The sequence below is a fragment of the Thermobia domestica genome, chromosome 15 (genome assembly GCF_964235325.1).
Source record: "Thermobia domestica chromosome 15, izTheDome1.hap1.1, whole genome shotgun sequence".
Classification (NCBI taxonomy): domain Eukaryota; kingdom Metazoa; phylum Arthropoda; class Insecta; order Zygentoma; family Lepismatidae; genus Thermobia; species Thermobia domestica.
In genome coordinates this window covers 28,563,222-28,635,310 of record NC_137468.1, presented here as the reverse complement: position 1 = coordinate 28,635,310, position 72,089 = coordinate 28,563,222, and the positions used below count along the sequence as shown (strand labels likewise).

The following is a 72,089-nucleotide window of genomic DNA, read 5'->3' as shown; positions in this document are numbered from 1 at the left end:
TGGCGGATCTAGACCGAGGCCAGGGGGGCTAGACCTCCCATTTTTTGAGTGACGAAAATAATTTAAGCTATCATTTATGGTATTTTTGATAGAATATAGTAAATTCATGATATAGGCCTACCTATCATATTCTGGATTCAGGCTGGTCCCCTTTAGTTTTTACCTTCTGGATCCGCCACTGTTCATGGAATTTTATAGAACTTTAAGACACAATTGAACAATTTCCTGGCGGGTTACACTACTCTGTTGTACTATCTTAACTTAACTTACCACCAAATCTACCAGCAGAACAATCAAAAGAAGACCTTTTAACTGAACTATTTTCTACTTTATTAGTAACAAGCATAAAAAAGAATGTAAATGCAATTTACATTGTATGTATACTAATCATAAATGTATGCACAGTTTTTTTTTTTTTTTTTTATTTTTAATGTACAGCCTGCTGGAATGTTTATGTATATTTGGCATGATAAATTGCGTACATTCCATAGTGACAATATTCCCACGTTTGGTTTCAAAGAATGATTCATACTTTGATGACTTCTTGACATATCTTCTGCTGTTTTATTTTATAGCTGTTAGAAAAAATTAACGTTCTTTCTGTCTCTTTTATGGTCATGGTTTGTTCATATATATATACCAATTGTCTGTCCACATGTATGTATCTACCTCCCCCTTCCCCCTATATTTTGCTCCTCTCTGAGGTTTGTTTGTGAGAAATGAATATCTTCGGCTTCGGTTTACCAGGCAGAATGTAATCCAGACCCATAGGAAGGAATCTTCTGACAGCTTTGAGGAACTAACACACTAAGCAGTCACACGCGGACACGCTTGCATTTTGCAGTGATGCCAACGATTATAATTTACTACCAAATCCATTAGCAATAATAATAATACTAATGTCGCTCACACTGAAGACATTGACTGGGTAATCAGTGGTCTGCAATGGCTAACATGGCAGTTATTTCCGGCTTTGTAGACTATATTTCTCTACCTCTTAATTCAAATAGTTCCCCTGTTGTCTTACTATGCTGAGTCATCAGAAAATTGTCGCCATGCCCCTCGTCATGAATCGATTCTATGCCATGGGCAGAAAAACTTGCTCGGTGACATTCTTGTATTTTGCCGAGATGCAAATCACTATATCTATTATTATTATTATTATTATTATTATTATTATTATTATTATTATTATTATTATTATTATTATTATTATTATTATTATTATTATTATTATTATCATTATTACAGTGAAACCAATGAATAACGGACATCTATAGGACACTGTCCGTAACAGAGAGGTATCCGTTACAGAGAGGATAAGATTATTCATAGCCAGGGGTAAGGGGGAACACGAGAGTCTGTCGTTCCCCCACTTCCAAAAGATATCTGCGGCGTCCATCCACTTCCTACAAGATTAGAATTGGAAAAGATACGCACGGGGGACGGCATGACTTTATATTGCCCTACTTTATCAGGCCCAATTTTACCCTTGCTTGTAGCTTATGTGATGATTGAATGCGGTATATACAGTAACTACAATATACAGTAGTATAATATCAAAGTATTGTACTCGGGTGTTTTAATCACTGGGAGAATGAGGGAGAAATCTTCCTCTATAAAGAAGCAAAAGTGTTGTTGGAGGAGGTGTTTGTATGGGCATGCTCTGCAAAATATAATACTCATGTGATAATTTTCTTTTAAAATGTGTTATTTCTTTATAAAAGCCCTTAATTTGTTTAATGGTTGTATTAAAGGTAAAAGTAACCAAATAAGATCTTAATAACTAAATGTTTGAGAACTAAACATTTAAAAATACTAATAGGAAGGACGATATTTGTGCTAACAATAAAAGTTCTTCCTCACTGTGTTAGAATATTTTCAGATCTTTTAAATTAATTTCGTTCAAAACAAAACATTACGATCTGCTCCTTGATTTATATAACTATCCATCAATATTTACCTCATCATCACTTGCATTTGAGTCATTTGGCTCATCATCACTTTCCTTTGAGTCAGTATTGGGATCACTTAGTTCATAGTCTTCATCATCACTTTCATTTGAGTCGGTATTGGGATCACTTAGTTCATGGTCTTCATCATCACTTTCCTTTGAGTCAGTATTGGGATCACTTGGTTCATAGTCTTAATCATCACTTTCATTTGAGTCAGTATTGGGATCACTTGGTTCATGGTCTTAATCATCACTTTCCTTTGAGTCAGTATTGGGATCACTTGGTTCATGGTCTTCATCATCACTTTCCTTTGAGTCAGTATTGGGATCACTTGGTTCATAGTCTTCATCATCACTTTCATTTGAGTCAGTATTGGGATCACTTGGTTCAAAGTCTTCATCATCACTTTCCTTTGAGTCCGTATTGGGTTGGTTCAAAGTCTTCATCATCACTTTCCTTTGAGTCAGTATTGGGATCACTTGGTTCAAAGTCATCATCACTTTCCTTTGAGTCAGTATTGGGATCACTTGGTTCATTATCATCACCACTGATGCAATTAGTATCACTTTCAGGAAGTGTTCGTTGACAAATTTCTTCATCATTCGTTCTCGTTGACAGTGAAAAAGATCAGAAAAGAAAGAAACATTTTTAAGTCTAAAATTACAATTACAAACAGCACATCTGGGTCCTGAGGACATAATTATTTTAATAACAGCTCAGAGACTGGCAATATTACACGCCCCCTTTTGAAGCCGAATGAAAGCCAATTGAGAATAGGGAATTTATATGAAAGTGTTGTTCAGTGTAGCGAATTACAACTTGAACTATGGGAAATAAAATATACATTGAGATCATAGAATCTACATGTGGGGCAGTTAAGGGTTAATATCAACAATAAAGTTAAGGATCAGAATTAGGATTAGGAATTAGATTTCAGGGCTTTCAGCAACTATCTAGCCATGTTAGCCCATCATATGGCCCACGAGGATAACGTCCCTCGGTGATCCCATTATTCGAGGAGAGGAAAGGGAAGGAAGGAAGCGGGCGATATATGATGTGCCATCCCGACATTTGCCTGGTGTGAATGAGGAAAACTAAGGAAAACCTCACTCAGATAGCTGGCATGAGAAAGGATTGGATTGGATATGGAGTTTAATGTCCCTTTCAGCAGTAAGACTATATGAGACGTGGACGTACTGAGTAACGTGGAATCCGAACCACATGAACTCCCGCTGGAAATCGAACCTGGGATTCCCACGTTAAAGAAGTGTACGCTAACCACTTAACCATGAGGGAGCTCGTGGCCTGAAGAAGGTTTTACACTTTTTCGACTGAGTGAATAAAATTTAAGGAAACTTAAGTTAATCCTATTTTAAAGGTACCTATACTGGCTATTGCCATGGTGTTTGAAAAATTAAAAGCAAAAGAGGTAATAAATTTACTTTTGAAGAGCATAAGTGTATTGTGGTTCGTAGAACACTTCAACTAACTAACAAAACTGTCCTAACTTGAAAGAAAGAAGTTTCAGAAGCACTGAAATAGACTGCATATTAGACTGACATTTGAAGTTGTATAGTTGTAAAAAAGTAAATAAAATAAAATAAAATAAAATATTCTGTCATTACTCGGAATAAGTATGCTGTACGAGGGTGTTTCCAAAAGTTTCTGGACTGGCACTAAAATATCATGCCACTCACAATAAGGCATATATGGCATATAGTGCCATCTATGGAAGAAATAATGCATGAGTTCAAACTGTCTAGCTGCCTCAGTTCGTTGGAAGCAGCCATTTGTAGCTATTAGTCGCTAAGCATTGAGCTCTCCTACTGCATGACAATTCTCCAGTCTACACGGTTGTTGTTCTCGCGGTTGCAATAAAAAAGACTATGACTTTGTGGTGAATACGCATCCACCTTACAGCTCAGATTTGGCACTAAAATAAAAACGGCAATAGATCCCGAAAAGCGGTTTCGTGTAATCAATTAAGAGTCCCAAGGCAAGAACATATTCCGTCTCCACTTTAACATCTCTATCAAGAACGTAAGTGTTGAAATTCACTACAACTTCCAGTCCCCGTCATATAAACCAAACTCCTTTACGTGGTGTACACTCGACGCTGTTACTTGATTTTAGTAGAATACTCTTTTTTCTATTATATACCTTAAGATTTGATGAGTCATTACAAATACATGAGAAATCAGCAGAATATTACCTTCTCCACGTCACTAGAGCTGGCTATAAGTGGCTACTATTCTATCCTATGATATTAAACATAGTACTTACTGCGACTTTGTCTGCTTTTCAGTGAGTAATATTTCATTCACTTCTTAATAACATTCATTAAATTTTACAAAATAAACTTTTTCTTGTATCGTCTATCTCATAATTTAACTAATTTCTTGTAATATAATTTTCTACTTCAGGTATATATTTACTGTTAATTCTATAGTCTTTTTATTCTAAGGACTTATGGCAATTATAATAACAATAAAATATATCATGTTGTTATCAGGCCGTGTTCTCTTGAGTCATTGAAATATATATACTTCAGTTTGCCAAAATTCTTTCGATGTATATCATATTTATTCTATCTGTGCTTGTGTTTGTCCGGGAGACAAAAAAATAATAATAATTACTTAAGAGTCTTCATCCCGGCGAAATTAAAATACCGCTAATTTTACAGTAATTATGTGATATCTTCAAATAGATAAAAGATAATTGAAATATGGAACAAGAGCGCCCTAGACAATATTATTTTGCGTGAGGTACCGTTATCACAAGTCACGTAAGTGGCTTTCCGTTTTCAGCTGTTTAGAAACGCGAAAATAAATGCCGATTTTCAAAATGGTTCGAAATCGAAAGCAGATAAGTGAGTCGTGATAACGGTTTTTTCTCATGTAAAATAATATAGTCTATGGCGCTCTTGTAACACATTTCGATTATCTTTTATCTATTTGGAGATATCACATAATTACTATGAAATTAGCGGTATTTTAATTTCGCCGGGATGAAGACTCTTAATGGATCACCAGGATCAATTTTGGCCAGGGTGAAGAAGATCAAGTTAGGAATCAAGTTTCTTCATGGACGTGATCGATTCAGTTTTCGTGAGTTGATTTTGAGTTTTACGTCGCTTTCAGAAAGAAAATTATATGATACGTGGACATACAACTTAACGTGGGATATGTACCCCATAAGCTCCTGCAGGGAATCGAATCTGGCTTTCCCACGTCAAAGGTGCGAACGGTAGCCACTTAGCTACAAGGGAGCTCTGATCTACCCAGTTGATACCAAGATATAAACAATCAAAAATTCGGTTTCCCATGTATTTTTATGGGAGTAATTATAGAAAAATCCCTGTTTGATAGACTACCCGCAGTGCCATCGAGATTAGCGGGTTAGTATAATGCTCAGGATACAAAATACTATTCTGTCCATGGAACACAACACTAAAATGAAACTAAATGACTGTCTAAAGACATAAGTATTATTTCTTTAACATATTCAACTGTGTTACTAAATGGGAATGGATTGCAGGGGAAACACTATAATTCAAACTCCAATTTTCATGTAGTGTACACCGAGGCAAACCAAACTTCTTGAAGTGATGTACACTATGACACTCATGCTTGTTTACTTTTGTGATCTGGTGACCCTAAATTATATCGACACTGATTTTTATTATGAATTTAGTGTAAAAAATTCTCTTTGTGTTAGCAACAATGAGTTTGGTCTCTTCAAAGATGCGAAAGGCCTTCTCAAGACACCGCAACACAACAAAACAGAAAAAAAAAAAAGATTGGAACAGCACGGACAGCTTGCCAGCCACCAAGCAAAAGCAAAAGCAAGCAGAGAGGAATTGAGTTTGAGTGTGGGAAAAACGTATCTCGTGGAATTCCAGGACACTTCGAGGACAGTCGTGGGAGTGTGAGGGGGAAGGGGAAGGGGCGAGAGAGAAACGACCAAAGAGAGTGGTTGCCGCAACGCAGTGCAATCCTTTATGAATGCTCGTAAAAATAAGTATTATATGCTAAGGTCGCGTTCGTTTGCTTACATTCCCACACTTCATCCGTACGTCCATCAGGCCCTGCATCATTCCTTTCTGTTTTCAGCAGACAAAAGATTTTTTTTTACCTTTCTCTTTTTCTTTTCTATTCTTTTCTCTCCTCTTTAAACTTGCTTCGGTCGGTCGGTCGGTTGGCGTATTCCAGTTCAGTTTACACAATTCCTCGTTTTGATCTTTCAAGTTATGACGTCATTATAACATCATGATAGCAGGGACAATACCTGTTTTCTGCCTACCATCGAAACAATGGTCCTTTTAAAAAATGTTCAGAGTCTTTACTAAGTTCATCGTCACTGTTTTAATTTTAGTAAATAAATTATGGTGAACAATATTTTTAAAAAGCCAGGTTGCATTTAAGAGTCTTCATCTTGGCGAAATTAAAATACCGCTAATTTTACAGTAATTATGTGATATCTTCAAATAGATAAAAGATAATCGAAATGTGGAAAAAGAGCGCCTTAGACAATATTATTTTACACGAGAAACCGTTATCACGACTCACTTATCTGCTTTCGATTTCGAGCCATTTTGAAAATGGCATTTATTTTCGCGTTTCTAAACAGCTGAAAACATAAAGCCACTAGGTGACTTGTGATAACGGTACGTCACGCAAAATAATATTGTCTAGGGCGCTCTTGTTTCACATTTCAATTATCTTTCATCTATTTAAAGATATCACATAATTACTGTAGAATTAGCGGTATTTTAATTTAGCCGGGATGCAGGCTCTTAATACAAAATGGTTTTCGAGGGACTAATAATAATTCTTTCCAAAGGCTCTGATATAGTACAATGATCGGTAATTTTTTTTTTTTTTTTTTTTTTTTTTTTTTTACGGACAAGACAAGAGGAAAATTAAATTATAGGCTAGTCGATATAATTTATTGAAAACAAAATAGTACATTTTTCAAAATTATTGTATTACTAAACCCTATTACTGATTGAAATTTCTTATAATCTGGTTCGAATTCGGGTATACTGAAGGAGTCGGTGTCAAATTTAGAGGTTGAGGGGAGAAACTAGAACAGGTGACTAGTTTTCAATACTTCGCTAGTATTATTAGTAATGATTTTTTTTTTTTTTTTTTTTTTTTTTAGAATTAGAATTTATTAATATGTATATGAGTACAAAACAGTTACTTAACAATCTTTATAGCGATTCAGGAAGAGGCCGAGCTTCTGCTGTTTGTGGTTCTCCCTTTCAGAATTTATTTACATATTATAGGATGGCGGGTAAATACTTAATATATGTAGATAACACAAAGTTACATGAGGTTATAAATACTTAATTAGTTTATAGTAAAAATAATAACAATAATAATAATGACACATTAACATAGTATTGTCTCAATTTTTAAAATACTCGTTCAGCTGTTTTTTTAAATTTGCTAAAAGTTTGTAGTTCTCTGATACCTAGGGGAAGGGCATTCCAGGCCTTAATACATTGGTACCTGATGCTTTTGATGCCATAATTTAATCGTGGTTTTGGTTTTTCAAGTTCTTTGTTTGTCTTTGCACGTGTACTAACTGAGTGTTTTATTTCAACAATTTGTGTTGAAAATATAATTGCATCTTTCTTGAGGATTCTGTACATTAGACTATTTATCCTGTAAAGATAAAGTTTATCTAATTTTAATATGTTCAGTTCATGGAATAACGGTTCTGTATGTGCAAGAAAATGTTCATTTTTTATTAATCTTATTACTCTCTTCTGAAGAACAAGGAGCTTATATTTAAGCTCAGCACTTAAGTTTCCATACCAGGCTTCGATTCCGATGAAAGGTATGGGTGGATGAATGCATAGTAATATATTCTTGCGATAGATTCCGGAAACATTTTTGATATTTTAAACAATAACCCAGTGTGTACCGAAACTTTTTTCCTGATTTCAGAACAATGTTTCTCCCATGTGAAGTGCTCATCAAACCAAACACCTAGGTATTTTATGTTTCAACAACTGATACTTTTTGAGAGCTTATTGTAATAGGATAGTAATTTATGTTTTGCATTTTATGTCTGTTTCCAAAAAAATACGCACTTAGTTTTGTCAACATTTAAAGTTAATTTATTAACGCGAAACCACTGTGATAATCTGTCTAACTCAAAATTAATCGATTTCTGTATTGTTTTAAGCTCTGGTCCTTTCGTGAATATAACTGTATCGTCCGCAAACAAACAGCACTGGGAATTTTTCAATACACATGTCAAGTCGTTAATATATAAAAGGAACAGTAATGGCCCTAATATGGAACCTTGAGGAATTCCACAGTTTACAAGTGCTGTGGTTGAGTGTGTCCATTAACACTAGTGTATTGCAACCGGTTCTTACGGTTGCAATTGATACGTAATGTGAGCGTGAAATAAAAGCAAGGATAGGAGTGGCGAAAAGTGTTTCATGTGGAGTATTGTGTTGTGTGTGTGTGTCAGAAACATGGACATTAGACTAGGTAGAATAGGATGAAAAGATATTAGAAGCTTTCAAAATGTGGATGTGGGGAAGAATGGAGAAAATTAGCTGGGTCGAGCGGGTGTTAGAAATGGCGGGGGAAAAGAACAATTTTAAATATTATTAAGAAGAGGAAGAGAAACTAGTTGGGACATTGGCTAGGCAGGAACTGTCTCATTAGAGACGTCCTAGAGAGGGTATGATGGTAGGAAAGAGGAGGAGAGGGTGAAGGTGGCTGCAATTAATGGACGATATCGAAACAGAGAAATCGTACGTGAAAACGAAGAGGTTAGTGGAAGACTGTGGAGCATGGAAGCTTCTCAGTTATGGCAAGCAACCTGCCAATAATGGCAGAATACATATGATGATGATGATGATGATGATGACAATTCCCAGAAGTAAAGTTAAATGTTCATTCGTTCGTCTCTTTCTAAGACTATTCTTTCAAAGTAATATTATTTTTCTTTTAAATTTCTTCAAATTGCAAATGACGTCTCGATCTGTATAGAACTCTTAAGGGGGCCGGATCTTGGCCCGGGGGCCATAGTTTATTCATCAGTGGTACAGTGTAATGTTATTTAGCTTCTTTCCCCTCCGCGTACCCCTAAGTATACTTTTCTACTCAAGCGTGTATCCCACATCTAAACTATCCTTAATTCAATTTACAGGTAATTACTTACGTTTTTTCTATTACAGATACTGTTTGCTAGTGTCAATAGAATTTTAACGAATGAATGGTAAATACATAAGCAATTTGTGAAAAGGAATGAAATACATTTCTGGCTAGATAATTTTTAAAGCTCTCAAATACTAGAAGCAATTTGTGAAAAGGAATGAAATACATTTCTGGCTGGATAACTTTTAAAGATCTCAAATACTAGAAATTCCGTATTATAGTGGACAGTTGGTAAACCTATTTACAGGCAGCAGTGCCGTTTTGTCGATACCAACATTAAAAAGCGTGGGAAGGCAATAACTTTCTGACTCCTTTTACAACAACAATAATAATAACATACAATTCCCTTAATTCGGAGAATGTATTTTAAAAAATGTTGTTCCTTTCATGTTTAAAACAACAGCTAAGTGAATCAAAATTACCAGTTTGACATGTAGTTTGCTCAAGGGGATATTCCTTTTAACGTCATTTTCGCTTTTTATATGTAACAGTTGCTACTTCCGCTACCAGTGTAAAATACCATATTGAAAGGGGCTGAGAAGGTGATGCAAGGGGAAGCAACATCCTTTCACCCAATTACCTCCACCCGACCTTCTAATCTACATAACAAACAAGTCCCCCTGCTTGTAACGCTTATTTCTTTTTGTATAAGTGACTGCAGCGCCACTCTTCAAAGGGAGGGGAAACCACTAACTACTTGTGTGGTACTATATAAATGTATAAGGGATATGAGTACTTGATGTGGATGCTGTGAAGAGACATACCTACACTTCTACCGTTAATCACAGAAGAGAGAAGTTCAGTAATTGAGAGCCTGGCTCGAATTCAATAATTGAGAGCGAGCCAGATTATTAATTTGTGAGAACATTAGCTCCTAATATGGGAAATGAGTGGCGAGTGCGAGCACAAGGAGCTGCGAGACCGTTGAGGACAGCGAGCTCTAACCTAATAAAATTAATGCGTGGGAGCCTCATTGAAGACAAAGAACCCGAGCTAAATTTTTATGCTTCATCGAGATTAGTGAACCCAAGCTTGACTTAGAATAGTAAATCTAAGCCCGAGACACCTCCGAGTATAAATTAATGACTGTATCTCCCTCGGAGCGTATAACATAATTTTGAATGCGAAGGACAATGAGAATTTTTGTCTTTATATAAAATTCTCATACTCTGACGCGTTGTTTGTTTTTATGTTCATCTAGATTTCTCAAACTGTGACGTTATGTTTGTTTTTTAGTTTTTCTCCTTATCTAAATTTCTCATACTCTGACGTTATGTTTGTTTTTAGTTTTTCTCCTTATCAAAATTTCTCATACTCTGACGTTTTGTTTATTTTTAGTTTTTCTGCTTATCTAAATTTCTCAAACTCTGACGTTTTGTTTATTTAGTTTTTGGTCTTTATCTACATTTCTCATACTCTGACTTCTATTTATTTAGTATTTTTTTTTTTTGTCTGCATCTAAATTTCTTGTTTCTGAATGTTTCGTTTTTTAGTTTTCCTCCTTATCTAAATTTCTTATACTTTGACGTTTTATATATATATTTTTAGTTTTTTGGTCTTTTATGTAAATTTCTCATACTCTTTTATTTATTTATTTATTTACTTATTTATTTATTTATTTATTTTGTCTTCATCTAAATTTATCGTTTCTGGGCATCTTCTTTTGAATTTTCTCAAATTGTGATATTTGGTTTGCTTTTAGTTTTTCTCAATATCTAAATTTCTCATACTCTGACGCTTTGTTTGTTTAGTTACGATGTATTCGAAGTTTCTCATTTTTAAAAAGAAATCTTTTATTTGTTTACTTTTCTCCTTCGTTTCTCTTTTGTTTATGTTTTAATCTAAAAACCGTTTGTTTTTCTTTCTACAAATCCTCAGCATGACGGTTATACGAGACCTGTAACGCAAACCATATGAATTATCATCAGGCTAATGTTTAATTAAAGAGAACCACAAGAGCAGAGTTCAAGGACTTATTGTGGTCCACGAACCCTATTTTGAGAAACCCTAGACTACCGGGTTAGAGTTCAATTGCTATAATTACACAGCGCTAGTCCAAGTCAAAACATATTAATTTTCGTTTATTGTTATACAAATTGAAAAAATGAAATGAAATCTAATTTTTACGTCCCACAGTTATGCCGGCTAGGATAAGAGAGACGATAATGGTGAGAAATGAATGAAATGATGGATTGATGAAAGTGGGAGGAACGAGAGAACCCCGAGAAAACCCGCGTATATGGTGTTTGTCCACCTCAAAGTTCACTTGGCGCGAACTGGAATCGAACCAAGGACCCCATGCACCAGATTTGAACGTTCTACTACTGAGACACCGCGATCCTTGTTGTGCAAATTGAGTTCTCCTTCATGGCTATATGGTTAATGCGTGTGCATTTGATTCCCGATGGGAGCTTATGTGGTTCCGTTCCCACAATAAGCTGTAGGTCCACGTCTCATATAGCCACGGTGCTGAACGTGACGGATGCTATGGTCCAAATCAACCAATCAAGAAAATGAACTCTCATGTTTACATATTTTATCTTAGAAATATGAGTTTTCTCTAAATAACAGACACAATCTATAAAACAGGATTAAGAAATGAGATACAAAAAGAGAGAGAACCGCTGCTGTAGAATCGTGTATTTCACAATCTAGTTATCACGCATTGAAAATAAATCAGATCCCTTGCCCAAAAGTCAAACTTCCTTTCAACTGGCAACACTGCACTATATACTAAAGGCATTTCCGGATAGTATATATATAAAAAAAGGCGCGCTGGAAGATTTGAGGAAAGTTTGGTGCGAGGAAGGAGTGAGAAAAACTGAGAAGGAAGTAAGGAAAAAAAAGAAAGAACCAGAAAAGGAACACAAAGCTAATGGCATTTGATAAAGGGAAGAAGAAATGGGATCGGGGAGGGGAAGGGGGTGACCTTAATGATTTTTCGTGGTGTGATATCGAGTGGACACAGGAAGTTAAAAAAAAAAAAAAGAGACCACATTCGGGAAATAGGTTAAACAAGGGTTGAAATAAAAGACCTTTTTACATTATACGAGGAGAAGGGGATTGATGACGATATTACAAAGAAGAGGGTGAAAATAAGTGTGACGAACGGTGTTCGGGGGAGAATTTGTGTTGAGAACTCATCAAAGAACGGACAGCAGGTGGATGGAAACAGAACTTTGATTATTTTGTGGATAACAGATTTCTACTTGACTTTCTGGTGGTGGTATATATACAAAGTAGAGAGGGCGAGGGAGTGGAACGGTTAATTCACCTCAAAATAGTAGCTTATTCAATGATGATTGTGGGGGGGGGGGGGATTCAACTGTGGGAATGTGTAATTCGCTCGACCAGCTGCTTGCTATGGATGAATCCTAGAACTGCTTGGTTGCGTACTCTTCGGAGGGGAAAAATATTCTCACGGTACTTTTTTTTCTTCTTTTTGAAGCACCGGAAATAACCATACGTTTGAATAAAAGAAACGAAAATTATGGTTTGGTTTACATTATCATACGTAATATGCGGTCAAAGCATGAGAAGTCAACTTGTGTAAATTATATTGTGTACCAGTAAGTTGAGATTGTGTGCTATTTTCAACAAATTTGAAATTTCTTTCTTTTTTTTTTCTTTCTTTAACTTAAGTCACCCATTAACTAGAAGTAATGAAACTACTATATTTATAATACCTGAGGATGCAGCAGGAGAAGTGAGATTCCATCTCATACATTAAAGATAATGAAGTACATGAGTTGAAACGCCTATTTATGTCATATGATGCGCTTTTCCGCTCCAAAATGAACATAATAATAATTAGGATGCATTATACTGAAATGTGTTTCAAGTGGAAACCGAACTATTTATACACCTCTCACCGCGGATGCAAAACTAAAAAGAAACGAAATGAAAAATGAAATCTTTGAGTTTTACGTCCTACGGTAATGCCGGTTAGGCTAAAGGAGACGGTGATGATGAGTAATGAATGAAATGGTGGAATGAAGAGTGGGAGGAAACGGGAGAACCCCGAGGAAACCCATGCACACGGTGTTTGTCCACTACAAAGTTCACTTGATGGGGGCTGGGATCGAACCCGGGACCCCAAGCACCAGAGGTGAACGTTCTACCACTGAGCCACCGCGGCCCCCTAAAAAGAAACGAGTTGTACCTTTTAGAGATATGGCAGTTTCCAATCAATGTTCTTGTGCCGACGTATTTTCTTTACAATATTTTTCTCGGCCTTCTCAGATCAATGATATTCTCGAGAATACATTATTTGTATTTGGCAATATGTCATGTAGTAAGAAGTTCCTATGCAGTCAAAGTGGATGACACACGTGCCGTCCTGAGTTCAATTTCCACTGAAAGCACATTTCCAATGAAAACAGTAATTTTCCCCACATTTTGTTTCTGGTCTCAAAAATATTGAAGATTACAAGTTAAACAAAGCACTCTATGAATATGAACAAAATGACAGAAAAAATACAAAATATACTACTAATAAGGTACTTACCCGTCCACTCGTCGTCAGTATATATATATATATATATATATATATACAGGGTAGTAGGTAACTCCACCGACAAACTTTGGGAGGTGATTCCTTATACGAAATGAAAGAAAAAAAGTTCTTATAAACATAGGTCGAAAAACGTCTCATTTCAGAGTTATGAACCGCCGAAAATTCGAAAAATCATGTTTCGAAACGCCCTGCCTTAGAAACTATAGGACCTATAACCATCGATTTAAGGAATCACACAGGAACTAGTATGTGAACTATCTAAATATCCATGTTTTACCATCCTTCATTATCGGCGAAACGAACGCGTTATTAGTACTTAAAGGAGTATCCATATACCTCAATTTCCTTTTTACAGTTCATTTACAATCCGATAACGGAGGATTGTAAAACATGGATATTTAGATAGTTCGCATACTAGTTCCTTTGTAATTCCTTAAACCGCTTGGGATCGGTTTTTTAGTTTCTAAGGCAGAGCGTTTCGAAACGTGAATTTTCGAATTTTCGGCGGTTCATAACTCTGAAAGGAGACGTTTTTCGTCCCATGTTTCTTAGAACTTTTTTCTTTCATTTCACATAAGGAATCACCTCCCAAAGTTTGTCGGTGGATTTACCCACCACCCTGTATACATAGAGGCGGATCCAGGATATGATCAAGGGAGGGGCTAAACCATATTTTGCCGTTTTATCCAGTGTAAAGCAGGATTGAAACCCATTTTATTCAGTGTATACCTGAGCATCAAGGGGGAAGCTATAGCCCCTATAGTAGCCCCCCTTGGATCCGCCACTATATATATATATATTCTACTGAGGTAAGGATTTTTGATATGGGCCACTTATATTTTTAATCTTGGGGGCCACGGTGGCTTAGTGGTAGGGAGCTTACCTCTGGTACGCGAAGTCCCTGGTTCGATCCCCGGCCAAGTAAATTTGTGGTGTACAACATCGTACCCGTGGGTTTTCTCGAGGTACTCCCGTTTACTCCCACACTATCATTCTATCAACTCTTACCTCATCATTCACTTGGTTATAATCATCCATCTCCCTTAGCCTAAAGTTCATAGTCGTGGGACGTTAAACTGAAAGATTTAATGCATTATGAAGGACAGTTTTTTTTCTTTAATGTACCTACTTTTGATATGTTATGTTCTGCCGGAAGCATACTGTTCTAGGGATGTAGTACTTATTGTGAAGGCATTATTAGGCTGGACGTATATTTACCAGAGGACAGGTCAACCGAGCCGAAATTGAGCACTTTAAACAATGCTACAAAGAATCGTAACACACAATCACTCTAGCCTATGCTAGACAAAGGCCTTCCCAAAGTTGCGTCGAGACGCGCATTTAATGTACTCTGACCCCTATCTCCGCACCCCTCCTGCCCCCCTCTGCTTCTGCTTATTCTAGTCAATATGCAGTTGGTCTTAGAGCATAAATTCCAGTTATGACATACTAGAAACCTGCACGGGCTGAATTTTTCGGTCCGAGCCCAATCCAGCCCGAATGTAACTAGGCCCGGCCCAGCCCGGGCCCGAAAGGTTTTGGAGATTTTCGGCCCGAGCCCAGCCCGGCCCGATAAGTTTTTTTAAAAAAATTCTTAGCCCAAGTCCAGCCCGGGGCCGATAAATTTTAAAAGTTTCATTTTGTAACATTTTTCACGGGCACACTTCTTCAACGTTAGCCTTTATTCTAATTATCGTTTGACGAAAGTCAATAATTTTCAAAGAATTGCAATTAATCGGCCCCAGCCCGGCCCGACCTGAAGAGAAATCAGTGTTGGCCCGCCCAAGCCAGGCCCGGCCCAAAGAACTAACCGAGTCGGCCCGTCCAAGCCCGGCCCGGGCTTTGGACCTCGGGCCGAGCCCGGCCCATGCAGGTCTCTATGGCATACTATAAAAAAACAAAAGTTTCCTCGCAGGCGTTAGGATTTAGGAATTAGATTTCTGGGCTTTTGGTATCTATAGCCATGTTAATACGTCACGTATGAGGGACGACGTTCCTCTGCGATCACACTATCCGCGGAAAGGGAAGGAAGGAAACGGTCTGGAACCTATATGTTAGGTACCATCCCGGCATTTGCCTGCTGTGAATGAGGAAAACCCAGGAAAACCTCACTCAGGATGTCTGGCCTTGGAAAAGCTTTTCACACTTTTATGACCAAGGGACCAAATGTCACCACTGGGAATCGAACCCAGGACTGCTCGCACCGGGAGCGTTAGCGACTACGTTACGCGGGGCACAAAAGTTAACTCGTGTTCCTGTGTCTGTTTACATGAAGATTTCTTAAATATGAAAATATACGAGCTACAAACAATGGTTTTGAAGGAGTAAGTAATTTATTCAAAGAAAATTGTGAAACTACAGTAGAATTTCGAACTACAGGGTTCAACATTGAGAACTAAACCAGTACATCTATGACTTCCGGTTTCAATAGAGGGATTAGGTCTAAGATGGAAACAGTCCAGAGACGTTAAGAGTCCCTATCACTGCGAAATTAAAATACCGCTAATTTTACAGTAATTATGTTATATCTTCAAATAGATAAAAGATAATCGAAAAGTGGATCAAGACCTCCCTAGACGATGTTATTTTGCATGAGGTACCGTTATCAGAGTCACCTAGTAGCTTTCCATTTGCAGTTATTTAGAAACGCGAAAATAAATGCCGATTTTCTAAATGGCTGGAAATCAAAAGCAGATAAATGAGTCGTAATAACGGTATCTCACGCAAAATAATACTGTCTAGGGAGGTCTTGTTCCACTTTTCGATTATCTTTTATCTATTTGAAGATATCACATAATTACTGTAAAATTAGCGGTATTTAAATTTCGCAGTGATGAGGCCTCTTAAGTCCATATAAGAAAACAATTTAACCCCTATCTCTTACCATTAGTGCTCTATGAAAATATAACTTTCAAACCAAGAATTATAGTAGCATTTTTTGGATCATTTCCGACTGCTGAATACAAAACCTGTCTTTTGGTATCTATGTACCACTTTTACTATATTTTGACCAGATGAAACCGGAAATGGTAGATTTCTATTACCTGACCAGGATAGCAGTGCAGTTTTGGAAGGATGGCGCTGCGGTTGTGTTTACATCAGTTTGTTGGCAAGCGCGGTGGGACATGGGAGCGGAGAGTTTCATTCTGCAGTGTATCCAACGGTATTTATAAGTTGCAGTTTGGATGTTATGCATAGCCTAATCTCTTTCTGCTTAATAAAGAACGTCGTAAGTTGTGTGGTTGTAATGAACCATTCCTGCAGTACTGCAGAGGTATTGTGGATAGTGATATATGAATAGAAATTACCAATTTAAAAACAACATAGAACAATTGACAATTCAGTGAGCTTCTACCGTGTATTAAGCAGATTGTATAAAAATTGATTACGTTTTATTCGATGTCATTATAAAACAGGAGCAGCCTGCAAAACGATACTCGCTAATTTGTTCACAATTTAATGTGGAGGGTGTATTTTTGTTGTAGTTGTTTTTTTGCTTGTTACTTAAAATTTTCTGCAAATAACTTCAATAACTTTTGAAACTGTTTGTCTTAGCTTGAGCCAGAGGCGGATCCAGGCTGAATTTTTGGGATGCGGTCATTCGAAGTCAAATCAAGGTAAGGGTGTATTTAAAAAAAAAAAAAAAAGTAAAACAACTTTAGTAAAGAAGAAGTAGCTATTTTCTGCAATTTCTAGAACAGAAATGGCCACCTACGCACCTACGATTTCGAAGGTGGACATTTTATTGCGCAAGAACGCCAATGTAGGTAATTTCTTGCAATTTATTGCTTTATTTGACTTCTGCAACGTAAAAAAAGTAAGGCCTACCTATTTTAGGTATTATTTTACATTTATAATACAAAAGTGAAAATTCTTAGATTTTATTTTTAAAATAAAAAATGTCCAATTCTGAGGGGAGGCAATCGCCCCGGCCCCTGGATCTGCCCCTGACTTGAGCATTTGCGTGAAGTGATTTATTACGAACAGGACAAAAAGAACTGTGATAGATACCACTTACAAGTAATCTGGTTAGAAACACTGCTGCTTGCATTTTAGTTCCAAAACCGGCCGCTCGCACTCATTGGCTGGTCAGGATATACCACTTCCGGTTTGAATAGATATCAGATAAAAATTATACTTATTCAAAGGACAATGAATTCAAATCAAGAAAACTTCTTTCATTATCTTTTACCGTTTTTCGTTCTCATACCTATTGGCAAAGGCGCCGATCTTAGGGAGGCCGAGGGGGCCCGGGACCCCAAAGCTCATGCGTGCCCCCTATTGTATTTATGAATATGCAATATTTGGCATAATTTGAGTGCAGTTTGTCTTAAAATCTTCATATATATATATATATATATATATATATATATATATATATATATATATATATATATATATATATATATATATATATATATATATATATATATATATATATATATATATATATATATATATATATATACCTTCTGCATCTGAATGCCCCTCCCCCAAATTTACAGAGAAATCGACGCCCTTGCCTATTGACAAACAGATTGACATATTCGTTCTGCAAGAATTTCCGATATTTATGCATACGAGTAGCTTAGGAAGTCTAAAAAGATGTTTGAATTGTGGAAATTTCTTCTTCCTTTTCTTTCTAATCTCAGTCATGGAAATTTATTATAAAACAAGTAACTGTATCACAGTGTACATACGTGAGTGAGTTTGGTTTGTTACGTTAAAATTGAACTTTGAACTTTTGCATTTCCCCCTCCACTCTCCATTCCACGCTTAAAAACTTTAGTAAAATTGGTGAATATTTGAAAATAGAAAATATCGAAGATTTGTCGAATAGAAAACTGAACTTCATTTTTAGGTTTGTACTCCACGAACAGATTAGTATTTTATATCCTGAGTGTTATACTAACCCGCTAATCTCATCATTACAGCGGGTTAGTCTATCAATAGGGATGCGCACGAGACGAGTCGAGACAGGATTTTCCTGAAAAAAAGAATCAAGTCGAGACATGGCTCTTTCAATAGAGAAATATACATTTTTCGAGTCGAAACATCACTTTTACAGCACATTTTCGAGACATGACAGCCACAAATCTTGTCTCGTGCGCATCCCTATCTATCAAGTAAATAAGATATTGATAATTACTCCTATAGGAATACATGGGGACTCGAATTTTCATGATCCCTGTGAGTATGGAGAAGAATGGAGAGAATTAGGTCGGTTGAGCGGAAAACGAATGAGAGGGTGTTAGAAATGGTGGTGGAGAAAATAATTTTTGATATTATTATGAAGAGAAAGAGAAATTGGTTGAGACATCGGTTAAGACAGAAGTGTATCATGAGGAATGTGCTAGAGGGTATGGTGACAGGAAAGAGAGGGAGAGGGCGAAGGAGACTACGAATAATATACGATATCAAAACGGAAAAATCGTACGCGAAGACGAAGAGTTTAGCGGAAGACCGTGGAGGATGGAAGCTTCTCAGTGGAGCCAAGTGAACTGCCAATAATGGTAGAATACTTATGAGGATGATATCTCGGGATGAACTGGATTGATTCCCTCGATTCTTAAGAGTCTTCATCCCGGCGAAATTAAAATACCGCTAATTTTACAGTAATTATGTGATATCTTTAAATAGATAGAGTCTAAAAGATAATTGAAATATGGAACAAGAGCGCCCTAGACAATATTATTTTGCGTGAGGTACCGTTATCACAAGTCACCTAGTGGCTTTCCGTTTTCAGCTGTTTAGAAACGCGAAAATAAATGCGGATTTTCAAAATGGCTCGAATTCGAAAGCAGATAAGTGAGTCGTGATAACGGTATCTCATGTAAAATAATATTGTCTAGGGCGCTCTTGTTCCACATTTCGATTATCTTTTATCTATTTGAAGATATCACATAATTACTGTAAAATTAGCGGTATTTTAATTTCGCCGGGATGAAGACTCTTAAATTCTAACACTCTACACCCTGGTCAAAATTGATGGTGATCTGTCTAGTGATTCTAAAGATTTACCGGTATAAGCGGCAGTGGGCCGGGCATAGACCATAAAATTCCTACGAATCATGATAATAATGTGTAATTATATTCAAAATGAATCGCTTTTGTGGTACTATCTGTTTCAAACCTAGGCGAGAAGCAGAAGGAAACATATTTTTTTTTTATCTGGTCGTTAGAGGAAGTAGAAGACGCTGATAATCTCAATAAGTACACAAAAGAGTAAAAGAATACAGTAATAAAGTGGCCCTGATTGTTCTACAAAAGGAACCACCGAGATGAAGACAAGACAGCTTGTCTTTTATAACAACTGCTAGAGAAGTGACGATTGAAAAGAAAAAAGAAGGAGAACGCACGAAGGAGACCAATGAGGTTGGAGAGGGGAAGAAAGGGGGGAAACTTAAAGGAATGAAAGCTCAAGGTCTTTCGCAATGTCACACACACGTCTCGCACAATCTTATTGTGTCGCGTGGGGTTGCAGCATGCCACAGGATAAGAACAATGTGAAATCTTCCGAGTCGAGGGAAATTTCCCATCACACTAACTATAAACTGAAGCAATTTAGCTTAGCTACAATTTTTGTCTGGACAGATATATAAATGATGCTTGTCTCCACTGGGTATAGTCACTTGTTAGAGTTCTTCATTAATTATACAGCGTAGACGCTAGTTTCAATTTATAGAGGCGGCTCAGTGGTAAAGCGCCTACCTCTGGGGTGTATGGACTCTGGTTCGATCGTGGGCCAAATAAGTTTGTTGTGGACAACATTATATCCGTGGGTTTCTTGGGTACTTCCTTTTCCTCCACATTCTCATTCCACCAATTATTCCATCATTATTCACTTAGCTTAATCATCCGTCTCCCTTAGCCTAAAGGGAGTAAATGTGGGACGTTAAACTGAGATATTTCATTTCATTTTTAATTTACAGAGAGGGGAGGGAAGGCGGAGGGGCAGATCATTTTTGAGTGACAAGCTATTTTTTTTGTAGGGCTATACCGTAAGGATAGTCATATATTACCTGACTTACATTAAAATACAACTTGTCTGGGTTGATAAGTTTAGGCACCGAGGGGTCTCCCCTAACCTCTCTCTAGTGTGATCGCTGCTTTCATCTTAAGAGTCTTCATCCCGGCGAAATTAAAATACCGCTAATTTTACAGTAATTATATGATATCTTCAAATAGATAAAAGATAATCGAAATGTGGAACAAGAGCGCCCTAGACAATATTATTTTACATAAGAAACCGTTATCACGACTCACTTATCTGCTTTCGATGTCGAGCCATTTTGAAAATCGGCATTTATTTTCGCGTTTCTAAACAGCTGATAACGGAATGCCACTAGGTGACTCGTGATAACGGTACCTCACGCAAAATAATATTGTCTAGGGCGTTTTTGTTCGACATTTCAGTTATCTTTTATCTATTTGAAGATATCACATAATTACTGTAAAATTAACGGTATTTTAATTTGGCCGGGATCCGTGTTCAAATTCCGCGGGCGTCATATTATTGTTCTACTAGAGTTTTTGTATTTCAGCTCCACCAGAGGAGTACAGGAGCGACATCTTTAAATATAGACCCTGGCCAAATTTCCAACTGTGTCCCCATGTTTAGAAGTTCATTGCTTCCACTGTGCATAAAATGTCTTTTACATTTATATCTAGAACGTCAATAGATTGAGATAAATTTTCAAGGAATAATACTAGATTGTTAACTGTTATTGCTTAGGGGTGGGAGGGAAGAATGCACTCCTGATCCATACAACATAGTGTTTACGGCAATGAGCTGAAACGGGAAATGAATGATTTATTAAATTAATGAACTATAACGTAACGGAATTGCCTATTCATGCCGTCTGGTTTTTTACTTTTCTTTGAAATAAACAGAAATTTTATTATTTTTTAAATTTTTTTAAAAAAATTTTATTATTATAATTTTTTTAAAATTTTTTTTATTTCTTCTTCAAGTCTGGTTCAGTGTTTCTTACTTATGATGAATTTGCGTTAAATTTATTTTACATTTAATTTTACTTAAACTTGGCAATTAAAAGTATTAAGTACATTTAATTTTCACAAAATAGGGACATTTGAGATTGCTGACAGTGATAATAAAATAAATTGTGGAGGATTAAAGAGGGAGTTAGTATCGTGGTGGCCATAATGAAAGATACAGTGGAAGGTAAAAGAGAGACTTAATGAGATGATGATGATGCATTGGAGTTTTTTTTTACAGCACCGAGGTTGGATTAAAAAAAATCCAAAACGAGAATTTCCATGAATGATCAAATTTGGGACCATGCTCACAGATAGCAAACATTAACCATTTGACTGTAACACATTTGGAGAATCCCGGTTAGCATGATCGACCGGTGTGAGGGAAGTTAGCGGTCGCTGGTTCTAATCCCGATCTGCACATGGGTGTTGTGAGTCGTCCTGGAACCATTTCGTTATCATTATTCATGTCGCGTCGTCTCCTTTAGCTGATTGGGCACAATAGTGACACGAATTCAGAAATGAAATATTAAAAATAAATATGAATAAATTCTGGAAAAGACAGTAAACAGAAATCTACATATCCTTTATCCTATGCAACCAACAATTCTTTGCTGCTATACACGTTGCATAGAAGTTAGGGAATATTATAACTGCTATACGATACTATACGCTAAAGCCATAGTTACCCTTGAACATGTTAACGAAATGACTCTATTAACGAACTCGGCCAGAATCATCACTCTAGCTGTCTATTGTTGAGAAAGAAACAAATTTTAAAAATTAATTCCGTTAAAGAATTACTGAATGGAATAACGGCCACAAAGCCCACAGCGTGATTCTCATAAGCATTTTAGAGCAGTAGTGTTTATGGAACATAACTGAGACATTATAAGGTTTATGAAACATAGCTGGGACATTATACAGTTTACGAAACATAACTGAGTCATTATAAGGTTTACGAAACATAGCTAAGACATTATAATGTTTACAAAACATTACTGACTCGTTTCATAGAGGTAGAACTTCGGATTTGGTTGTCATGTTCTCGAATCTCCAAAAATTATCAATAAAGACTGTATTCTACTAACTTTTATATATAGGCAGTGGCGTATTTAGGGGATGGCTTCCGGGCTTAAGCCCCCCCCGAAATCTTACTTAGTATAGTAAAGTAAATGAAATATCTTGCAGAATTCCAGGCAAAGCCCCCCCCGAAAGTTAGTAAAGCCCCTCCCGAAACAAAATCGTAAATACGCCACTGTATACAGGCCTAAATATATCCATAGTTGCTATAACGATCTTCACGTTAGTAGTTGCATCAGATTTCACTACATGAGTGTTGACAAACCGGGAAAAAGTAGTCCTTCTTTTTCTTTCCTTTAATTGAATCAACAAGTGGCTGGCTCTTACAGCTGATTCTGTTGTGTATGGGATACCTGTTGTACTCGTTGAAACCGTGCCGTGTCGAACCACACCCAATACAAACAAAACAAGGCAACGAGAGAATCCATGCCGTGACGGGCGAGGCTTGGTCGTGCGCCGTCACGCGGCCTAGCTCTGGCCTCGGGGTCCAACACAGCGGTGGCGTACTCCCGGTTTTTTTAAACTCACGTCATCCTCATTTCCCACCTCCCCCCACCACGCGGCGCTACCAGCCTGATTGGCGGCGAGGCGAGGCGAGGCAAAGCAAGGAGAGATGCCTTCAGTGTGGGAAAGCCGTAGTCGCCTCGTTCTCACACACGGACAAAACTTCTTGGTTCCGATCCCACCCCGCGAGGGACAAGGATCTAGGCGTAAGTGAGTTTTAGTTGTATCATGATGAACAGTGTTTCCATATAATAATATTTTTACCTAAAAGTACTACAAAAACTACGCAGTCAGCTGATTAGTAACTCCCGGAACAAAGAAAGATGAGAATTTATTCCTGACTGTCAGTTCATTTACACAACGTAAATATGGAAGGGATGACCCGTTTCATTTGGTGTGTGACTTTAAAAAAATCATGAAAAAATTACCGATAATAAATTAGGAATCTGGTGCTAGGAAATTAATTAAATGCTAAGATCCCTTATATCATCTATACAAAAAAAAAAAAAAAAAAGAAGAAGTAGCTCTGTTACACACACATTAACTTGCACGTCTATTAATAATAGTACTCCAAAATAAATCTTTCTGAAATGTCAGCACGCGAAATTTCTGATCAACTAACTAACGGTTGGTTAATTGATTGAACGATATGAGTTTATTATTATTATTATTATTATTATTATTATTATTATTATTATTATTATTATTATTATTATTATTATTATTATTATTATTATTATTATTATTACTATTATTATTATTATTTGACACCGAAGCTTCCTCATCCACTCTCCATTACCTGCGTTCAGTTAGTTCCCCGTAACGCTGAATTTCAAATTATTTTCATGCCAATCGTTCGATCATCGTTTGATCAGATATGATTAACAATTTCTGACGTTTGATCAGCTTTACTAACATAAATATAAGCTATTTTTAGTAGGGAGGGAGTAGGAAATAATACTATGAGGTTCCTTTATGATCATACCGATTAGTTATGTATATTCTCTTTTATTGAATTCGATTTGATGATTAGTTATTTAATTTTTCACTTGCTGTTTTGTTTTCGTCTTATTTTGTGTCCGTATAATACAACTGACATTGGTGACGATAGTTACACAACAAGATTATTTGAATGCTCTAAGTTTCCTTAAATTCCTGTGAAGTTACTGGACGAAGATAGTGTTTAAGTCCTAAGATGTTCAGAAAATGACAAAAAATTTTGGTATCAGATATGGATTTTACTAGCCTATATCATTTATTTTGATTATGTTAGCTGGAAGTTAGCTTTTGAGAGCAAGAAATCTTTTATTAATTTCGAATTTTTTTAAAGCACATTGGTTATATTTATTTTAAGGATAACACATCTAAAAAGGGTTTACATACAACTTTTAGTTGCCTATGAGTCGAGACAGGATTGAATCTTTGTAACGGTTACGAGACGATACCGAGGTTTTCGAATCTAAAGATACAATATCCGAAACGAGACATCAATTTTTAAAACGAAGTCTTTTGAGACGAAACTACCTCCAAGTCTTGTCTCATAAGCAAACCCTAACAGCTTGTCCTTTTCAATACTAAATTCATTATTATTTTTTTTTTACCGTATTCAAAACAATGTTACATACAGTGACGTACGCAGAATTTCATCAAAGGGGGTTCAAGCAATCCATGCTTTCAGGAGAAGTGTGACTTTGTAAACGTATCTTAATATTTAAATTTATTGTTTTTTCATGATATCTTATGCTTTAAACCCCGAACTCCCCTTGCGTACGCCACTGCTTGCATGATACTAATTTATTTATTTAAAAAAATACTTATTTGTCTGATATATATATATATATATATATATAAAGCAAATTTATTTGTAAATCAAGAATAATTAACATCAATACTACCATGACAATGGAGACGAAAGTGGAAGATAATAGGACCTATATTTCAAGGTACGACTCCGACATTCACTCGATGAAACTAAAGAAACTGAAGGCAGACATGAACCCGTAAGCCTTCGATTGTGAAGTATGTTATATATTAACATTACAAATTTAATAATAATAATAATAATAATAATAATAATAATAATAATAATAATAATAATAATAATAATAATAATAATAATACAATCTAGCCACTTACTGGGGATAACTTCGATTGTCTTTGCACTAAAAAGTCTAAAAGGAGTGGACTGTGTGATTAGTTCTTATTCTGTGTGTGTGTTCCACTTTCAATTACACATATACAAGAGAGAGATTCTGCTCATTTCAGGAAGCTTCTATCTTGATTTCAGGAAGCTATCTTTTAGAAGTTGACTTAGAAATAATGTAGATTGCTGGTATGTTTTATTTCCGGTACTTAAAGAACGTTTTGAATCATTTTTGTCATAGTAGAGCTGGATACCCTGGACACCTAATGGTTGTAAGGTCGATGTTGCGTGTCGAAGTGCTAACTGCTGAGAATACGACCTGACGAGCGACTTTGACCCTTAACGTGATAATCGCGAAAGATTGCTGAAATAAACAGGGGAAAAAAGACGAAAACAACAACAAAAATTTACATTTCGTTATAGGATGATCCTAGACTTTTTCTTGCTGAAGGGTCCTTTTATTTTTATTTTTCCGAAAGTACAACAGAGTGGCTATTACGCCCTCTCTCTGTCTGCGGAGTGTGAATGTGAATCCTGGGCTGTCCCACGACCATTTTCTACTGGATGATGTGATGTCGGAATTAACAGAGGAGAGACGTAACAAGTACTCGATGTAGGGAGGGGAGGGGGTAACTAGAAGGAAGACAAGGTGAAGGGTGTATACGAGGGGGGTGGGGGAAGAACCTGAAGGGTGAAAGAGGAAATAGGAAAGAGCAAAGCAAGCTTGCATGACTGATCCGAAATAAAAGCATTTTATATTATCCAAGTCACATTCTCACATTATCGATTCTCACAGACAAAAGGCCCGAAAGTTGACGAAAGGGCGATTCACCTTCCACGCTCCCCTCGCGTCCTTCAGATTCTTCAGTACTATCGCTATTTCACTTTTTTTTTGGTTTTGTTTTGAAATGTTTCATACCTCTACATCACATTACTCCCCCTTGCCCTCTCCCCGCAACGCACTCCGCTACGTAACAAACCCGGCTGTTGAATTGCATCGCTCCTCATCCCCCCTCTTCCTCTAATACTCTACTTCCAGGCAAAGCAAGCTATTGCTCGAAGCGTGGCCCGCAGACAGTTCGCGGCAAACCACGTTACGATACAGGCCTTGGCAAGATCATTCATAGTAGCTACCGATGTGTTTGATAGTGACGTTGTCCTACCGGACGGTCCGACGATGCGTATACGTAATAAAACACCCCCGTTGCTAAGGTGACAGTAGTTCCGTTCACATATGTAGTGCCAGTGTAGCGGTCTTTCTATGCATACGTGTGTGTAAAAAGCGGCGGCAGTAAATCCATTGACACCTGTTAATGAAGTGAAATGCTATAGTGGGTGCTACAATTAACAGTGTTTATATAAGAAGGAAGTGGTGTGCGCAGATGAATAGTAACGTGACTATACAGCGATGATGTCTTGAAACATTATAGTGTATACCAAAATTTCATGGTGTTGAGTGGATGGTTTTCTTTTTGCTACAAATCTTCCCGTCAATAACACGATGCCAATTAGCGAAGATGAAGTGGACCATAAGCCCTCGCATCAGACAGGGCTGTCCAAAGCGGAACAAAGAAGGGTAATAAATATTTATTTTCTTTTTTCGTTGTTATTTATTATTTATTTATTTATTTTTGTTAGTTTAATACGATTATGCACCGAGGCTAATAAAGAAAGTGGGAGAAAATGGAACTCCGAGAAAATTTATTTACACATGCACACACGGTGTTTGTCTACCACAAAACTTACTTGGTGGCAGCTAGATTGAGTTGAGTTGATTTTTGGTTTAACGCTCAGTTCTGCAGCAAGGCTATATGAGACGTGGACCTACTGAGAAACGTGCAATCCGAATTACAGGAGCCCTCGCCGAGAATCGAACCCGGACTAAAGGCGCGTACGCTAACCGCTTAGCCACGGAGGAATTCTGGCAGCTGTGATCGAACCAGAGACACGGAGGAAATCTGGCGGCAGCTGTGATCGAGGTGAGCTCTCTGTTGCTAAACCACTGTTGCCTCTTAATTTAATGGTAATGACTGTGACTCGTATACAATGCGAAATAAATAATTTTTTTAAAAAAACTTACCGATTGAACTACATTTGAGTGGCAGAACACCCACTTTTGGTATTTAAGGTTCCTGGTTGAATCCCAAGTCATATAAATCAGAGATGGACAACAACGCCAGATGTAGTAATACGCGTATGTTTTTTACGATATTTTCCTTCTACACCTTTGTCATGTCATGTTTGTTACGTAATATGGGAACTAAATATAATTATTACTTTAACAACCCTCGGGGCCTCGGTGGCTCTGTGGTAGAGTCTTCATCTCTGGTGCATGGGTTCCTTGGTTTGATTCCAGCCCGCGCCGAGTGGATTTTGTGGTGGACAAATACCGTGTGCATGGCTTTTCTCGGCATTCATCCGTTTCTTACCTCTTTATTCATTCCTCATCATCACTGTCTCTTTTAGCCTTGCCGGTATAATCGTGAGACGTAAAACTTAAAGATTTCATTTCATTTTTAACATGCCAAAGGAGACGGGCATAAAATCAAGTTAATAATAATAATAATAATAATAATAATAATAATAATAATAATAATAATAATAATAATAATAATAATAATAATAACTAACTAAACTAACTAACTCTATGGCCTATGGAACCCGGAGGTTCAGTGCCGCGTTCACAAAAGCTCTCCACTGACTTCTATCCTTAGCTAATTGCATCCAGTTTCTACTTTGTATTCCTATCTCTGCGAGATCCCTCTTAATATTGTCCTCCCATCTGCGCCTAGGTCTTCCTAATGGTCGTTTTCCTATGGGTCTACCAGTCAAGACTTTGAAAGCGTTTCTACTTTCTTCCATTCTAGCTACATGACCTGCCCACCTAAGCCTCCTAGACTTGACGACCCTAACAATGTTGGGTAAACCGTATAAACTATGTAGTTCCTCGTTATGAAGCTTCCGCCATTCCCCATTCTCGTTCCTCTTGGGTCCGAATATTCTTCTCAGGATCCTGTTCTCAAATACTTTCAGTCTATGTTCTTCCCTCAGAGTAAGCGACCATGTTTCACAACCATACAGAACAACAGGCATGATTATCGTTTTATATATTTTAAGCTTCAAATTCCTCGACAGAATTCGCGACGACAAGAGATTTTGAACCGAATAGTAACACGAATTCCCTGCTTTTAGTCGACATTTAATTTCTTCGTGAATATGATTTTCGTCTGTTAATATTGATCCTAAATATTTGAAACTATCCACTTTATCAAAAGCATTATTTAATATTTTAACGCCTCCACAATTTGCCGTATTACGGTCCCGACGCACTTCCATGTATTTAGTTTTCTCTGCATTTACTTCTAAACCCATGTCCCTGCAAGCGTTTAATAAGATCTCTGCATTTATTTCTACTGTTCTCCTATCATCCCCTAATAATAATAATAATAATAATAATAATAATAATAATAAACCCACGAACACGAAATTCACCACTGTAAATGCCCGAGATTGAGCCCGAGAACCTTCGCATCTAAAGCTAACGTTTTATCACTGACCGAACATGTCCCCACGTGTTCAATGTGGCTTATAGCCTGCTAGAAACTTGTTTAGTTTGTTCTGATAAAACTGCCCAGGAATGTCAAAATCCTATCCAATATTTTCGTAGGAGCGGTGAGGAGGAAGGGAATGACAAAAAATATTCTTTTACATTTATCAAAAATTAGTGAAATAAATATGAAATATTACGGTGTTACTTCCTAAGATTCCCCCCCCCCACCACCACCACCACCAATGTTAGATGTGTCTTTAACTCAGCAATATACGTGGATATGTAAGACATACTTTCTTAGCCAGTAACGCGCGTGCTTTCTCCGCTCATCTTTACGGGTTCGATCCCTGTGGTGGGAACTACCGTCCCTCTAAAACTTGAATAATCTCACATTTAAGCAGTAGCAATCTTCTAACTACGGAGCTAAAAACTGACGTTAAGCACAAAACAATCGAATGATACATTGAATAAATTAATCTTTTCTGCTTTGAAGACATGACGCACTAAGAAAAATGCTTTTTATATTTTTGAATATCATGCGTATTGTTTCATTGTTATGTTGTAGAGACACTCACAGTGCACATATAGGCTTATGGAAATTTATCTCGGGTATCTCGGGAAGAAAAGTTGTTTGGTTAATCTTCGTAATCAGGACTGTGCCGTCGTTTTGTGTGTGTGTGTGTGTGTGTGTGTGTGTGTGTGTGTGTGTAGTGGGAGGGGGGAGCTGGTGGCGAAACTAAACCACAGGATCAGTAATATGGCCTATGTGAGAATGTTATATCTAGGATGAATAAATTATTTTGCGTTAACTTTGACTTTGTTATATCAATGATAATATCTCAATATAAATTTAGTTTGGGACATGAGTACTATACATAGGGATGCGCACGAGACAAGATTTATGGCTGTCTCGACTCGAAAATGTGCTGTAAAAATGATGTCTCAACTCGAAAAATATATATTTTTCTATTGGAAGAGCTGTGTCTCGACTCGAATTTTGTCTGGAAAATTCTGTCTCGACTCGACTCGAGCGCATCCCTAACTATACATAGTCAAAACGTCTGACATAATACAGTTCAACAACTCTACATATTTTGAATCGCAAGAGTATGTAAAAAATAATAAGCTTGTTACTTTTTGTAAAGCATTTTCAAGTCAAGAGCTCTTCAACCGCGAGGCCTGAGGCAAACGCCCCATTTGCCCAACCCACGGGACGGCCCTGATTGTAATGAGTGTTGTGCTGTAATAGGTAACCGTTCCAAATGCAGGGTCTCATTATTATTATTATTATTATTATTATTATTATTATTATTATTATTATTATTATTATTATTATTATTATTATTATTATTATTATTATTATTATTGAGGTTTCACACCAGCCACCCCAAATTCCATACCACTCGTTATATACAATAGATCCTCACGTAGAGTTTATTTGTGTCAGGCAGGCAAGTGATAGCGCATGTAGCGACATCTGCAGGGATCGATCTACAGCAGTCACCTGACCTGTATTAACGTAACTGCTTATTATTAGGAATTAGTATGAAACACTGAGACTTTCGCCGTTTATTATAGTCGCTCATTGTGCGCCTTTTCTCACTACAACCAACATCACATATCTCTTAAGCAAGGTTGTATAACATTCTAGGATATAATTACGCACGAGCTGACGTTTACGTTTTATAAATAGGGTTAATATAGTACATGCAGAATATTTATACTTGACACATTTTTCTTCCTTTTAATTTGTCATACTAAATGAGGAGTCACATCCTGATAAATCAAGCGATTTGGATAATACGGAAAGAAAGACCAGCAATACAACATTTGAAGGGATGTGCTCCTAAGATGATTTGATTCACATCAGTAGAAAAGTACTCCACTGAGTTGCATAAGGCCATACCAATGGGAGTAGTATCTGGTTTTCAGTCGGAAATGAACATTTTCGTATGTTTCTGGTACCTGCATCGACTATGGAGTATAGAGAGCTTTAAGTAGTATCGAAACAGAGAAGTTCTAGCTTGATAGGACATGGCATTCAGAAGACATGAGGAAAAAAGACGTATCTCAACCAGTGGTGGGACTTGAGGGAAGTCACATCGGTATAAAAAATACCCAAGTTTTCTTTCTTTAGTTTGTAAAGATAATATTGCTGGTGAGACATTCCTCAAGAGCCGCCACTGAACCCAACCCTTCCCTTTTGTATGGTTCCCTTCAATCCTTAATAGAATGAGGAAGTTAGGTAAATAATATAGTCTATAGATCCGGGTCTCCTAATGTTTAGTGAATTGTCATTTGGACATCTCGAAACTTATACCCACAAGTTAGTTAAAGAAGTGGAATTAGGAATTAGATTTCTGAACTTTCGGCAGCTACGGCCGTCTTGTATGAGGGATTGACGTCCCTCGGCGATTACACTATCCGGAAAATTGGGGAAGAAGAAAGGAAGCGAGCTGGATCATTATGTTAGGTACCATTCCGGCATTTGCCAGGTGTGAATAAGTAAATCCAGCAGATACTTGTATTATTTATGAACTTAGTATGAAAGTACATGGTCAGTGTGCGTTCAGGACTAAGGCCAGCTGCTTATTGACGAAAGGACAGGTCAGCAGAACCGAAGTTCAGTACTGTGAACAATGGAACAAAGTCTTGTCCGTACCGAATATTCATTCACTCGGGCACATGCTAGACAAAGGCCTATCCAACATTGTAGCAGAGGCTTTGTTCCATTGATCTCTCTCTGCGTCCTGTCCTCTTTCCGTCTGCCTCCCCTTGCCTGGCTTTCCTCTGTTCAATATACGGCAGACCTAACAATAGCTTTATCATTACTAAACTATAATCTTAAAATATTACAATAATTAATTCATATCATTGGTTATATCTTAGGAAACACCGTAGTCTAATGAGTAGAGCGTTGGACCCCCGTCTGCGTGGTCCCGAGTTCGATTCCCGACCGATCCTTCCCAATTTTCGGCGTTCACACAGCGTCGTGAAGCGAACTGAGGAGTCACATGAATAAAAGACGTGACGGCCACTAGGTCTAGAAAGCTTCTGATACGTCTGTTAGAGACAGGGTGATGCAACGCGCTAACCACTGTGTTATTGGAACAGCTCAGGCCCACAAAAGGGCTGTAACGCCAAGTGCTTTGATATTTGTTATTTCTTAGCCTTCAAAGTAATACTTTGCGCAACATTCTATCAGGATTTATTTTAATTTAAAAATACGCCATCTTTTCGACTTTTTGAGACAAGCCAAGAAGGCCCAAGGGATGTGTATAGAGGTAAAAAGGCTCAACACTCTTCTGATTTCGACACTCAGGGAGGTGACGTAGCTAGCATCACGTTTCGACCTTCTTTATTTTCTTAAGACGCCCTAGGTATCTATTTTAAAAGAGTCGAGTGAACCTCAAAGCCGCATTGAAACTAGGGTAGAACGAAAGCAAAAGGGGATCGAACTCTGGCCGCCCAATACGCAGATAGGCACCTTACTGACGAAGTTACCTCAACTCTATTTATTGAGAAATATCTATTTGTATTAAAAAAAAATAAGTATCGCCACATGAAGGAGTGATTTTTTTTCTCAGTCAATATTGAAATCTCCGTCTCCTTTAGCCTAACCGGCATAAGCGTGGGACGTAAAACTCAAAGATTTCATTTCATTTTTTTCAATATTGAAATCAGAAGTCAAATTATATTTCCACCATTTTCGGAGTTGACGATTTCAGTAGGGAGAATAGACTGGAGATCAAGTATACTTTTGGGACTCCAACTCCAAATTGATAGCAGAAAACAACTCCTCGCTATCTATTATCGTCCTTATAGCGAGCAACGTTAAAACCGGAAGTAGTTGATTTCTTCCACTTCCGACTTGAATAGATGGTACCTTGATATTTAGAATGCAAAATAGATTAAAAATAAAATACTTGTCACTGTCTCTTATCGTTCTTGGTCTACGTTAGGGTTGCCAACTCTGGAAAAAAACGGTACCCCCCTCAAAATTCCGTATGATATAGGTCTAAGTGTAAAGTATCTCTGTTCGGACTCATCCATGGGAAGGAAATGTACTATTGTGAATAAAAGTGCATTAGCACCTGTTTAGCAGGTTATATTATATCCTGAGTGTTATACTAACCCGCTAATCTCATCATTACAGCGGGTTAGTCTATCAATAGGGATGCGCACGAGACGAATCGAAACAGGATTTTCCTGACAATTCGAGTCGAGACATCACCTTTACAGCTCATTTTCTACATTGTGCTATAACTAAGAAACTGAAATCGGCATTGATCATCTCGTATTTACCAGTAACTGCCACTTCTTTAAAATTATCAAAACAGATGAACAAAAGTATATTAATCTTTACGCTACAATTTTGGATTTGGAAAATGAAATTTATTCTTTAAACGTATGCTTGTACTACACGAAATTGCTTTAAGAAGTCTTTTCTTACTGTCAATAAATGTATAAAATTACTTAAAAGTAAATTTCAAATTTTCCCTGATACGGTCCCTGTCAATCTCTTTAAAATTATCTAAACAGATGAACAAAATATATGGTAAAAGGTGACAGTTTTGGATTTACAGAATGAAAGTTACTTTTTAAATCTATACTTCGAACTAGATGAAATTTCTTCGAACTAGATAGAAATTTGAAAAAAAAAAAAAACGGTCATAAAGGGGCTGGTAGGAAGTTTGTACCGGTCACCGGCTTTAATCAAAATAACAGTAATATTCCCGGCCAGCTCGGTGAAAAACCGGCCAGTTGGCAACCCTAGTCTACTTATTAAAACCGGAAATTGTAGTGTATTTGTATTGCTTCCGGTTTTAATACATAATTAATGCGCTCAATCTATTGCGGGAAACCATTTCGTGCTCTTTATTACCGTTTTTGCTCCATAATGATCAGCGCCAGTGGCGTATTTACGATTTTGTTTCGGGGAACTTTGCCAACTTTCGGGGGGGGGGGCTTTGCCTGAAAATGTGAAAATTCTGCAAGATATTTCATATACTTTACTATAGTAAGTAAGATTTCGGCGGGGCTTAAGCCCGGAAGCCCGTCTCCCCCTTAATACGCCACTGATCAGTACAAAAGCTAGAGGTGTTTGATTTCTATCACTTTCGGTTTTGAATATCACTACCATTAACGCACTAGGTTACTAATTTCTGACCCTCTACACCCTGGTCAAAATTGATGGTGATCCATGCGGTAGTTCTTGTGTCTCCAGAACATACAGGATAAATTTATAAAAGAGTTTTGGTTAACCAAATTTCTTCATTCTGAAAATAGAAGCTAGTTCTTGGAAGGTTTCGCCTTCTCTTTATTTTATTATATTTATTTTATTTGAATACAAAAGGCATAGCCACAAACATCGGCCAGTAAAGGGTTAAGTCTTTTTTTTTTTTTTGGAAGCGGTATGTCCTAAAGGAGTAAAAGATATAAACGATTGGTTCAACAACAACAACAAAGGTATGAGAAGTTTAAGAAGAAGGAAAATGAAGAAGATTTGACTAAATATCTAAACTAGGGATGGCCAATTACAGAATTTTAACTTTCCGGAATCCGGAAAGTAAAATGGGAATATCCGAAGTTCGGAAAGATTCCGATTTCGAAAAAAAATCTAATATTTCTGAATTTTTCCGAAATCTGGAAAGTGAAGTTTTCGATTCCGGAAAATTTTGGCCATCCCTAGTCTGAACGAATAGTTGTACGCAGACCGTCCCGTGGGTGGGGTAAGTGGAGCGGTTGCTCAAATCCCTATGTCATAAGTTCTGTTTATGTTAAGCCCTTCAGGAAAAGTAACATGTTTACTACTTGTAATTCATTCTTCAGAGTCAAAAAATATTTTTAGATAATGAACCATCATTTTGTAAAACACTTTGATCTCACTAAGTATACTACTATCATTGATATAAAAAGTCAAAGTTGTCACAAAAATAAGTTATTCATACAGGATATGGAATTTTCACCCACATCATTGACATCGCAATTTACTTCCACCCTAGGCCTTACAAATAGACGAGACGGCCGTATATGTAGACCAGAGGTGGACAACCTTTTTAAATATTGACAGCGATTTTCATTTCAGAAATCATTGACAGTCTTACTTGTGTTCGATAGCCCGCTATAAGTACAACATAAAATAATAGCAATGATCGATAAAGACAGTATGACACAGACCACTCCGAGCTCCCTCTCACGGTCGCTAAGTAGCGCACTGCCGACACATTGGCTACCACTGGCATAGACCATAAACGCCAAAGAAAGAAAACGTTAAAAACCTTAGTTTCTGTAAAACTTTATCACATAGCAGTTTCCACTAAGTTTTACAAATGTAAGTATTGTAAATACTTCATGGTTACGTGAAGACTCCCTTCGACTACATTATTTCGTAAAACACTGTAGCTATGAAGTTAAGACCTGACTCTATACCGAATTTAATTTTTCTCTTTTGAGTATAATAACACGTTGTTCTCGACTAGAATTTCTAAACCTATTTCATACCACGACCTTCTTTTATCACATCTTCTTGCGAGTGACCTCCATAAGTAGTTTCCGGTTTGTAATAAGCTTTTTTTATTTTATGCAGTGTATCTCTTACAGTTGTGTATGTGTATTGACTCAGTGGTGTTCATTTCGAATTGTATTTTAATATGCAGTTTTTTTTTGTATGTATATGTGTGTTTTTATTTCAAGGTACAGTTTCCTTAATTTCCTTAATCCAGGAAACTTTCCTAGGGAAATTTAGCAAAAAGAGATTTTTATTTTCGATAAAACGTGAAATTTCAGGGAAATTTTCGAGCTGATTGATTAACCAATTTACGTGCTTAAATTTTTCTTTGTTCTTTAGAATTAACCAATAAATAGCAATAGTGTGTCTGTTCAAAATAGCATAATTTGTACCCCCTGTGCAGTTTATTTCAATACTTACCTAAGTGTATCTGTATTTTTTGGCAAAAAGTGAAGGAAAAAGAAAAAAAAAACAAATGAAATTGACACCTCTTTTAACATAGCTAAATTGTCTTATTACATAACTTCTGTCATGGGAGTTGGACACTCAACAAGGTAGGGAAAATTTTTATGAGAAAAAGGAAAATTTTGTGTCACTCGAGGAAAATTTTCTTAAGGAATCCTACGAATACTGCCCTGCGGAAGATGTCCGAGAGACTCATACGCGGGTCAACCGAAATTAGAATGGAGCTTCGTCCGTTTGCATTTTCCCGAATCCTATTTAGGCTTAGGATTGAAAATGATTATGTGATATTAAATATTTTAATATGGCAATTTCATTTTCAAATAGCAAGAAATATTCGAATAAAATTGAGAGCTCCTTCATGGCTAAGTAGTTAGCGTACGTGCCTTTGACGTGGAAGACCCGGGTTCGATTCCCGACGGGAGCTCATGTGGATTCGGATTCCACGTTAATCAGTAGGTCCCGTCTCATATAGCCTCAGTGCTGAAAGGGATGTTAAACTCAAAATCAACTCGAATAAAATTGAAAAAGAAATCAGTAAAATTCCACTTCATTTAAAAGTAAAAAAAAAAAAAAAAAACGCAATTCCTCATGCAAAGATGGCATAGATCAGTCAATATCAACTGGATGCCCCGTGACGTCATCCAGTTTGTGCTCGGTTTCTGAGTACAAACCCCTCACACAGAGGCAAGGAGAAGGCAACAAAGCTAGCACTGATACGAGCCAGTGGTGACTAGTATTGCCCACGAGATGAGAAGTGCATTTCCAAATTGAAAATGAGCTCGAAATCAAGTCGGGACGAAATACTTCTCGAGTCTCTTGGACAACACTACTTTGTTCAAATCGTAGATCTCAAAACACTGTTCTAGTGTGTCATGATTCATAGTATAAAACTTCAGGCGCGCACCCGAGAAATTTTTGTTAGGGGGGTGCAAGGTTTCGGGGTGAGAAGGAGTCCAATACTATATGCCACTACGTCTATGTAGCATTGAACGCATATTATTCTGCGTCCGAAAACTCGATAAATAATTGTAAATTATTTCCACGTATGTTTTAATTTAAAAAAAATGATAGAACTAGATTTTTTTATATAAGAGAAAGAGTACAGATGAAGTGTAAGATCAAATGTTCATGCTACATCAATCATTTCCCTGTTAAACAAGTTTAGATTTATTAAGGAACTGTACAAATGTATGTTGAGTTAGGATTTTTTAAAGAAGGGTGTTCGTATCCGGTGAATCCCCGGTGGCTACGCCTTTGAAAAGCTATATAAATTGATGAAGTGATTGCACGAACATAACGAAGAGCATTTATCAATGTTTAAAGACACGCAATATACATAGTTTAAAAGTTATTATATCACACCCTTTGTGGACCTCCCGTGACGCGGAAAGACTCTGATAACCTCAAGATGAAATTAATAAAAAGTCAGCGCATAAATTTTGTATATAAATTTATGGAACGAGACGAAGTAGAAAAAATTGAGACGAGACGAGAAAGAAATCTTCAAGAGACGGGAAGAGAGTTCTACAGAAATTTATTAGATAAGTCGAAAAGCCCTTATTTATGAACCCTCTCGTAGGCAACGCTAGTGCTGACAGCTATACAAAGCGCAGTCGATGGTTTTGAAGACACACCATCTATGGATTCTTGACTAATGGAATACTTCCAATACTTATTTTATTCCATTCTACATCTACTTCTTTCCCCCTTTTTTGCTCAATTTGTTATCTCTCTCCGGCCTCTGATCGAAAAGCCAGCTTCTACGTCATTATAACGGTTAGTTGGAGATAGTGTTGTCTCCTTGAGACAAGACAGAGCTGTTATTAGGAGATACAATGTACGAGAGGGGACCACACTTTCAGAACAGCTTTCCGAAGCGGAAAAAGCCGCAAATCTTGTTTCGTTAGCAACACAAGTTAGGAACAAACGGGATACATAATAAAACATCTTTGAACGCCTATATAGTAGGCAAATTTTCTTATCTGATAAGCAGAACTGATTGATACAATAAAGGCTTTAATTGATTTTGAATAATCTCAACAAACGAAACGATACGGGAAATAAGGCTTACGCCTATATAGCAGGCAAACCTGCTTAACTGATTAGGAAAACTGGTTGCATATGGTAAAGGCATTTGTTGATTTTGAATAGTCTATACAGATGAAACTAGACGGGAAATACTGTTTTCTCGTCTCGTCTCATAAGTTTTAGTACAAGTCGATTCTGTTGTCTACTCTCAATTTTACAATATTTCTTTATAATCTCGTAACGATTCTCGGAAAGCTCTTCTCGTCTTCTGTCGTTTTGTAAATTAGCGTACAAAATTTATGCTCTAACTTTCTCTTCTTAATTTCATCTAGAAATGATCAGAATTCTTTCGTGTCACAAGAGGCACAGGAAGGGTGTTGATTTCTAGTATTTGGTGATAGGTGAAAAATAAGTCAAAGTTCTCTTTCTCCCTGAAGAGTTCAATATCGTGAAACTCCATCTTATTTTTAGCGTAGGGTCCGTTGGGATTTGTATGCAATGTTAAGTCCTTACTTCAAGTAGGCCTACGTAGTTATTGTGAGATTTGTTGAAGTTCAAAAAATAGTTGAAGGCCCTTTCTCTCGTAGAGGTCGGTCCAAGGTGAACACTTGTACAAAATTTCAGGTTCCTACATCTCACAATTTCCGAGATTTGGTGAAGGGTTAATATTTATTTTCGACCTCTCTTAATCCCTATATAGGCGTATTTTGTGGAACTCCATCTTTTATCCCTAACCCAGTGTTCAATTAGAACATTTGTACAAAATTTCACGTTTCTGTGTTCAACAGTTTCGGTGATCTACCGAACTTCGAACAGAAGGGTTCAAGCCTAGTGCTTAAGGATAACACTTGTATAAAAATTGATCACCGTTAACGGTTTCAATCTGTTGATGAATGAATCAGAAAGTTTATAGATTCATTCTTTTATATGCATATACATAAATTATGAGAAAAAGATAGTGCAAACATATATATATTTAAAAGAAGTTAGTGGAAGCTGCTTCGGGTTTGATGTCCGCGATACGAGCATAGATCTGTCCAAGTTGATCTGAGGCAAATAAGGAGCCATTTGCATTAAGATACAGCGAAGTCCAATCTAAAATGCCAAGAATAATGACACAGGATGTCAATGATCTGAGCAGACTTCACATCATCTAGTTAAATATATGCTTTCTTCCTAGCGATGACTGTACACTAAACAATTACGGTCACATTTACTGACCGATTACCGTCAATTCTGGCTGCCAACTGATTACACTAGAATTTACGGTATTATTGTAAAATGTATGGTTATAGGCCATAAAAAGGCCGTATAGATATAACCAGTGGCGGCTCGTGGAATAAAAGGTAGGGTGGGCTTTTGCTCACGCCACAGCGTTAGAACCCCCCAAATCTCAAGAGTATGGGTCGCAGCGAATCGGGGTTAACGTCATTTGACAGCTGATGCAAGTAGATGTGCAAAAAGTGTTGAAATTGTCATAATCAGACTAAGTATTGCGCCGTGAAGATAAGTTAAATTTTCGCAAAACTGCGGGATATATTTTTACAATTTCATTTCGGTAAAGATGCAAATGCTGCACAGGGTCGTGAAGAAATGTGTGCTGTTTATTGGCAAATACGTTATCAAGTGTACCAGCCTAAAGATGGTTCAGTAGCATTCATTTTGAAAATTTCGATGTCCAAAATTGCTCTTCGCAGTGAGCGACCAATCACAGCAAAAGTGAAATGATATTTTGGCAAAAGTCGAGCAAGACTGGCATTTAAGCACTCACGACATTGCTAATAAACTAAACATTTGCCACCTAATAGTGTTAAACAATTTAAAGAAAGCTGGCTACAAAAATTAGCTCGACGTTTGGATGCCAACATGATCTAACTCAGAAACATTTGCTCGATCGAATTTCTGTCTGCAAATCTCTAATGAAACGTAACGAATTCGAACCATTTCTGAAACGGTTGATCACGAGTGATGAAAAGTAGATAACCTAGGATAGGAATGTGCGAAGAGAATCATGGTCGATGCGAGGGAAAGCTCCTCAGTCTTGGCAAAACCCATATTTTCGCTGAGGGATGTTATCCCATGCGTTTTATAAGATTTGAAAGACATCGTGCATCACGAGCTACTGCCATCGGGTAGAATAACTCAGGAGTTGTTACTGTCGACAATTAACGCAAGTGCACCTAGAAATTCAAAATAAATGGTAGGAACTGGTCAGTGCAAAGGCCGTGGAAAGGCCGTTGTATACCACACTGACAACACGAGAACGTATACATCAGAAATTAAGAGAACTTGGCTGCAAGGTTTTGATGCACCCACCGTATACTTCGGACCCGGTATCGTAAGACTATCATTTGTTTCAGTTTCTGCTAATTTCCCTAAATGATGTTATTTTATGAAAAATGCCTGTGAAAACCAAGTGCCACAATTTTTTGACCAGTAACTGCGGGAATTCTAGTGTAGTGATGGGATTATGGCTTTGCCAGAAACATGGCAGAAGTTTATCGGATAAATTGGTGCATATGTGGTTCATAATGTGGTTTTTAAACCACGTTAGATATATTCTTAATTTTGACTTCCAAACCGTTAATATTCTTTAAGCAATCTGATTTTACTTTGATTGTGTTAAGAACTAATGTTGTTTTCATTAAAATTATCTGGCGTTTTTGTTTCAAATGTGGATTACATTTTTGCTTCTTCATTGGTTTTAAAAGTGAACTAGCTGAACCTGCGCTATCTACACAGCGCACAGTTCTAATATGAGCGTGAATCTCCTTCCCACTTCTCACTATATCTGTGCAAGTCCCTTTACGAATACAAATAAACGACAGGAAGACTCTCAAAGGGAGTGAATTGCTATAGACAAACATATAAATGTAGTATTTTAATATATAGAATGTTGGGGGCAGTTTATGGCAAACTTGGATAAGTAATAGATGATACCTAATGCAAATATTTTTCTTATAATTCCATATTCGAGCACGCCTCATTGTGGGTCCACAAACCTTCGAAATTGCCAGCTTTCAATAGCTTTTGTCATTCAGATTAAAGCAAAGCGCCTGAAATGTCCGTCAACCCGCTATACGTATCTCGTCTACCGGTTGCCTTTCACAAGGGTATCAACTTTAACATCGTAGTCAAACACGCCTAAAATGTGGAATAGAAAAATAAAGACAAGTATTTTGAAAATTTGAATGAGAACTGGCAAAATCTACACAAAATTTGGAGCGTAAACGGCGAAAACGGCACATTTCTAGAGCTTGTGGTTTTCGAGATCTCATTGTCGAAATGATTGACCACAAACATAAACTTTCCTAGCATTTTAATATATAGGTAGGCATAACTTAACGTTGCACTTAGTTCAGAACCAATTCAGATCCATTTGTTGTAAACATTTTAACATTTTGTTTACAAAATGTAATAATATTGAAAATAGCAAAAAAAAAAAAAAAAAAAAAAAATCGTTGTGAACAACGAGGTTGAAAACATTCCACAACATTAAAAAAAAACAGAAGAAACTTGATTCTTTTGTTTCTTAGGAAGCGCAAAATTAAAAAGAAAAGAAAAAAAAAGTTTTCCACATAGTGTTAAAAGGAACAAGTGTATCATTATTAACGCTTTTGGCCTTCTGCTATGCATGTAAACGTATGTAACGTAATGTAAGTAAAAAAAAAACCTTCTTGCCGTCTTTCTAAACACTTCCCACGCATATCAAGTGTACTCGGACTCACACCTGCACAAGTGATCAGCCTGCCTCACACACTTAGCAAGAAGCGAGGAAAAAAAGGCTCGATTTCTGATTAGATGCCAACCGCACAAATAGAGCTGTTTTAGTCAGAACTTATCCGGAGCGCGGTAACATGATAAAAGCCAAAGAAGCGTACAAATTTTTAGTTTTCAGTGATAATTACTGTAGGAGAGAAAAGAAGTTGGTGTAACACAGTAGAAAAAGAAATGGGCTTCCCTTCCCATGAAGGGTAATTAACAGTTGTATATTTTCTGCGTTCACTTAAGCCTACTAATGAACACAATGGAAAGCAAAAATTAGTGATAAAAAGGAACGCAAGAAGCTCCTAAATGCGTTAGCGACATTACCAAGAGCGCCCACGAAAAGTTTGCGTGACGTATTTTTTTCAAGTCACATTCTATGTACACCCTACACTTTCTTCATTTCTTTCAAATACGTACTTACGGCATGTGCAAGCACTTTTTTTTTTAAAAAAAGTATTTGTTTGTTATTTTTGGTTTTCAAAACTTCATTAGATAATCTTTTTTCTCCCCTACTTTGTCACGAAAATTGTTGGAAAGAAACTGGTTACAACATAAGGCTTTTTTTCTCCTTTGTTTATTATACTATACAAAAGCAAATACGTATTGGTTTTTACTTTTCCAGAACGTGCAATTACGTACTAGTAGCTACATATTTCTGAAGTATGACAATTGGAAGATCAGGATATGTATACGTAAACCTAATAATAAGTGTTTTGTTTCGCAATTTTTTTAAAAAGCAAATATTCTCGATAATTAGCTAGCTAATTACGATCAGAAAGTGTTTGCATAAAGTGGCAACACGCCTTAGTACTTAAAAAAAAAAAAAAAAAAAAAAAATGACAAATTAGTTTTGACGCTCACACGGAGTGAAAAATATATATTTTCTGGGTGTTATACCATAGAGGAATCTCCGGTTATACATGCCAGTTTGTGTGTGTATGTGATTTTACTTACTAGTACATACTAAATTTATATTCGTAATACAGTCAATATATTACTTCACAGAGGAAAATGCAACAATACGTTCTATTTCTTTAAGTAGGTCCTTTTGAAGTACATAGGAGAGAAAGTTAATCGTGGAGAAAAGAATGCACTCAAAATTCCACCCCAAATTACAACGGATCTACATTTCATATCCCAAAAATATAACAATCTACATATTTCATAGAAAAAAAATTACAATTGATCTACAGGTCTCATAGCCCAAAATTACAACGAATCTTCACGTTCCATAGCCCAAAATACGATAGATTTACATATTTCATAGCCCAAAATTACAACGAATCTACATGCTTCATAGCACAAAACTACCACGGATCTATACGTTTCATACCGCCAAATTACAACGATTTATATATTTATAGCCCAAAATTACAAAGGATCAGCACGTTTCATAAGCCTCAGCATACAAAAAAAAAAAAAAAAAGCGTTTTTGCTTCTTTCTTTGTCGGTCTTTTCAGTGTAATTAGAGACAATACCAATCAACATATGCAGTCTAAAATTTGAACTTAAGGTATTTATAAGATTCTGTAGAAGAATGGAAGGTCGAATTTTCTTCTTACTTGCAAAAGCAAGGGTATCTTATTGAAGAATGGATTTCTTTTTTAATGTGAAATTCTCGAAAATAACCCTAACGATTTTATTTACCGTTCAAAATCAATATCATTAACTATTCTATAACATGCTTACTCATTTTCCTGAAGAAACTACAGAAGTTGTAGTTTAATCTTGGACAATTGTGTGGCATTTTTCGAACAATGATTTCAAAAACGATCAAAGCAATTCATAAAAAAAAAAAAAGGTTTCATTAACAACCATGTAATATGACAATAATCTTTTCTTCTGAAAAAAAAAAGTTCATACAAGATTGGTTTTACTCAGTTTATTTTCTGAGAATTTTCTTTAAAAAATTGCTGATTTAGTATATAAATAGTTGAATAGTAACTTCAGTCTGACATAATTTAATTTTTAAAAAAATGGAAATGAGGAGGTTTAGTTCGGTCGTCCGTATCTTCTATTTAATTTTACGAAACGGAAACTTTGGTTAAATATTGATTAAGTAGGTGATTGTTTAAGTTTTAAAGAAAAATTGTCAACATGCCCATGCTTTTTATTTGCTCTTATTCTTTTGTACAGGATCTATGTTGAAAACTATACAAGTAAAATACAAAGAATAGTATATATAATCTGGATAGTGGATCACAGATCATGAACTGTGTTATTTAACATTAACTCCCACAGCCTCAGATCGAACAGGGGGCTTCTACATACCTGAGGTAAATGCTCTTCACGCGAGAATGAACGTACTGTCCCATTTCCATCAAAGTTAAAATATTTTTTAAAAACCCAAAATTTCCTAGGCAACAAAAGCAACAGGAAAGAAACTTTGTTTTCTTCTTCTTCTTCTTCTTCTTCTTCTTCTTCTTCAAAAAAGCCATTTTGTGCGAGCCCTTGCGCCTTTAACTAAAAGTGAATTAAATTTTACTTTCTTGTTGGTAACAATGAGAACACAATCATGCTGGGCATTATCATCACAATATAATAATAATAATAATAATAATAATAATAATAATAATAATAATAATAATAATAATAATAATAATAATAATAATGTGCAACTTATGTATAATATGAGCAAGTAGTGACTGGCTAAATGGAACATCCAAGGCCAAAACATTTTTTTCTATTTGTGTAAAAATGTTACGTGTCTTCCTGAACGTAGGAAAAGGGAGGGCCCTGTTGATATTTTCGCGAGAGGTGGAGCGAGATGCATCCTAGTTACGCTACTGGCGGAAACGCAGTTTATTTATTTACATATTTATGGTTACATATAGATCACAACAGTATATTACCTAATGATAGTGACCTAGTCAGTTTGTATATAATTAGAGCATGCATGAATTCACTTACATAATTACAAATACACATTTATAGATATGACCCTTTTAATTAATGAGTCATCAATAAGATTGCAGAATAGTTCTCAGAGAACGATCGTTTATAGTAAATATGTCAAGTTCAGGATTACTTTCAGCAGAGGAGTTAAACATATAACACATTCTCCTAATAGGTGACATGTATAACGTATTTGTTCTTCCAGTAGGTAAATGAAAAGTAATATTTCTAGGGCGCGTGCGTTTACCTGGAACATGTAATTGTAACTGGGATAGTAAATACTCAAGAGTCTATATTATTTTGCAATAATTTCATTTTAAAAAATCAAAAGTTGGGTGGTACGTCTATCTTCGAGAGATGAGATATCGTGCTTACGATTGAATCGCTTCAAGACGTGCTTTGTTTTTCTGACTGTTGGGATGCCATATGATTGAAGAGTACTCAAGTTTGGATCTAACGTAACTATTTAAGAACAGGGTTTTAAGAACATTAGTATTTGAAAAGTCAAAACCAATGCAGAGTGAATCAAGAGAGTTTTACTCAGAGGAAATCTATCTCTTTTAGCTTAGATAGGATAAAAGTAGGCTGTTAAAATTAATATATAATTTATTTTCAAGAATGTAAGAAATAGACACAATACTTAAAAAAAAAAAAAAAATGAATTTCAAGTCTAGAATAGAAGGAGCATTGTGCTTACAAAGATGATTCGAGCCAGAGTTTGAGGAAGTCAAGATATGTCTTAGTTAAAAAAAAAAAAAAAAAAAAAAAAAAAAAAAAAAAAAAAATTGAAAGAAACTAGCATCAGCTTTATTGATAGTCTTATCTGGGCCCCAACTAAGGGGAAACAAGCAGAGTACATGCTCCGGACGCGTGGTTAGAGGGGTGCCTAAAAGAACAATATCTATATAAGTTGGGGTGCAGAATTTCGTGTTTGCCACAGGTGACACAAATCGTAGTTGCGAACCTGAGTATTGCATTATTGCTGACCGCGGTATATGAGTAAACTACCTATAGATTTATTTTTTTAAAAAAAAGTTACAAAAAATATACGTATAATGTTTCCTGTAAAATATTGTATTCATGCTCTATACCTAGCTTAAACGTGGATATCACATTAAAACGACGGAAAATGGGTATGGAGAGGAACAGAAAAATACCGAAGTGAAACAGTAAGCTAATTAGGATCGAACACCTATTAAATAAGGGAGAAAAGTAAGAAGATAGATAGTGAAGGGGAAAAAATGATGTTGGATATATGAGGCATATCCGTAAAGTAAGGTTAACCCCTACAGGAGGACAAGTAATATTATTGTGTGTAAGTTGGCTATACTGACTTTCACTGTTCGCCTTCAGCTTCCTTCTCGCGGCTGTTCTTCATTGCTACACCAAGTCTAGTGCAAGTAACGCATGTTTACAGTGCCTGCATCGATTCAGAATCCCGCCAAATGTGAATTACGCTTCATTACATGTTTTCTCCAAGCTCAAGGTAAGTACCCAGCGGGTATTCACAATGCACTTGTTCCCGTTTATGAAAACATCTCTGGACAACACTTTCACGACAATGAAGAGATCAAAAACAAAGTTGACACGTGGTAGCTGCAGACACTAGATGTGGGATACAGAAGCTAGTATTCCGACTGCAAAAGTATTTGGACAATGGCTGCAATTATATCCAAAAATAACCTTTGTATGACCTTTGTACCCGTTGTAATAGTTATTTTGTCAAATATACATTTGTTGAATGAATACTAAGTACATTATTGATGCAGATAACTCCTGAGGAGACTACAATTAAGGTATAGTATTGAAGTAGACAATTCCTGAGAACTTCAATTAAGGTAAGGTATTGAAGCAGATAATTCCTGATAGGGGTACAATAGAGGAACGGTATGGCACTGAAACAAATAAGTACCGAGATGGCTACAATGGAGGAATGGTATGGTATTGAAGCATATAATCTCTGAGAATAATACAATTAAGGAATTGGACAGTATTGTATAGGTAATTCCTGAGAAGGCTACAATTAAGGAGCAGTATGGTATTGAAGGAAATAATTCATGACAACCTCAAGATACGTCAGTTGAAAATAGTACAGTATAGAAGGAGATAATTCGTGAGAAAAGTACAGTTGAAGTACGGTATTGGAGACAAAGTTCCTGAGGGAGACTCGGGTTCAATTTGTACGGGGGCACGTGTGGTTCGGATTCCTCGTTGTAAGTCCATGTCTTTTATAACCTCGTTGCTGAACGAAACGCCAAACTCCAAATCCACCAACCAAACAAAAATTCTGAAAAACTACAATTAAGGTAACGTATCGGAGCAGACAATTCCTGAAAAGGCTCCAATTGAATGTAATAAGAAGGCTACAATTTAGTAGGGGTACGGTATTGAATGAGACAACTCCTGAGAAAAGTACAGTTAAGATATGGTATTGAAGCAGACAATTCCTAAGAAAACTACAATTGAGGTAACGCATCGAAGCAGACAATTCCCGAGAAGGCTACAATTGAATGTAATAAGAAGGATACAATTTAGTAAGGGTACGGTATTGAATGAGACAACTCCTGAGAAAAGTACAGTTAAGATATGGTATTGAAGCAGACAATTCCTAAGAAAACTACAATTAAGGTAACGTATCGAAGCAGACAATTCCCGAAAAGGCTACAATTGAATGTAATAAGAAGGCTACAATTTAGTAGGGGTACGGTATTGAATGAGACAACTGAGAAAAGTACAGTTAAGATATGGTATTGAAGCAGACAATTCCTAAGAAAACTACAATTGAGGTAACGTATCGAAGCAGACAATTCCTGAAAAGGCTACAATTAAATGTAATAAGAAGGCTTCAATTTAGTAGGCGTACGGTATTGAATGGGACAACTGCTGAGAAAAGTACAGTTAAGATATGGTATTGAAGCAGACAATTCCTAAGAAAACTACAATTAAGGTAACGTATCGAAGCAGACAATTCCCGAAAAGGCTACAATTGAATGTAATAAGAAGGATACAATTTAGTAAGGGTACGGTATTGAATTAGACAACTCCTGAGAAAAGTACAGTTAAGATATGGTATTGAAGCAGACAATTCCTAAGAAAACTACAATTAAGGTAACGTATCGAAGCAGACAATTCCTGAAAAGGCTACAATTGAATGTAATGAGAAGGCTACAATTTAGTAGGGGTACGGTATTGAATGAGACAACTCCTGAGAAAAGTATAATTAAGATATGGTATTGAAGCAGACAACTCCTAAGAAAACTGCAATTGAGGTAACGTATCGAAGCAGACAATTCCTGAAAAGGCTACAATTGAATGTAATGAGAAGGCTACAATTTAGTAGGGGTACGGTATTGAATGAGACAACTCCTGAGAAAAGTACAGTTAAGATATGGTATTGAAGCAGACAATTCCTAAGAAAACTACAATTGAGGTAACGTATCGAAGTAGACAATTCCTGAAAAGGCTACAATTCAATGTAATGAGAAGGCTACAATTTAGTAGGGGTACGGTGTTGAATGAGACAACTCCTGAGAAAAGTATAATTAAGATATGGTATTGAAGCAGACAATTCCTGAGAAAACTACAATTGAGGTAACGTATCGAAGCAGACAATTCCTGAAAAGACTACAATTAAATGTAATGAGAAATCTACAATTTAGTAGGGGTACGGTATTGAGTGAGACAACTCCTGAGAAAAGTACAGTTAAGATATGGTATTGAAGCAGACAACTCCTAAGAAAACTAAAACTGAGGTAACGTATCGAAGCAGACAATTCCTGAAAAGGCTACAATTGAATGTAATAAGAAGGCTACAATTTAGTAGGGGTGCGGTATTGAATGAGACAACTCGTGAGAAAAGTACAGTTAAGATATGGTATTGAAGCAGACAATTCCTAAGAAAACTACAATTGAGGTAACGTATCGAAGCAGACAATTCGTGAAAAGGCTACAATTGAATGTAATAAGAAGGCTACAATTTAGTAGGGGTGCGGTATTGAATGAGACAACTCCTGAGAAAAGTACAGTTAAGATATGGTATTGAAGCAGACAATTCCTAAGAAAACTACAATTAAGGTACAGTATTAAAACAGGCAATTCCTGAGATTACGGTAATTAAGGTAAGTTTTAGAAACGTATAATTACATGTTAATTACTATAATATTGAACGTGATAATTCCAAAAACACAACAAGAAAAGTACAGTTTTGAAACAGGCAATTCCTGAGATTATGGTAATTAACGTAAAGTGTTGAAACAGATAATTACGAAATAATTATTGTGATATTGAACGTAATAAATACCTAAAACACTGCAATTAAGATATTGTACATTATTGAAGCAGATAATTCCTGAGAAAACTATAATTAAGGGCATTTGAACTTTCAGCATCGTTGGCCGCGATCTCGTTAATGTATCGTGTATTTTTACAGCCATTCCTCGTAAATTACTCGTGGTAAGGGTTATTATTATTATTATTATTATTATTATTATTATTATTATTATTATTATTATTAATAATAATAATAATAATAATAATAATAATATTATTAAACACATGAGAAAGTTAGTCTTCATCTGTAGATAATAATCTTGAAATATTTGGATTTGATTCTAAATACTATATTTTGGCAATTCTGGTCGCGTCTATTTTCGGGATGTGAGTTAATCGGGGTCCCCGATAATCGGTTTCCTACAGTAATGAACTAACATAAAGCCCATGTTATGGTATGTATTAAAAAAATAGATAATTCTTCATTGTTATATATATGTTTCACACGCCTGTATGAAAAAGGTATTTAGACAATAATAATGTTATCTTTGTATGACGCAACAAAATACGGTTTAATTGTCCATTGGCGTGGTCGGTCGGTGCACAGTCAATAATAAAGCATCTGCTCAAAGCGTGGGAAAATTTCTCTTCACACAAGAGTCAGTTCTCGACAGGTGATGTCAGATGTTTGCTTCATAAGTTGATTGTATGTTTGCTAACCATTCTAGATAACACCACACATATATATTTATATTTATACACATACAAACACGTAAAAAAAAGAAAAAAATATAATATAAATATGATTCTCATCTGTCAATCATTTGTGTGACAGAATGTCAATTTATTTTGTTCTTGTTTAAGGAGCGATTTTTTTTTTTTTTTTTTTTTTTAATGATCGCTTTCTATTGCTTGTCATTCGGGTCTGTCTGTGGTAACGGAAATCGGAGTGGCGGAAATGTAGGATCTTTGCTGAGTTTCTTATTATTACGTACATTGTATCCTAGTATTAGGTGCATAGGAATTTCTGACAATTTTCATTGTTGGTAACGTGGACTGTATTGCAACCTGTAAATGGTTTGTCACTATCGTTACCTTGGCAACGAGAGTTGGTTAATTATCTACAATTCTGTGTAGGTACAGCCCGATTAGCTGTTGTGAATGCAGATGATCGTATTATCATTTATATCTTCAGAGGAATTTCTGACACTTTCTATTGTTACTAACTTCGATCTTCTCTCAGGCTTGAAAGTTATTGTTTCTGTCGTTACCATGGTAACAAGAGTTAGACAGCTATCACCAATTCTGTCAGTGATATGTAATTCAATATATAATTCACTTCTTTGATGAGGTACGTTCCGCTTGTTTTCGAAACGTTGCATACTATACAGAATTCTCTATATTGATGTTATCAACATTGTTGAAGAGGTTTCTTGTTATGAAAAAAGTACTTTTGAGATGAATGTTTAGTACTGTATGTTGAACGAGATGTCACTATTTTGTATTGACATTGTAGCATAGAATAGTGGAAGGCCGTGCATATACAGTCGAAACCTCGGCTGTGCCGGATTATCTAACGTCAGTATACTTTTAATGGGAATACCGAAGATAAATCACTCTTTCTTTTTTTAAGCGAACGATTGTAACATATATTTATGTGTTTACGGTAGAAACCTGTACCGGCCGGGCTCGGCCCGAGGCCTAAAGCGCGGTCCGCGAGACCACGGGCCGGGCTTGGACGGGCCGACTCTGTTATTTCTTTGGGGCGGGCTGACACTGATTTCTCTTCAGGTCGGGCCGGGCTGGGGCAGATTAATTGCAATTCTTTAATAATTATTGACTTTCGTTAAACGATAATTAGAATAAAGGCAAACGTTGAAGAAGTGTGCCCGTGAAAAATGTTACAAAATGAAACTTTTAAAATTTATCGGGCCCGGGCTGGACTTGGGCCGAAAATCTCCAAAACCTTTCGGGCTCGGGCCGAAAAATTCAGCCCGTGCAGGTCTCTAGTTAACGGACATTCTGAACCTTTGCAGATGATATAAATATTCTACTGCACAAAGTATCTAGTCTTTCTAGCAAATGTAAGATTTCTTTTTTTTTTTTTTCCTATTTGTAATTCACTAGAGTACAAAATTGAATTCAGACTTTGCATATTTATTTAATGGAATATTATCTACGTCTCGATATCTTGGGAGCTCGGTCGCTCAGTGGTAGAGAGCTTAACTCTGGTGCGTGGGATCTGTGGTTCGAACCCCAGCTAAGTAAGTTTGTGGTCGACAACTTGGTGTCCATGGATTTTCTCGGCGGTACCCCCGTTTTCCTTACAATTTATCATTTATCCAATTCTTCCATCACTATTCACTTGCCTTAATCATCACTTCCAACACAAACAGACACACCTTCCGGAACAACACATTACTTTTATGGTACTTTTTTTTTTTTGAGACGAGACAACTTTATCTCGTGGGTAACCCTTTTTTCTCATATTAAATACACATTCCTCATATTAACTGTACTTTTTCAGTGTGTTTTCTTTTTCCTTAACTTCCCCTATAATTTCCTTATGATTTTTTTTTTTTGAACTTGCATCTGATTAAATATATTATTTCGCATACTCTTGCAACGCTTACAGCCATTTTAAAGCAGTTTAGCAGCGGCGGATCTAGAACGGAAAATCTGGGGGTCATCCAGACTCCACGCGATGATTAATATATCATGAGTTAACTATAAACTTTGAAAAATATATAAATGATAGTTTAAATTATTTTTGTCAGTCAAAAAACTGGGGGTGTAGGCCCCGGGCTAAATCCGCCACTGGAGTTAAGTTTATCAAAGGTCTTGTGGCCGCACGTAGCACAATCGCTAACGTTTTCGCCTTCGGTGTGAGAGGTCCCGGACTCTATTTCCGGTGGGGACACTCGGTCAGAAAGGTGTAAAAGCCTTTTCAGCACAGTCAATATTTCTGAGTGAAGTCTTTCCCTAGGTTTTCCTCATTCACACCATTCAAATACCGGGTTCGTGCCTAAGATAAAAGTCACAGCCCGCTTCCGTCCTTCCGTGTTCCTTTCTTCCTTCTTCCCTTCCTTGGATATTGTGTTCGCCGAGGGACGTTTTCCCTCGTACATGACGGGCTTTGATTATAGCGCGTCCAGCTAATCTCTCACAAGGCAGCTTTCATTATTTGGACAATAAATGGGGTTAAACTCGAGAGCCTGGCTCTGGGGACGAATTAGTTTGGAGATTAAACAAATGAGAGCGAGTCCGTGTGAACACCAGCTTATAAGAGATAACGAATGCCAATTCAAAGGAAGTGAGGACCTCAATGAGGATAACGAGTTGTAGCTAGAGTAAACCTAATTGAGATTAGTGAGCGCCAGATTCATTGATGATAGTGATCCTGAGCCCAAACGAGCATATTGAAAACCTGCTCTAGTAGGTCCTTGTTTCATATAGCCTCGGCATTGGAGAAATACGTTAAAAACTCTAAATCAACCAACAACTAGAGGCTCATCTTCTGTGTCATTCTTGCTGCTGTTGTTTTCCTTGTTTATTATTCCTTTCCCATGGCTGCCGCTGCTGTTTTTCTTATTCATTGTTTACTATTTCTTCCTTATTGCTGCTTCTGCTCTTTTCTTATTTATTGTTTTCTATTCCTTTCTCATTGCTGCTGTTGATGATGTTTTTCTTATTTATTGTTTAGTATTTCTTTCTCATTGCTGGTGCTTCTGTTCTTGTTATTTATTGTTTACTATTCCTTTCTCATTGCTGCTGCTGCTGTTCTTATTTATTGTTCACTATTCCTTCTTCATTGCTGCTGCTGCTGCTGTTCTTATTTACTGTTTACTATTCCTTTCTCACTGCTGGTGCTGCTGTTCTTGTTATATATTGTTTACTATTCCTTTCTCATTGCTGCTCCTGCTGTTCTTATTTATTGTTCACTATTCCATCTTCATTGCTGCTGCTGCTGCTATTTTTCTTATTCATTGTTTACTATTCTTACCTCATTGCTGCTTCTGCTGTTTCTCTTATTCATTGTTTACTATTCCTTCCTCATTGCTGCTTCTACTGTTTTTCTTATTCATTGTTTACTATTCTTACCTCATTGCTGCTTCTGCTGTTTTTCTTATTCATTGTTTTCTATTCCTTCCTCATTGCTGCTGATGCTGTTCTTCTTATTTATTGTTTACTATTCCTTTCTCATTGCTGGTACTGCTGTTGTACATATTCATTGTTTACTATTCCAATGTAAAATCGCATCGCAGGCTGAATCTGTTAGTAAATTATTATTATTCTGATTATATTATAACATTTTCTTACTTTCTTTTCCAGAGTAATAAGCCAATTATGGAGAAAAGGCGTCGTGCACGGATCAATCATTGTCTCAACGAGCTCAAGACCTTGATATTGGATGCTATGAAAAAAGATGTAAGTACCATTTAATGTGTTAACAAAGTTTGCGATATGAGGTTTTTCGTGTTTCAGCTGTACAATGTACGAGAAGCGTTCAATAGCTTATCTATCCCAACAGGAAGGAATGCAGATAGGCTCACCTGGTCATCACTGTTTTTCAATGTAGTCCTCATGGAGGTCTATGCACCGTCGCCACTCGAAGCAGCGAAGAAATCCCAGAGAAAATATAGTCTTTGTCTTGCATGTAAACCACTGGGAAACAGCCTGTTGGACCTCGTTGTTCGGCGAAAAACGTTGTCCCCACAGGTGTCTCTATAGATCTGAGAAGAGAAAATAATTACTAGGGACCATGTTCGGACTGTAGGGAGGATGATTCAACACTTGGAGGATGATGAAACCACAGTCAGCAATGACAGGCTGAACCTTCCGGGCTGTGTGCACTGACGCGTTATCGTGAAGCAAGAGGATACCGTTGGTCAACTTTCCCGGACGTTCTGCTTTGGCATCTCTCAAACGATTCAGTAGGCAGCATAGACATCACCCGTGATTGTCGTCTTGTGAGGCATGTACTTCACCAGAAGAAGTCCCTCAGAATCCCAGAAGAGTCGCCATGATCTCCCCCGCAGAAAGCTGTGTGCGGAACTTCTTCGAGGGCGGGGAATCGTAGTGTTTCCACTGCATGGACTCCTGCTTGCTCTCAGGATTCCATTGCTGGATTCAGATTTCGTCCCGTCACCAGTTAAGCCTCAAAGAAGTCCAACAAGTCTTGGAACAGAGGTGCTCCAACTTCTGAAAATCCGTTGTTCATGGCGTAACACACTCTGCTCACCACCATTGCGTTGCTCCGACTGACCTTAAATTGCGCAGTGGGGTTCTCCACAGTGGCCTTGGCGTCATACTCCGCCCCTTCCTTCCTGTCTAGGTAGATAACTTATTGATCGCCCCTCCTATATTCCATATTTCTAAAAGAAACACGTTTATCGAAAATGAAAAAAAAAAAAAAAACTTCAAGTAGTTTGCCACCTCAGCCATTAAATTCAACTTTGTTTTGCATGAATATAATTGATGATCTAAGTTATTCTAGTAAAAAATTCGTTTCTGTGCTAAATAAACTTTCAATTACTATTATTACGATAATAATTTACAAATGAAACTTTATAAAATATATCAGCAATGCAATGCATAGAAATTGTAGTTAAACACTTGAACTCCTATTAATCAAATTACTTTCCAACATTAGTTTTCCCATTTTTTTTTTTTTTTTTTTTTTGACTGGCGGTACTTGCACACCTATGACATCGCGACACATTCAGGTTAGATTAGTTTAGATATGAGCATTGTAGATGGCGTTGCAGACGTTTACTGGTACAGCTTGTCCCAAATTGATTTTTAACGTATACCATTATTAAAGGCTTCATAGTAAATAATAAAATATCATATAAAGTCTAGGCGAGGCATTTCTAACTGGGTACTCAATGACGTCACAGCTTGTTGCTCGTATTCTCAGTAAAAGATACAGAGAGAAAAGAGAAGGATACACTAAACGTAGCGTTGATAGAATTCAGTGATGGCTGGTAAACAAGGGGTAGTTTAGTCTATGGTTTTGTAGATACACTACTGGTAGAATCAAGATTGAACACTGACAACACTGGTTTTATTCCACCCTGCCTACTAAAAAAATTACGGAATGTTTCCGAAATCCGTAATTTGTCTGATTTCTGGAATTTTCTAAATTCCGAAACTTTTCCAAATTTCGGAATTTATCCGAAATCCTGAATTTTTCCCTAGTTGTGATCGTAGAATGCGGCTTCTACCTCATAAGCCGGACAGTTGCAAGACCAGTGATGGGCAAACTATTGCACGCGGAGCATCGCTGAAAGTTTCTGACGACTAATAGGGGCCTAAATAATAATAATAATAATAATAATAATAATAATAATAATAATAATAATAATAATAATAATAATAATAATAATAATAAAGAATAGGGTTACTTCGAATGGTTATAGAAACAGACTAGTAGTTGAACATTTTAACTTCACTTGTGAGAACAAGTGGATCCGGTTCGATCCAGTAGATGTATCTCATATTTCATAATTTAGAAAACACCCTGATAGATCTTATCTCGTAAGCGTGTTAATTCTAAATTACGGTTTTTGAGATATTTGAACAATTTGAGATTTTGATTATTGTTCAACGACGAAATGTTAGTAGGGCCTATTACAAAAAAATTAAATTATATAATTATTATTTTTGATAAATTAAATTGGCCCTCCTATGTTTTCTCTTTTCTTTAGCCTTCTTCGAAAAAACAGGTTTATTCATCACTGGTCTAGATTTACAGGCTTTCTAAATGGTATAAAATGTTCTAAAATTTAATGAAACGCCTCGCAAACTAGGTGAGACATTTGTTGGGAAAATGTGCCCTATATGTCCGTAGATAGGTGGTCCATACTCCATACTGGGCGGAGAATGAGGAAGAGAAAAGTATAGGAACTAAAAGGAAGATGATTTCTGTTTCTAGTAAGGAAAATGCTAGAAAGATACGTATTAAATAAAATCACATAAGTCTGACGGTGATGCCCTCATATACCCTCTTGACTTCTCTACACCTTTCATCCTGGTTCGTTCTATTGATTTTCTTTTCACTAACCACCCAGAAAATACTAAATTATCGTTTCGTTTCTTATTAGGGTGTTCACAAATTATTGTAGAGTAGAACGCTGTCTTTGCAGCAATGCAGAAATCTTTCTAGTCGCGCAGCCTTCTACAAGCGCCTGTTCTATGTTCACGTCTTTTTTCTTCTCCAGCTGTTACTATTTGATTCCTTAACACTCTGGAGAAAACACAAACATCATGGGTGCAGCTCTGTTGTACATCGTTCCCTTTTTTCTCTCTGAGAGTTCACGTGGTAATATTACATGATATACTGACGTGCTCTTCTAAACAGCATTGCGATTCAGTCACTATTACGTAGTGTTCCTAACAGCAGAATTATGCCGCTCACAGAAGGAGTAGCGAAGAGAAGGAACTTAATTTTTTTTTAACTTATCGTCCCGCGTTTATGCCCTTTAGGCTGAAAATGACGCCTGATCAATGAAAGGGAGTGATTGTGAAATTAAATTTTTGAATTCGCTCACTGAGAGTTGAACTCGGGATCACGAACACCGAAAGTACACACGCTAGCCATTAGACCAAGCTTTCTCAACATGGGGATCGCGAAGATAAGCGGAAGACATAAATATAATTAGAATCTAACACCGAAAAATATTTTTAAATATATTTTAAATGTTTTCTGATAGGCATACTTTTGTTCTTACACATGCTGTTAAGAATAACAAAATATAGGCCCACTAAACATTTTCAACAGGGCCAGTGTTGTTTAAAAATCAATTTAAATGAAGAGGTATGATGTGAAACTATGTACTGAGAACTGCGTATTGAAATACCAGTAAATAAAAATGCAACAAAATCCGCGTATTGAAATAAAGTTAAAATTCAAAGCTAATGAGATACCTGAGCATGGTGTGATTTCACTAGTGCGGCAATGACTGGTTCAATCTTCGTGACGCACGTTATCAAGTTATTTCCAACTGATAAGCGATTTCTTGTCTTTGTTTGAATGCTTACCATGGAAGAAAAAATACTCTCGCACAGGTACGATGTAGCAAATGGAATTATTACTTTTAAAGCAGCAGATACCAGACCAGGATATTCTTCTTTCCTTTTCAGTTAAGAACTTGTTCGAGTTTTCGTTACAGAAAACCAGTTGCAAAGATCTGTCGCAAAGATAATTCTATTAGTTGGTCAAGAAGTTGTGGGCTTAGATCAGTTACTTTGATGGCCTCTTCAATGAAGGGGTTTAATATCTAAAACCAGCAGTTTCCTCTTATGGAATTATATTACTGTATTGACTATATACAAGAAATTGATTCTATTGCAATCGAAATAGATGGATGTCGTGAGGTTTGAGCAATAGGCATATTAAAAATCTTACACAAGCTTATTACAAACCAAAAATGATAAAGGGAATCGCTGGCAAGAGGATGTGATAAAATGGAGGTCGTGATAGGAACTAGTTGAGAACCACTGCGCTAGACCAATGGGGAGGGCTGTTGAGAGGGAAAGGTAGTTCATTGTTTATAATATGCGTTTCAAAACAAATAATTCGGACAATAGAGAACAAAAGACAAGTTCTTGAATCCTCAGATGATCCCTAATTTTATTTTCTGAACAGTCTCAAAATTTTGTACATTTAGTGGGCAGTGTTTCTTTCAGAAGTAATGTTCCGGTGGACACACTTAGTATTCCTGGGGGGGGACTGCTGGTACTATTCTATTTAGTATTATATTATACTCGTATTATTTTAGTCTTCTCCGGAGGACACTCTCAGAGCTCCGGGGGGGGGAGAGAAGTGCCACCCAAAAACATGTCTGAAAGAAACACTGTTAGTGGGTAGCACTTTTTTTTTTAAAAAAAAAAACTTTTGTACAACGTCCATTTTGTTGTTGCACATATAAATTTCAAAATTATTTTTCGTTATTCCTTGCTAATAAAGAACACGAAGGATAATACGAGAGATGAGCTCTTCGAAATATTAACCCTTGTACATTATTCTTTTTCTTGTAACAAATGACGGATCACGTTTTTTGTTCTCACAGGAAGAAACAAATAAGTGTGTGGGAGGTGGGGGTGAATAGGGACTAATTGTTTTTAGTCCAGAGGAGTAAACAGTGCTAATGAAATCTATAATGCATCCGACAGTTAGCGTTGCAATGCAATGGCCATGTAAGAAAGTGTCGAGGGGGCGTTAAGTGTTGGCACCGGTTGCATCGTTCACACACCTTCTCTCGTATTATGCGCTTCGTTTTTTTCTTTTGTTTGTTTCTTTTAGAAAAAAATAAGATGTCATTCTTGTCTTTTTCTTCCCTTGTCTTGCCTTTCAAAACAAAGGATCATGGAGATAATGTTTTAAAACAATGGAAGATGATCTGGGATTTAAACGCAAGAGGGCAGTTCTGATGCTGCTGTAGGAGAAAAAAATGACTATCGTTTGTAAAAGACAGTTTGTAGGAGATCAGAAGTACAGTTTGCGAATTTTACGTCATTAAATATACATTTTAAAAGAATACATTATTAGCATGATACAAAAAAAATAAAAAAAAAAAAAGATGAGACGAAACATATTATTAAGTATTCTATCTTTTGGCAGGTTCTGGGACTAGTGGGCTCTTTTTTTGTTTTAAAATTTTAGATTTGGGCCTGGAAATGTTTCTTCCACGTTTCTCAATGTTCAGCTTCCCCTTTTAACTCCCAATATTTTCTTCTATTTTTCAAATCATCGATCAGTTGTGTTCTTCTTCTTCCTATTCCTCGCTTTCCTTCCATCTTTAATTCTATGGCTGTATGAACAGTGGTGCTATTCAGCGGGTTCGCGTGAACCGGTTGTTAAAATATTTTGAGTTTGAAGAATCGTTTGTTATACTCTTGAAATAAACACTCACATACACACATGAGATATCAAGAATGAAAACTGGGATCATATGAGTGGAATGGTGAGGGTTCCTTATATTTGAAACACCATTATCAACACTTGTCGATCCATTGCTGCATGGAGATCTCTCTAACACTTCTTGACAATTATATATATTGACCACGTCCTCTTCTCTCCTATCCGTTTTAAAACATCTTCGTTTGCTTCTCTCTCTGTTCATTTTTATCTTCTCCATCTTCCGCCAACACAACAAATCGAAGCTCTCTAAATAATTCTTCTCTAACTTCCATAATCTTGAAGTCTCTGAATCATACAACCCAATACTCCATATATAGAACTTGACCAACTTCTTTCTTAATCCAATATTGAGCCTGCTAGTTAAGAGCGATCTTTTCATGTTGAGTGCTTCTTTAGCTATATCAATCGATAAATCCAATTGAGCCCAATAAAATTATATATCTACAGGATGGTCCGGAAGTGGACTACCGCCCCCTTTAGTTTCAACAGTATAGTGTTAGTTATGGTAGAATGCCGGTACACACAGTTAGCTTGGAGTCTGAAGAGTTTTAAGAGTCATAAACATCGGTATGATCACTGTCCATGTAGTAACACAGCTGAATTCTGCGCCAAGTTCTCACAGATGTTTTGTGAAGATACTCCGTAGTCACGAGGGTGAGGGCGTATTACATAGCTGCTCGTAATTCCTGCGTTATGTGATATCGAGTGTTTCTTACTTGTTGCTTTATGAAACCCCAGAGAGCATTGTCTAGTGTCGTCAGATCGGGACTTCTTGTTGAGGCCAGGCAAAGGGAGCTGTGATCACACATTGTTGATTACTCTATCTTCACTGAAAAGAACTGTTACCAAACAGAAAACAACAGAAAACAAGTGAACATAGATAGCAATGTTGCCAGACAATGCCAAGCAATGTTACCAAACAAATGTGGGTAAAACCTAAAACCGTCAGAAAACACGAATTAGGAGTACGCCTACTTCCGGACCACCCTGTCTGTATGTACAAATCCTCATGCGTTTTTTTTTTTTTTCAGAAAAACACATTTCTTCTTGTAAACCTAAAAAAGTGATGTTGCACCTGAAATACGCCTGAAGTATAACTTTTCATTATAAGTCAAGCTTTTCATTATAACATTAGCAAGAAGATAATAGACAGTGTGGTTAACTCTTTGTACACGGACTTAAAAAAAAAAAAAAAAAAGTGTTACAACAACTGTTCTCACATTTGGAAGTATTTTCCTTTACCTTTTTTGGGAAAGAAATGAAATGAATTGGTGGCTCTGTACACCAATCGCATCGAGTTCGAGTCCAGGTTGTGCTTCTGAGTCTACGGTAATAGCATACTACATCCTGTCCTTCATAACCGAGCGAGCGTAGGTTAGTGTTCAGTATTCGTATTTCGCAGTCAGGAGACCCAGTCTCGAATCCGTTGGCCAGCTATCCTGACTTAAGGTTTCTTCTCAGTTCTACGAGATGGGTGGATTTCGGGATTGTACCTTCAAACAGGAGTTGGCCGACTTCCTTCCACATTGTTGTTCTTTGACTTGAACTTATAACAAAATACTTTGGTTAGATTAATAATTACCTGTACCTTGGGCAGAAAGTGCTCATACATGTGCACTATACTTAGTAGAATGTTAATATCATATTAACAGAAGAAGAATGTTTTTAAGATATGTAAAATATTATTATGGGATAGTTGTTGCTATGTAAATGTTTTATGGATACCTAGTCAGCAAGTTTGTGTGCTTGACAGTTTTAAGGAAAAGGTATTATAAAGTATATCAACTAATAAACCATTTTTAACGCCGTTCATAGACGTTATCATTCCTATTAAAAAGGTGAGATTAATAGTATATAATTATTGAAGCTAATTTTTACATGCAAAGAAATACTACCACTCGAAATTTGTATATCTTACTTAACCGAACCAGGTTAACGACTATCCAGTGATAAGTCGTTGTAAACTTTTAACTTCAATGTGAATTTTTGGGGGCTCGGTGGCTCAGTGGTAGAGCGTTCACCTCTGGTGCTTGGGGTTCCGGGTTCGATCCCAGCCCCCGCCAAGTGAACTTTGTGGTGGACAAACACCGTGCTCGTGGGTTCTCTCGGGGTTCTCCCGTTTCCTCCCACTTTCTTCATTCCACCATTTCACTCATCTCTCATCATCACCGTCTCCTTTAGTCTAACCGGCATAAGCGTGGGACGTAAAACTCAAAGATTTCATTTTTTTCAGTGTGAATTTACCGTACAGGCTGTACTTACGCTATCTAATTAAACATCCTCTGTGTGTAAAGACAAAAAAAAAAAAAAAAAAAAAAAAAACAGAAAAACTAAGAAAATATTGATCTCAAAGTGTTAGGAGACAAAATGGGAAAGTTTGGTCGGACACAAAACGATATTCCGATCTTTCTATGAATCAGATTTTTGTGGTATACAGTGGATATTTTTGTTTCATCCAGTGTTTTCCCAAGGATACTTTCGAATGGGTGTTTTGCCAACCGTATCCCCCTCTCCCGCGAAGTTATGTTACTCTTGTGCACGGCACTCGTTGAGCAAATAGTGTCAGTGTATTCCCTTCAAATTTTTAATTCCTCTGTACAATTATTATTTTTATGAAGCTTGACTGCATCCCTTTGTAAAAACAAAGAGGAAAGACTTTCGTTGGGGTCTCAAGACATCGTGCGATAACTTGTACAGACAAGGTCGACCTAAAATGACCTCTGCTTTTCTTATTTGGAAGAGTACGCTTACATTTGCGGATACCATTCGCAAGAACAGGGGTAAGCTTACGTTATTGTGACTTTATTACACATATATTTACTTTACACACGCCAGTTAATATACTTTCGACATAAAACGCACTACCAATTGTCAAGAGGTGTGTCAATTGACAAAAGAAGTTTATAGAAATCAGGGAAGTGCAATTATCTAGTCTTCTTTAATGGATTTGACTTAATTACCACAAAAGGTTGTTCTCATAAGCTTTTAAAAGCTACTCATTCAGCAGCAAGGGAAGCTTATTCTTCTAACTTAAAAAAAATAAAATAAAATAAAAATAAATAAAGGAGAGAAAGATTATGAGGCTCCTACAGCATTGAACAATAGGGTCAGTAAATATCTGGAATGACTCCTTTGCTCCTAACCATCTTTTCTGAAGATACACACCAAGTATAAAGGGTTGGCCACACCCTTGTAACAATCACGTTCTTCGTACCCTGTTGTGAGAAGACAGGCGAGCTTCAGAATGCGTGTACAGGTATATGTATATATATATATTTGTCCGTGCTTTGAAACAAGTAATTTTCAGCATTTAAAACTGCTTTGGTTGCTTGTTTGTTGCTAAACCAGCCCAGTTAGAATGCAATGCTTCTTTTTTAAAAAGGCTTTGTGAATCTGTCGGTGGGAAAACAACAAGGAGTGCGCGCCCTCATGACTTCCAGAACAGAAACTTCTTTTTCTCTTCTCCTCTCATAACTTTTATACCGCCCATCGTCCCTCCCCTCCCTCAGGGTACCTTTTTCTTTCTGTTGTTTTTATTCATTTTTCCTACCTGTTAGCTTCTGCATGGTTACTGGATGAATGCTTGAGCATGGATGGAGGTTTGGTCAAAAGGCTTTTTTTTTTCTCGCTTTTTCTCTACCTCCGTTCATGAAAGCTCGAAGCTCTGCAGTTTCCCACGGTAGAGTCCGGCAGGTACCGCTATCTACACTTCCGTACCTCCTGAAGAAGCACGGGGAGCAGAGCACTGTGGGAAAGTCTGGTCCGACTGACCTTTTAACATTAATAATAGGACGTCGAAAAAGAAAACATATCCAGCTAGAGTTGGTGGTGCTGCTGGTGCCTCATATGAAATCTTTTTTAATTTATCTTTTCTTTTTTGAAGATAGATCATTTATAATTCTTCTCTTCTTTTATGATGGGTGTTTTCAATGATTTTTTTTTTCTCTTTACAGCCAGCGCGCCACTCAAAACTGGAAAAGGCGGATATATTGGAAATGACGGTGAAGCATCTTCAAAATGTTCAGAGGCAGCAATTAGCAATTGCCGTAGCAACAGATCCAACGGTGCTACAGAAATTTAAGACTGGTTTTAACGAGTGCGCTGGAGAAGTTGGTAGATACATTAGTAGGATTGAAGGTGTGGACCCTGCAGTTCGCCAGAGACTATTGTCTCATCTGGCTTCGTGTGTGTCAGGACTCCAGCAACTTACGCCATTTTCTTTTAGTGCCATGGCTGCGCCAGGACTTGGAGGATTTCCGTTGACAAACCCTTTACACATCCCGGTAGGATCCAACACTGCTGGTCTACCGTCAGTTTTACCGCAAGTCCCCTTCCCCGCTGGTGACGTCAACAATAATCACGCTAGGCTCATGAGTGGTCTTCAGTTAATTCCCAGCCGCCTCCCGACAGGCGAATTAGCGTTGTTACTACCGGGTAGTGGGCAATTACCTGGGGTATTGCCGTTTTTCCCGCCAGTACAATCCTCTGTGACATCATCATCCTCGTCCTCAGCATCAACAACGGGTCCTCCCAGTGCTACAGTTACAAGTGGTGCAATTGGTGCAGATAGATCTCATCCCAGTGCTTTCACGGCAGTGACGCGAAATATTAGCCCCCCTCCTCCGACTATTAGACCCAGAAGTCCTCAAAGAAGACCCCAAAGCCCTTTAAGCCCTGTATCTACATCGAGTGGTGCATCTCTAACATCAGAATCATACCAAAGTCCCAGTACACCAACCGCAACTGTTGCACCTCAAAGTGGAATTGCCCCAAGTGTTCAGCAACAATCCCAGTCCCATATTGCTCATGGACAAACAGTGACGTACAATGCAGGTTTACCGTCTGTAAGTGCGCCACCTCCAACAGAACCAAGGTTCAAAATACCATTAGGTAGTCCTTCAACGTGTGGTAGCTATAAGACGTTTCATTTGCCCGAAAATGTAAGAAATTCAGGACAGCAGCAACAACAGACCTCGTCTTCAGGAAGTTCTTTCTCGTCAGACATGAGTTCCACATCGTCAGAAGTGGCCGCCGTGACAACAACAGTAGGTCATGAAATGCAACAACAATCAGAGTCCGGTGATTTGGCGGAATTTAATAATGAAAGCATACCTGTGATACGTAACGTGTCCGTTCATACAGATTCTTCTGCTTTGAATGCATCATCCAGTTCTGTTCCGCCACATAACGTAATTTCCGTACCATCTTACAGTATAACAGCTCCAGTGTCTGTTAGTGTAGAACATCCACGTGACACAGGAAAAGATCCCCCATTAGACTTCTCTATGAAGAAGGACAAGGAACCTCAGCAGCAAGTGTACCCTTCTCCTCGTATTCCTCCAATGGTGGAAGTTACAATGAGTCCCAAAAGACCTCTCAACAACCCTAGCTTTGAAGACAAAGGTCCGCCAACTAAAGAACCAAGACTATCACTACCTTTCGGTACAGACTCAAGAACAAGTGAACTCAGCAAAGGATGGAATTTTAGTGAAAATCCCAAAATTGTGAAAGTAGAACCATTGAGATCAGAAAAACAAATGAAGATTGACGATTTTTCGAAACCTTCGACATCTTCTAATAAAGATATGTGGAGACCTTGGTGATCCAATAGGCTATTCATGCTATTATTGTCATAGTCCTTCAATTAGTTATGATGAAGCAATGAACTCGTTCACCTAGTGCCTTCAAAGATTTTTATTGAATATAATTTTCCGGAATTTTTATAACTAAAAGTACGTAATTATCAGTGACAAGGCCAGTGAAACATATTTCAGCTAGGTCAGTAATTTAAAATAATGATACCATAATGGCTAGTGAAACAGTTAATAGATTTAGTAATTTATTTTTATGAATACAATATTTAAATGTCTTTATTTGCCATTTTATCGTGTGAATATATGCAAACGTATCCAATGGGGTGGGGATCTGAAGTCAGATTGCCACATCATATTTAAGAAATTAGTGTTTATATTAGAAAACTTCTCTCTTCGCAAATTTTAATGGAAGGCAACCAGTGTCATGAAAATATAATGAATCATAACTAACTATTTGTTGACAGTAAATTACATTTTTCGATAATATCTCCTATTGACCAATACACTTGTAATTTTAAGGTAATTATTTGCTTATGATTTTCTATATTGCTTGATTATCATGTACTGATCAATACGTTTACAGTGTTAGAAATTCTATAATAATTTCTAGATTGGTACAGTACTTTCTGCTGTTTTTTTTTTCAAACGAATTTTTCTTGTTGATTTAATTACATGATTTATGTTTTAAAGTAGAGAAACACACCAAGGCAAAGCATATATTTTACGCTCGACTCTAGCCACGTAGCATACATATTTGTAATCAAAGCAGTCGGCTAGGGTAGCGCGTAAAAAAATATGACAAAGCAAACTGTACATATCTTTTAATTTTAAACAGCATACCATACATTAGAGTTTAGGGTACGAATTTTCTTTTTTTTTTCCTTTCCTTTTTCTAAAGCTATTTACGTATTTGATCTGTATTTTACAAAAATTGAATTTATCTTTCGCACACATGAGCCAAAAAAATTCTATAAAAATTACTTGATGATATATTGATTGTATTAGTATTTATTAAATGTTGCAAGTAAATATATCTATAATGATTTCTGTAACTTAGAATAAGTTTCTTATTTTTGGAAAGCTATGTTTTTAAGGATTGAATCAACTTACCAGGTAATCGCCATTATTTTTCAATGTCTTGGGTCATGTTCGAATTATTTAGTGCACTCAAAATCAGTAATCGATGCAGATGTAGCAATTTTACCGTCAAAATGCAATAATTCACGATAAAAATAAGTGTTTTAACAGGTCAATTTATATTTACGATTTACTGTAAACTATGAAAAAAAAATGTTAACATAAGTACTTCATACTGTAAGTGCAATTACTTCAGCCAAAATGGAAGCATCGACCAATGTATACATTACATGATTAGGTTATGGTATGCAAACCATGCAGTCTAACTCTAGACCGTCAACATTTTTTTTTCTTTAAATGATTCATTATGCACTTTTATTTCACAGTGCATGCTCAAATAATTCAGAACTAACTGATAAATGTGCACAAACTGATGTGCCATAAATAAAGATGGTTGCTCCACTGCTCAAATATCACTCTTTCTTTGTGAATTAACAGATTTCACCCGTCAATTTCAAAAGTGGCCTCGTATTCTTAATCTCTACCAGTTTTTCTTTTTTTAAAAAAATTAGTTAACGATTTTCAGCTGAGAGTTTTTCACTTGAAACATGTGAAATACAACTAAATTGATACTATAAAGTGCAACATATTCCTTCACACATGCTAAGATATGACACATGTTCGAAAAAATCCAATAGTTAAATGTCGGTAATGTCCGATTATTATTTTTTTGTTAGTATATTATTCTAAAGAAAGCAGCTAACTCTCTCTCTTCTACGTTTAGAGGCTATTGACTAATAGCTCTAGTGAACTGATAAAAGAGTGCCCTGATAATTTGTTCGAATATACGAATTTTAAAGAAAATACACGTGGTAGGATTTTTGTAAAAAATATGTAATTTTTAACGTATTTAATTTTTGTAAACTTAAAACAAACATTTTACAATATAATTGGTAAAAGAACTGATTATGTTGACAAAAGTTCTATTTTCCAACGTTTTTCTTATTGATAAAGTCATGGAAACACATAATATTGAAATTTCATTTTTTCTTAATTCATATTTTTAATTCTTTTATTTAACAAATTTTTTTGAAGATGTTCATATGTTATATGTTTGTTGAAAGATACCAACGTTAGTAATTAAAACTATAAATATTAACGATGTTGTTAATTAGTTCAATGTATTATAAACTTAATAGTGCAAAGAAATATCCGTTCTTTCCTATTTTAGGTTAGGTTCAGCAAAAGATTTACTTTAGAAGAACTTTACCGTTTTACATATAACTACATCGTTCAAGTAATCCCCAAAAAACAAGCGAACCTGTGCTAGATGGCCACTAAAAGTACGAATCTAACTGGGTCAAAGGAGAGCAGAGCTGGAGGGTCCGCGTAGTAGCACGGGGCTGCGTTTGTATGGAACAGGCGCGTCAGCAACAGTGCGTATGCGCGTATATAGTAGAAACATACCCTATTCCTCATATTAGTAGGTATCTTACCTGTTGAATACTTTTATCCATGACTAAATACACTGCATTCACATACAAGGTCCATCACAGCTTCCTTATGGACTATTGCGTGCTTAGAACCGTGCACTTTGATTTAAATTTCTTGACATTATTAGGACATCAGAGGTAAGATCCCATATATTTTGAATACTGTTTTAAAATACCACATAAGTTTCATAAATTTATTCTAACCTAAAATAGGATAGAACCGAGACATTTAAAAATGTATATGAATACGTATATTTTATGTATTATAAAATTATATTTTATTTATGATCTGTGGTAGCTATGATATGTTGACAATTTGGTACTAAATTATTTGACTCGACGAAAAGTTGAAAGCTAGAAGGGACATTTTTTTCATCTTTCCTTGCAGCATGCGTATAACTGCAAACGTAACTACCTGAATAGATTGGGTAAGATATATTGTGCAGTCCCACATTGGGAAACATATATCGTGTAGTCCAGGTTTAGGTAAACATACTTCCATTTACAATATATTCACTTCTTTCGTCAGGAATTTTACTCTTCTTACCTTAGAAAGTGTTTCTTAAGGGAGGAGTTCAATTACTGGGTGCAGATTCACTTCAGACGGTCCTACCCGTTATGAGCTTAAATTAAACGTGGTACTTATGCTAAAATGTACACTCCAAAATACACTAACCAACTTGTTCTAGATGTCCACTAAAAAGCGAGAATTCGATCTAACCGAGTCAGAACAGGAGCGCAGCAGGGGGCACACACTGTGGAGGTGAGGGGCATTCGTAAGGAACAGTATCGTCAATGATGGTTGGTAGACGCTAAACGAGGATTGTGGAAAAACACTTTGTATGGCCTAAAACACATGTGCGTATGACAGCTTTCCGATACTTTCTACGACCACTTTGTACATTGCCTTGAAATACCACTTCACTTCATTATAGGTTCCTTACGGAGGATGACGTGGTAATAGGCACACTTTGCATTTCATATTTCTACCTTAGGCCTATTATACACGTCAGAGGTAAGATTCGGACATATTTCGAATACTTTTAGATTAGTCTTCCAAAATAACAACACATTTCTTCCGTAAATTTTACATTTCCATGTTTACTTGAACTGGGACAGCACTATTACATACACTTCCTTTTATCCAATTTTTCGGAAGTCTGTACTCGAGGCGGATCTAGAAGATAAAAACTGGGGGGAAGGGTGCACCTGGAACCCAACTATGATAGGTATGTCATGAATTTACTATAAACTTTCAATAGTGTATAAATAATAGCTTATTATATTATTTTCGTCACTCAAAAAACTGGGGGACCTAGATCCCTCGGTTCCGAGCTAGAGCTGCCACTTTTCTGTACAGCTTTCATGTTTCTGAACATTCCTGTCCCAACTGCCAGTAATGAGGGCCCATTTTCTAGCTTAAAATAACAATAAACTTAACAAGGAGCACCATGGGTCAAGAAAAAAAATTGAAAACAGTTTCTTTCCATCAAGTAGTCGTTGGCTGGGAAAGTGAATTTTGAAGAAGTAATGGAACATTTTACCGAAGTTCAAGCAATAAAAGATTTTCAAGATACGAAATATGTTAAAGAAAACATGTAAAAAACCTAGAAGTATATATTTGGAGTTGCATATTACTAATATGTGGGATAAAAAAATAATTATAAAATTTATAAGGATGACAATTGTTAACTATAGAAACTGGAAGAGGGGAGTACCATAGAAGTTTACCAGGGGGTTGCAAGAATTTAGTTGCACCCCTGCTTATAACCAGTAAATGTTTGTTTCATTCTCTTCCTTGTTCGGACTCTTTCAATGCATTGTATTCTACCTTACTTGACATATAAACGATAGGTTAACTTTCCATTTCTTTGTTGTTTCAGCAATCACATTTTCCATCTTCCCAATCATCATGACCTAATAGTCCATAATGACCTAACTTCAGTAAAGTACAGGGGACATGCCCCTCTTCCCCCAAATGCTACAAGTTTGTATGAGATTTCAGTGGTAGCAGTTCGTAAATTCTACCTCGTCTTCATAAAAGAGCGAAAAATTGTCTGGTTCAACCCAAAAATCAAAATTTTGGTAACACTTCTGGCTAAATATGGGAAAACCTCAATTACACCGGTTATTGTTGCCCTGAAAATTACCTCAATATTGAATTCACAATAACCACGTTAAAAATTACGCGTCAAATGGCTAATATTGCCATAATTTTTTAAAGTTTGTTAATTAAATGTTATGTATAAGAAAAAAAAAGTGTTAAACGTTTTTAAGAAAAGAAAATGAAGGTTCATTTATACAAAAACAAGACAATTCTTTAATCTTTATATGTACTGTACACAGGCCAGTAGCCAACCCAAAAATATAGGGGGCTCGATAGAAGTTGGGGGGGGGCGATCCAACCATATTATAGTTCATTTGCAAGGCTACCATGAAAATTTTAGGGGGGCCCGGCCCCTAGACCTCCCTTGGATACGAGCCTGACTGTACATGTAGAAGAATACAAAAGGGAAAAATAAATATCCACGCACCAGTGCCGTAACTTTGAGCCTTCCTAGAAAAAATATGAAATATGAAATTTGGCTCCCACAGAATTTAAAATCTTAAACTATTTTTGGTTAGTTTTAAGTTTCCAGATTAAATTTACGATTAATCTTAGAGATTTATTGTTTAGATGATGGGCCAACAGGAGTATCTTAAATTATTTCAAGTTTCATTGCAAGTTGTATAGTGGGCCCACTCAACGTTTCGCTAGTTTAAATTGAGAGGATAATATTTCATATAACTTAAAATATTAAGAAGTAGGCCTACATTATTTCTGGGAGCCCTAATGGTAGAAATAGCTCCATATCATATTAAATTTTATTCTTTCCTGCTTCTATGAAGTGAAGTTATTTAATGCTTCGTTTATAACTACATTCACGTTGATATAGAGTTGCCAACTGGCCGATTTTTCACCGGTCTGGCCGGATATGTTGATGTTATTTTGATTAAAGCCGGCGACCGGTACTAACTTCTTACCAGCCCATTTATGACCGGTTTTTTAAATCAAAATTGTCGCGTAAAGATTAATATACTTTTGTCAATCTGTTTCGATAATTTTAAAAGAAGTGACAGTCAATGGTAAATACAATAAAACGATCAATGCCGATTTCAGTTTCTCATTCATAGCACAATGTATGTATTAAGCTTATTAGTGTGTAACCATTTCAATTCGAGGTCTCCGTTTGGGTGAACATTTATTTGTAACCACTCCGTGTAATCTGGTTGCTGTTCGTGGTTTGTGGTCCTACCAATAAGTATTCTCCTGAGACTGGAACTTACCTGGACAGGATGATGAAGGACCTCTCCAAGAAGACTTACAAATTGTTCCCAAATCGCTCGTCAGTCTCAATGATGAGATGAGCATTAGGCGCCGAGAGGTTCGGGTGTCTCGTCTCGAAAACCTGGCGGACGATCAGATGGTCATCCAGACCACAACGCGCACAAACATCACTCACACCAACAACGAAAACACACTAGGTTAAATAACGCTATACTTATTTATTAGAACACTATTATATATATAAAAAAATAATAACGAAGAGGAATGAACACAACACTGAACACAGAATATGTATAATAATTTTCATCACTAAAATCGCAATTTGCCTTTCTATGCAATGTAGCCCTTTATATATATATATATATGATTATAATTCAGATTTCACTGCAAATGCTTCTCTCACACGATTGACGTACTTGGGGGATTAGCACTGGGGAAAAGTTGTTAGGACAATTCCGCGAGGGATCCAGTTGCTGCGCCAAACAATCCTGAAGCGTAAAGATGAATCTTCAGCAAATTAAACAAGAAATTCTCCAAAGTAGAATGCTGATGTTGGAGGGCGCGTATATAACATTTTAAACGCACAAGGTTTGTGAACCTGGGACTTCACTAGTTGGGGCTAGCCGTAAGAAAACGTCCTTCACCGGCTAATAGCTTGTGCTCCTTAACACGCAATCGTACTTGGTTCCCGACGCAACGTGCGTGGTGGCTGCGTACAATACCGGAGTCAAACTCTCTGAGCACCAAAGCTCAAGGTACGGGCTGCAATGGTCGACTCAAGAGTGTTGGCAGTTCATTTCAAACATCACTCAGTTAACTCACCTGTATGCACATAAAACAGAATACGGAAAATAATTTATGTCAATCTTAGTCAACTGCCCACAATGGATGAGACACTGCGACAACTCGGGCGTGCGAAAGTACAGATAAGGGACTGCAAAGCAACGCAATTGGTGCCACTATGGTCACTTGAATACCTGTTCTGGTCTAGACTGCTTTAATCTATTGCAATGTTTCATAAGCGATTAAAGAAAACACTTAATTCAGTTCCCAATAACTATAGAATATATACTATGTATATAATAAGTCAGGGAGAAACACTGAAATGGTTCGTCACTAACTGAAACTTTCTCACCAAAAGCAATGTTTTAAATGTATATATGAAAAAGCGATGAAAGACTTCTTTGTCCAATTGTGTGGGAAAGAAGCAATTCCCACCGAAGAAAGAACTTATATGCGTCGCAGAATAAAGTACAAATCGAAAATAAGAATCACTGTCTTTACGAAATATACAGAGCGTCCACAAAAAATACTTCTATAACCTGGTGGTGGTTATAAGTGAGTGTACTAAGGATATGCGGAATGCAGGTGCTAATACACTTTTGTTTGCGATAGTACATTTCTTTTCCATGAATGCGTCCCAACAGAGATATTTCACACTTAGATCTATAGAATATCATAGGGAATTTTGAGGGAGTGCGGGTTTTTTTATTTTGCAGAGTTGGCAACCCTACGTTATCGTTGGGGATCATTGCTGGATCTAGGCTCGGACCGGGGGGAGGTCGCTAGGTAACTCAGTTTTTTGAGTGACAAATGTAATTGAAGCTATTATTTATATTTTTTGAAAGTTAATAGTATAGATTTGACTTTTGTTCTTTATTGAAAATTTTTTGAAACATTAGATATGGTTGCAGTTGTAACTTTTCTGTTATGCAATGTGTAAAACAATACTTCAGGTCCACAGTGTCAACGTCCAACCTAGGCATAATATCCATACGGACAGAGTTAATTTGGAAACCC

At 36.7% G+C, this 72,089-nt stretch overlaps 1 protein-coding gene across 1 annotated transcript; it reads left to right on the top strand.

Annotated features, from left to right (window-relative positions):
• The first annotated feature begins 26,073 nt into the window (after positions 1–26,073).
• LOC145672145 (uncharacterized) lies at positions 26,074–66,024 on the top strand. Its single transcript, XM_081741470.1, has 3 exons — positions 26,074–26,962; positions 53,205–53,300; positions 62,751–66,024. The coding sequence occupies exons 1-3, from the start codon at positions 26,888–26,890 to the stop codon at positions 64,398–64,400; spliced, it is 1,821 nt and encodes a 606-aa protein (XP_081597596.1). The 5' UTR covers positions 26,074–26,887; the 3' UTR covers positions 64,401–66,024.
• The last annotated feature ends 6,065 nt before the right edge of the window (positions 66,025–72,089 follow it).

What these genes read in the sequence shown, in the direction of transcription:
- LOC145672145 (XM_081741470.1), top strand. Translation starts at nt 26,888, where the DNA reads ATGCCAATTAGCGAAGATGAAGTGGACCATAAGCCCTCGCATCAGACA. An exon ending in CCAAAGCGGAACAAAGAAGG is followed by an intron (nt 26,963 to 53,204) that starts GTAATAAATATT and finishes TTTCTTTTCCAG; the next exon opens with AGTAATAAGCCAATTATGGA. An exon ending in TGGATGCTATGAAAAAAGAT is followed by an intron (nt 53,301 to 62,750) that starts GTAAGTACCATT and finishes TTCTCTTTACAG; the next exon opens with CCAGCGCGCCACTCAAAACT.